Here is a 72,089-nt window from a genome sequence, read left to right on the forward strand (position 1 = left end):
ATGTCATACCTGCAGCTACTCTGATAATCTCAGATTAGAATCACTTATAGGACATTTCTGTCAGGTCTAACTAGTGTTTCGTTTTGTCTTCATATTATTTATTCCCAATAAAAAACTTCAGTGATCTTGCACCTGGAAAGCACACAGAATGAGCTATATAAATACATGATCTCTCTGCAGCAGGATTTTCTTCTCACAACTCAATAAAATCAGACAAATGATGTAGTGCTATTTATTATTTTGGTCCAGAAGAGTCTCTGAATTCTTTTGTCACTGTCACTTAAGACAAACTTGATTAACTTTCAAACTTTCAAAAGAAGATCTGCCAAATAACACATTTTGTTTCACTTTTCATTTACAGTTTTTTTTAAGTTTTATTGATTGATGAAATCTAAATTTTTATCTTGAAATTTTCACATTTAAATGCACAGGAAAGTCATGGAGCACACAGCTCATGTTAAGTACAACTGAACTAGTTTGCAAAACTTGCTGAAAAGAATGTTTGCAAACACTTTTCTGCAACAACACAAAGTTGCTCCAACACTTAACTGTTAACACATTAAAATACAATGACAACAAGAAAATTACTGAGGCGCGTTAAAAACAGGATTCTGTTAATATCACAGTCGCATTCTGTTGGTTTTTATGTTTTGAGAAGAGTTCAAGTTTAATGACATTATTCAGTACTTTGATTTTTCTCTAATAAAAACAATAGACATGATGACTGAACTAACAAAAGCACGGCCTTGTTTTTGTGTCTCAGGAATAAAACTGCACAGAAAAACATACTATAATGGATAATGAAACATTTCCTGTTGTGACCTGCAGAGGGCAGTGTTTTCCAGTGTAACCCTTTTCTTCTGGACAACACAATTTCTCTGATTTCATCTGAATGCAAAGTGTTATCAGTAATATTTTAAATAATGTAGTGCAGGACTCATCAATCCTGGCCCTGGAGGACAACCTACCTGCACCAACATACCTGGATTGAACCAGTGGACAATTACCAGGCTTTGAAGACAGGTAGAAGTGATTCATTGAATCAGGCGTGTTGGAGCTAAAGCATGCAGGGCAGGGTTAGTTTCTTAATGTCAGAGTTCACCGATTGGTTTTCTGACACATTATGTGTGACTAATAGGTGACTGTCCGCCTTAACCACAAGTCGTGACTTCCCTTGGGGTTGGAGGGTGTGATCTTATTTTCATGAGACATAACAGCACAGGAAGCAGTGTTTACTTCATCACATTCATTAGCTCATTTTCTTCAAGTCCACATGAGGAGGGAGGTCTGACATGCAACTTCACTTGTGTCACATGAATGAGAGTCGTCACATCTGACCCCCAGCACATCTGTCAGCAACGTTATGGTAAATGTTAGTCAGATGTTTTCTTTAAACATGTTCAAGTTTAGACTTTTATTAAATCCTCTTTTATATGATACGTGTAGTACCAAATGCTTGTGATGCAGCTTTACTCAGCAGGTTTTGTGCATTTTGTCAACTTTGCTAATTCTTGCACATTTCAAAGAAACCTTTGTCTTGTGCGCTTGTTTTGTGTTTACGGTTTTGCATGCAGGATGTTGTGCAAACAAATATATGGTGGGTTGAGCAATCTCTGACCTTTGTGAAACTTTGTGACAATTTTAATATTTTTTCTGACAAACAAACTTAAATGCAACAAGTTTTATTTGAATTAACCCTCCCACTGTCCTAATAGGTGTGACCCCGCGAGGAAAGTTGACCATTGAGGAGGGTTGATGGTTTATCCCTTGGGTCCATGTGGCAGGGGTGAGGAGTGAGCACCACCTGACCCCTGCCACATGGACCTCAAGGGATAAACCATCAATCCTGCTCAGTGGTCAACTTTCCTCACGGGGTCACACCTATTAGGACAGTGGGAGGGTTAAGAGTTGCTGTGGATGCATTTCTTTTGAAACTCAATTTGCTATTGTTTCTTTTGTTTATTATTGTTTTATGGACTTAAAAAAATGATGTCCTAAAGGTGAGTTTGTTTTATCTTTTCAGTAACATTGGTATTGCAGTTTGTCTGTTTCATTTATTCCTGAATGGATAAACTCACTTTAAAACGTTCAATATTTTACTTTTCATGACTTTTACATGCAATAAAAAAATTGCAATCATAATCAAGCTTTATCATTTAAAACTTTTGTTTAGAAGCTTTTGTGTTTTTTCTGATTTTTCTGTAAAGTTTAATGTTGAGCCTAATTTAAACCCATGAGTGTGTAATAAACATTGACATTGGTGCTGTACTGAATCCCTATTTGTGTTTTGCTTCTAGTCTCATCAAAAACTATTTGGTTTATTACTACTTGTAGTATTTTTTTTACATGCATTAATTTTATTTGTGAGCATTTTATCAGATTTCTAAACTTTTATGCAGAAACATTTGTTTCTGGAGAAAATTACTGTTGTTTTGCATTTACCGTGTCTTCATTAAAGACCAAGTTGTCTTGTTTTTTTCCCCCAACACATTTACATTAAATAAACACATTGTGACGATCTCTGTGGGATAAAATCTCTAGCACTCCTCTTTCAGGAACTAGAAGTGAGCCAGAGGAGAGATGAGCAGACAACAGCTTATGTCCTGATACTCGGACATCTTGCCTCTGATCGGCTAACAGCAACGTGACTCTACCACTGACTCAGTTCGCTTTGCAATGTTGATGTTTTATCTTCACAAATAAGCCTGAAAGAGTTCTGCCATGTTGTGAAGTTGCTAATGCTAATAGTTAGCTTTTACTAGCCAAGATGTGCTCTGCTCTCTCCTGGATGCTAAATAAACACAGCCCTCTTGAGTCCATGAGTGCAAATATGATGTGGAATTGACTAATCCAAGCATTTCTGTCTATCTTCTATCAGTGGCTAATACAGGAAACAGGGGTAGAAGACTCTTTTCACTAGCCTGGCAAGCTTTTCTACATATATGAGTACTCTGGCCTCAACCCAAAGGGAAAGTTCAGTCCAGGGCGGATCTACGGTTCTCTTTCAAACTGCCTCCTGTTGGATAACGAAAAAGATGGCGTACTCACCACTACAGATGTCAGTCAACAGGGCAGTCCCATGTACTATGTCGAAAGGGACAAACACATCCTCTTTCTAAATTAACTTAAAGGTGTGGCTGACTGAAAAAAAAAACAATTTTTTAAAATGTTATTTCTGATTATAATCCATCACTCTGAGTTTTTCATGCAGGATGAACATGAAAACAGTCTCCTACACCTATCTCCCGCAATAGCTTCTGATAGAAAATAGAAGGCAGCCTCGCCTCTGTCACTGCGCCCCAGGGCAGCTGTGGCTACATTGTAGCTCATCACCACCAGTGTGTGAATGGGTGAATGACTGGTTGTGTTGTAAAGCACCTTGGGGAGTTCCAAGACTCTAAAAGGCGCTATAGCAAATACAGGCCATTTACTATTTACCAAGGGGGGAGTGGGACAAAAATTCCTAGCGGAAATGTCTTCTTATCATATATAGCACTCTTAGCAAGGGAAAACACGGTACCTCAGCCTGCTCAGTTCTGTGGTGTGTGGGGGTGTGGTGGGGGGAGCAGATCGACCGATAACAACGTAATTTCCTTCATTTTGGTTTATAGCGGATTACATAAACAAACCGTAACCTTTGAAGTCTCGAGGGATCATGTGATCTTGAGGAGGTGGGCAAAAGTCTCGAATGATTTTGTGATCTCATGAGTCAAGCGAGGAGCACGGAGAAGCTGCTTCACTGCTGAAACTTTGTGCACCGGAGTGCAGTGATGGTTGCAAGTAAACCGTTCTGCACTGTTGATGCTTTCAATAGTGATGTGACATTCACGAACTAATGAAATATTTTGAACGGGTTTTCAAAGTGAATGATGAGAGCGGAGTCCCTGTTGAGAGCCGTTCATCTTAACAAACCTCCCCGGAAGTCGGTCAAACTCACCCGCTCAAACCCCACCCACTGCTGTGACGGGCATAGGAGGAATCATTGATATGTATATAAACATGTGTTTATATACATGTCTATGGGAGGAACGCTAACCAACCCTGTGCACCCTCACGGACACCGCAGGAAGACACTGCTGTACGGCTCTTTGAGGTAACGACCGACTAATGAACGGCTTCCATGAAAGAGCCATAAATCCCATCACTAGCTTTCAGTGTGCAGCTGGAATTACAGTGAAGCGGCTCATTCTGGAAGGTACTGAAACTGTCAAGAATAAATCACTTCATGTGAGAGTTAGTGCAAAGAACTTCATGCCCATTTATTGTATCAATCATAGAATTATAATAACTTAATATGTTCCTTTTAAAATGTGCTGTAATGTTTAATTTGGCGCCTAACATAAAGTAAGCCATGAGTTTGTAATAAACATGGACACAGGTGCATCAACCCATTAAACCAGTGAAAAAAGGGCGGTTCTTCGTGCGCGTTCACGAGACATACACAACTTTGTTCCCTGGAAACGGCTCTTCTTGGTGACGGACTGCCGAATAGTAGCAACTCAACGCGGATTAAACCGCCTCAAAACTTCACAGGATAACCACCCGCCGTCGCGAATCACATGGAGGGGGGGGGTGTTAGTTAGTTAGTGAGCTGCTGCCGGCCGCAGGTTAAAGTTAGTGGTGAAAACTAACTTCAGTCAGCGACTGAGCTTTGCTAGCAGGCTAACTAATTAGCTGAGTTGACAGAAACCGAAGGTTAGGCAGGCAGTCTGCCTCCCCTCCCTCCCTGTTGCAGTAGCAACTTAAAAAAGGAGGTCGGTCCGTGGCTATGTGGAGACCAGGCAGCTCTAAAGGTAAGAACACACAGCAACCTAACACGCCAAGCTAATTATTAGTTTAGACATGGTCAATGAGCTCCGCTGTTACAGGAACAGGAGAATGGGGTGGGCTTCCTCTCAAAGGGGGTGCGTGTAAAAAATAGCTAGTGCAAATGAAGAAAAATACAGTAGTGTTTGCGGTAATTATACATCACGTTTGCACACCGCATAGGATGCTTGCTTTGTGCTCCTGGTGATCATTATTTCTCCAGTCACTAATATCAGACTGATGCTAATCGCTCTGCTGTCTCCACAGAGCACAATGCACGGAGGAAGCCCCTCATTCCGTAGGAACCTGGCGGATAGGTGCACCGGGAGATGAAACGGCACAGTCTGGAGGCTACGAGCCAGTAGGGCGGGCAGGGTATTGGAGCCAAGTCGAAACCTTGAAGCTTTGCTACCCAGCGGTGTGTGTGTGAGAGAGAGAGCGTGTGTGTGTGGTCGAAGTGCCTATGGCGGAGTTTGGGGAGGACGGAAGGCTGCCTCCAGTAAATCTCGGGGACACGGCCGTGCCCAGCGACGACGCTGCGGGCAGGACGCATTGCGAAGAGGCGGTTCTGAATGGAGACTGTGGGATTTCAGACAACATGGTCGGTTCGGGATCCCTGGTCACACCTGGTGGCCGAAGCGGAGTGGAAAACGCCTCAGTGGGAATGGATGCCAAATCAGAAATACCACGCAGGAGCAGCATCATTAAGGTAAACATCGCGGAAGTGACTATATCTGGATTATCTGGATCCAAACCTGCGCATTCACTCATAGGTCCGGATTTCTAGACTTGTCAGCTTTCCTGCAAGGTTATTACACAGCCTGTCTTGAAGTAGGTGTTCCCACAACACATCAGTATTTAGGTTACACCTTGTTCTGAATATTTTAAATGCAATTAGAGCTTCCTTGTTTTTTAAATAACATCAGCCTTTTGAAACGGCGTGTTTGTTTGAAGAGCCAGAGTGCGATTTCAAATATGTAGAAGCAGAGGTGCACGAGAGGTCTAAGTAGAAATACAATGGGCTTTGTAGTATAATAGAAACATTAACAAATACAGTAGTGTGACAAAATGAGAGCAATGCTAAACCCATGACCCTAACAATGAAAGCATCCAGTGAAGCTGAGATGGAGAGATTCTTAAACTATGTTCTCTGAAGTGAACACACAGCAGGCTGACTAACATCAGCAGGGTCATGAGCATCTTTGGCTCTGATCTTTTTGAAGTGCAACACAGGCTGAGTGAGTGAAGGACCTGCAGGAGAAACCAACAAACACTTAATCAGTCCTTGGAGGAAACACCAGCTGCTAATTCAAATTTAGAACCTGTCAGATCTGCAAGAAACAGTTTTCCAGTGTTTGTTATTTAACGTAAGGCAATGCGGCAAAAATTTGATATATTTTTTTACAGTGAAATCACGATCATGGCATTATTATAATTAATGAATGAACTCGGAAGCCATTTCTTACTTCTTGTTTGTGAAAGTGATCATTCACTCTGAGTTTAACTTGCAGGCTGAAAATGAAAATAGTCTCTTGCTCTTGCATAAGCTTCTGACAGAAGATAGATGGAGAAACTCCAGGATTTCAAAAGCCTGACATTTCTATGACAGACTGTCGCTAAACATTCATGGACTCGCCCATCCTGACTCACAACGGGGGAGGCTGTTCGTTTACAGCTGGGCTGTAGTGTGTGACATATATGTTGCACATGCGATGAAAAAAAAACTGAGATAAATTTAGCTCTGGTGCAACATCTTTTCAAGTTACCCCCCTCCCCCCAGAACTTTATTGAACAAATCATACCTGCAAACTTGTTTTTGAAGCCAAATATGGCGTTCCTGTGATTGATCCAAAGAGTTTTAGTTTTGAGGGGATGGGGTCTCCTGTCAGATTTCAGTCAATCTTGATGAGAATCAATCAGACAAAGGAGGGGAGCGTCTTGTTCACAAACTGTCTTCGTGCTAGCATGTCTGTCGCGTGTCATCATTTGACCAATCGAAGTCGCGGAGACAGCTCGCTGCAGAGGTGAAGCAGAGCGGCGCTCACGCTGAGTGAGTACTGTCGCTTCAACATATTGCAGTGGTTTTGAACCAAACGTCTGCCGGATCGAACAGAATCACCACTTAATAACACGGTTTTCTGTCGAGGACAGATTTACCTCCTTTCAGCCTTTATAGAATTTCCTCGTTGTTTATTTATATTTTTGGTAGTTGAGTTTAGAGTAAACACCGCCAGTATTAAACTTGGTTAAAACCTAATAACATAAATACTTATTTTCTGATAAGAAATGGCCACCAGTATGTTACAGCCTCATTTAATATAAATCCCAGTATATGGGTCTGGGACACTGGAGGAGAAACACACGATGAGATAATGCCATAATGTTGTAACATTTCTGTTGCATTAAAGAGTCAGATCAACATTTAACCTTTAGCTTGTTAAAGTATTTAAGCAAACAGCTGAGCTAAAGCTGCATTTACCTGCAGCTGCAGCTCTTTCTAAACATTCAATCACAACCAACTCAGCAGCACTCCTGAGACCACACCAATAACTTCTTAAGGATGATTGTAGTATTTGGAAAATTTTCAGATGTTTTCATGTTTGGTGTTCTGTGAATTACTCTCATAATTTTTTATGAATATATGAAGTCCTCCACTCTAAACTCTGATCAAAGGAGGACCGGGCCTTCTCAGTAATGGCCCCTACACTCTGGAATGAGCTCCCTCTGGCAGTGAAGCAAGCTCTTTATCTACAGGAGTTTGTCTCGCCTGAAAACTCGCTTTTATCTACTAGCTTTCCCTCAGCATTGTTGACTCTGGCTTTTGTATTTTTACCTTTTGTACTGTATGGCTTTTAATGACTTTTACTTGTACTTTTCTATTTAATTTTTCTATGTGTCTTTTTAACTCAATTTTACTCTCTTATCTACTGTGAAGACCTCTCATGATTAATTATATAAATGGAAACCGTGTTCCCTCACCCGGACTGCACATGACGTGCTAAATTGAAGTGTGCTACCAACACTATCTATAGTGGGGACGGTGTGCTTCTGACCTCTACTCAGGACATTGTGGATCAGTGGGCAGAATACTTCAAAGACCTCCTCAATCCCACCGACATGTCTTCCAGTGAGGAAGCAGAGTCTGGGGACTTTGGGTTGGCCTCTCAAATCTCTGGTGCTGAGGCCACTGAGGTGGTTAAAAAGCTCCTCTGTGGCAAGGCTCCAGGGGTGGATAAGATCTGCCCGGAGTTCCTTAAGTCTTTGGATGTTGTGGGGCTGTGTTTGCTAACGTAGCTCTGCAATATTACGTGGACATCGGGGGCAGTCCCACTTGACTGGCAGACCGGGGTGGTGGTCCCCTTATTTAAAAAGGGGGACTGCAGGGTGTGTTCCAACTACAGGGGGATCACACTCCTGAGCCTTCCTGGTAAGGTCTATTCAGGGGTTCTGGAGAGGAGGGTCCGTCGGATTGTTGAACCTCAGATTCAGGAGGAGCAATGTGGTTTTTGTCCTGGCCGTGGAACACTGGACCAGCTCTGTACCCTTAGGGGGATCCTGGAGGGTGCGTGTGAATTTGCCCAACCAGTCTACATGTGTTTTGTGGATTTGGAGAAGGCGTTTGACCGCGTCCCTCGGGGGGCCCTGTGGGGAGTACTCCAGGAGTATGGGGTACCAGGCCCTCTGATACGGGCTGTTAGGTCCCTGTATGACTGGTGTCCGAGCTTGGTCCGCATTGCCGGCAGTAAGTCGGGCTCATTCCCAGTGAGAATTGGACTCCGCCAAGGCTGCCCTTTGTCACAGATTCTGTTCATAACCTTTATGGACAGGATTTCTAGGCGCAGCCAAGGTGTGGAGGGCATCTGTTTTAGTGACCTGAGGATCCTGTTGGCTTCATCAGAACAGGATCTTCGGCTTTCGCTGAAGCGGTTCACAGCCGAGTGTGAAGCAGCTGGGATGAGAATCAGCTCCTCTAAATCTGAGACCATGGTCTTGATTCGGAAAAGGGTAGAATGCCTTCTCCGGGTCAGGGATGAGGTTCTGCCCCTAGTGGAGGAGTTTAAGTATCTCGGGATCTTGTTCATGAGTGAGGGAAAGATGGAGCATGAGATCGATAGGCGGATTGGTGCTGCATCTGCAGTGATGCTGGTGTTGTATCGCTCTGTCGTGGTGAAGAGAGAGCTGAGTCAGAAGGCGAAGCTCTCTATTTACCGGTCGATCTACGTTCCTATCCTCACCTATGGTCATGAGCTTTGGGTAGTGACCAAAAGAACAAGATCGCGGATACAAGCGGCCAAAATGAGTTTTCTCAGAAGAGTTTCTGGGCTCTTCCTTAGAGATAGGGTGAGAAGCTCGGTCATTCGGGAGGGGCTCGGAGTAGACCCGCTGCTCCTCCACATCGAGAGGAGCCAGTTGAGGTGGCTCGGGCATCTGGTCAGGATGCCTCCTGGACGCCTCCCTGGTGAGGTTTTTCGGGCACGTCCAACCAGGAGGAGATGTAAAGGTAGACCCAGGACACGGTGGAAGGACTGTGTCTCTCACCTGGCCAGGGAACGCCTTGGGATTCCCCGGAGGAGCTGGACCAAGTGACTGGGGAGAGGGAAGCCTGGGCCTCTCGCCTTGGGCTACTGCCCCGCGACCCGACTCCAAATAAGCAGATGACAATGGATGGATGTTGTGTGCTGCTCAGCACCTTGGGCCTTCGATAAGCTGGTGGTAGGTGCTATATAAATACATCTGATTGATTGATTGATTGATGATCCCTAAAAATGTGCTCATTTTTCTCAGGCATATTTATACATTTTTTTTCTGAGCAGAGGATCTGTTTAAACCGCGTGGTATAAAATCTGTTTCATTTAGCAAAAAAATCACATTGATAATAAATTTTAAAAATGTTATCCCAGAAAATTACTTTAACAGCTAGAAGTGTGTAAATGTCAGAGCAGGTCACTACTACAAACCCCACTGATGCAAATCTGCAGTATGTAAAGTCTGTTGAGAGTTTTACAGTTTTGAATCTGTTGGATTGTTATCGACAGCAGTTACATTTAAGTTTCAGTTTTCCTTCTGGCTGAATGTTGCTGCAGCATGTAGGTGAAGGTTGGACTTCTTTAGTTATGTTGAAGACATTTAGTCTTCCATCCTAGAGGCTTCATCAGTTCCCATACTTTGGTTGTGGTCAGAAACAAACACACCGACAGTGCTGCAAGTCCCTTTTTTTCTTTTTTGAAAACATGTTTTTGTCTAAATGAAGGTGATGCTGTTGTTCATGGAATTAAAACGAATGTTAAAGTTTAGCTTATTTCATCAAGTAAGGCCTGTGGTTAGCTGGCTAATTTAAAACGTATAAAGTTCTTGGATCCTGCCACTTGTTTTCATTATAGGCACTGCTAGTTTTTGCCAGTGTGTTTATAAGAACTACTTTTGGTTTTTTGAGATAGTTACATATTTTTTTAGCTGGTGCTTGAAGATTTTGTTTTGTGCTATAAAACCTAAAACCATTGTAGCACCAGTGCTATAATTAAAAATGTTAATGTACAGCCATGTAGTGTCCAGGAAACGGCAGAGAACATCTTGACTAGTAGAAGCTAACCGTTGGCATATTCAACTCCGCCACACGGCAGAACTCCTTCTGACTTGTGTTGTTTATGCGGCTAAAACATCAGCGTAGCAGAAAAACCGAGTCAGTGGCAGAGTTGCGTTGCTGTTAGCCAATCAGAGGTGAGATGTCTGAATATTAGGAAAAAAGACTCCCAAATTCTGCCGTCTTCTACCACTTTCCCATAGAACGACTTACAAGGCATTAATTCCTACTAGAGATCACTGAAAATGTAATAAATATGAGTAAGGTAAGCTTTTAACTGTTCTGTATGTTGCTGTACAATGCAGCTACATCTTTCCTGTGTAACCGATAATTAGCTGCTTTATGCTAACTCAAGCTAGTAACCCACCAACATTGTGCTACAGCTGGCAGTTTATCAGCTCACTCATGTTAACAGACTAACACTAAACATCATCAAGCAAACGTCTTTGGACTGCATAGTGGTGCAGTTAGTAGCACTGTTGCATCACAGCAAGAGGGTTGCAGGTTCTAAACCCAGCTGTATCCTGCATGGAGTTAGCACGTTCTCCTCATACATGCACGGGTTTCCTCCCACAGATCAAAAACATACAGGTTGAGTTAATTGGCAACTAAAATGTCATTAGTTGGGTATGAGTGCGTGACTGGTTGTCTCAGTGTGTCCCTGTGAAGTACTGTCCAGGGTGTCCCCTCGTCTCTCACCTTTCTGATTGCTGGAGTTAGGACTTCACCTCCCAGTGACTCAACTGAGGTTAATGCAGTTGATGAAAATGTGAACAGATTAGGTATTCATATCCATTTCATCTGCCAGTATAGCCACATTTCTAAGGATTTGTGTTTCACTCATTTGGGCTGTGTAGTGTAGGGTTAACTACATTCTAGAATCAACACTGTTTGCTATCAGTTGTTAGATTTTGAGAATGACCGAGCATATTAGCATATGAGCTTATATTATGTATAAATATCCAAGATACTTATATAATCAATAGAAGCCCATACACCAATTCACTTGGTCTATTTTTAATCCAAAGATTAATGTTTAAGATAATTAAATTTAATTGCAAAAGTTTATTTTGAATCAGAAGCTAGGAATCTTTGCTTTTCAATTACCAGAAATATTATGCCTTTCTGTGTTTCATTTCAAAGAATGAGGCAAGTTTAAAAAATGAAGAATTTTATTGCTAACAATTTTTAAACTTTAAGATTTGAACGACAATTATAAATAACAATTCATGGATGACAATTTAATGACAATTTTTAACAGCTTTGATATTAAACTTGTTTTAAAAAGCAAACCTGTGGCTGGATGAAAGCTAAATTGAAAATACGAGTTTGGATGGGTGAATGGAATTCTCAGAAGGTTTCTTTCAGAGAGAGGAAAGCGTTCTGGTTGGAAATGATGTTTTGCAGCTACCTGAGTTGTTTACTTAGAGAAAACAGCATCAAACACATTCCTGTGTGCTACCTCACCCAAACAGGAGACCCTCTTTGTGGATCCGGAGGTCAGGGAAGCTGGTGTCCACCTCTTGGTACTCGGTCCGGTAGAGAAGACGCGAGTGAACCGATCCTCTGGTCCAGAGATGTCGCCGGGTACACAGTGTCGAGCGTTTGGCTTAACTCTGAAGGAGTTTCTCGTCTTAACTTAACTCAGAAATCAATAACTTCTGGAAGGAGTTTTTCGTCAGCTGGTTGCAGTTTATGTTTATTCTTAGCTATTCTGATCTGCGTGACAGAACCGCTTGGCAGAGGATCAGGGTGGCCGACCCGTCTCCTCGATGGTGTTGGTTCAAGAACTGACGTGAAAGCTGTTGCAGGTTAGTTTACAAAGCTCTCAGAACACACCCACTCTCAGCAAGAAAGCTTTGGTCATGCGTCAAAAGCATGTGTTGGCAGTTATTGTTTACTCTGGATAAACTCTGTGTTAGATGGATAAGATGGAGCTGACCTTCTGATTTGCTGAACACACATTACTGTCATCAACCATAATCATAATTAATCATTATTGTACCCAAAGCATAATGATTCATTTTATGTAATTAAAATACATTTATACTGAACCAAGTGATTATTTATGATGAATATAATAAACAGTAATAAAGTCAAAGAGTTTATTAATATTATTATTTAATTATTATTGTGAACTTGAGGTGTCCTTCTTCTGGGACGGAACAGCAGCAGATAACGATGGTTCTTTAGCAGACATCATGGCTCCTTGGCTAATCTGTGGACTTGAAAGTTACTGTTTGACCCAGCTTGACCCAGCTGGGTGAATGTGACCTTTGCCACAAATTAGAGGACCTTCCGTGATGCTACAATAGATATTAGGATTGCTTAAATATAAAGAGGACGACACTTCCACACATTGCCTTAGTTTGGTGTGTTGAAAAGCCGTTATTGTCAGCAGCTATCTCATGTGAACCTCTGCAGTGCGGCTGCAGATGGAACAGCATTAAGCTTGAGCTAAGGAAACTTTCAGAGAGGAGCTAAATGTCTGTCCAACAAAGCCTCCTGTGTTCTCCAAGGAATTCTGTTTTCGGGTGGATTTCTACTGATTTTAATTGAGGGTGTTCAGAGTTTGACAACTTTATTAATGGACAGTTCATTTTTAGGCAGTCGACATATAACACATAATAAAACTAAGCGTTTTTATTTAAAAAAAGCAGTAAACTTAAAACACAGTCTGTTCTAAATTATCAGTTTAAAGCTCTGGTTCACTGATTATAATCAGTCTGAGTTTTTCATGCAGGCTGAACATGAAAATAGTCTCCTACACCTATCTCCTGCATTAGCATCTAATGCAAAATGTCGATGGATTTGAAAGTCCTCACAGATCTACGTCACACTGTCACTTAACATTTATGAACTCACCCATCTTGGCTCACAACGAGGAAGGCTGTCGTTGTTTTAGCGTCCGGGAAACAGCAGCAGATGTCTCAAAACAGCTTTTCTTAAGTTTCTCCCCCACCCCAGTCCTCTTCCCTCTTTCTCACCAAACCCCTAATTATGTTTTATTAATCTGATTTCTTGTCCCGTTCTGGAGCGTTCTCTGCTGCCAGTGTTTGTTGTTCTCAGATGATTGAAGCTGTGTTTATTTGTCCTGATTGAGAACCTGAAGATGATGACATTTGCACACTAAAGACAGTATTTTGGACAGATCAGCTTTAGATAACCGTTCCAGTGCTTGTCTCAGCTCTGTTTCACTGACACAATCAAAGATGAAATTATCTTAATGATCCTGAAACCATCCATTTATCAGCTGAGAGTTTAAGAGAGAGAGACAACAGCATCCCATCATGATTTAGACATTTTACTAATGAATGTCTCATATTAAAGGATCTTTACGCTGGTCATCTTCCTTCAGTTCTACAAATTAGTTGTCAACGTCATGGACTTCAAGGATTTGTGTCTGAAATTCCTGAAAACACAGGAAAGAGTAGAAAGTAGTAGTTATTGTATTTCTAGCTTAATGAAGCAGTTTTACTGCCTGGGAAAGAATCCGATAATGTGTGTGATACCGCTGAGATGACGTTTGCTTTGAACACATGCATTTTAAACGAAAACATTTTGAGGGCTCACATTCTTTGCCATCAGCTTTCATTCGTGACACAATGTTGGAGTTTGAATATTGATGTGGGGAATATTGACTTTCCTGATGTGCAGCTTGACCCCGGCTTTCCACAGGAGCCGTCAGCAGCACGTTACTGCAGCAGCACGTCATAGCTGCTGATAGGAACCGCTGTGGTCAACAGAACCTTTTCCAATGGAGCCGTCAGCAGCGCGAGTCGGCCGCGTCTCAGGAGCAGCATGTCGCGGCCTTTACGCGCCGGTTCTATTTTCTACGCGCGACGCCTCTGAAACGGGTCAAGTTCGACATTTTTGGGGAAGGAAAGACAGGAAATCGGACACGGAAATGGAGAGAAGCTCCCGAGATTTTCAGAATAAAGAACGTACTGCCTTCCGGTTGCTTTACTTTTTAAAAAGGTTACTAAATGTGCGGCCCCGTGAGAAGTTATCACCTAGCTAGCGGTCTCCTTTGTTTTTCAGGTCCGTATTGGCGATTATAAAACGGACAGAACATAAAACACACACCTTTTGGAGCCATGTTGTAGTTTTCTCCTGCTTGTTGTTGTGTTAACTGACGAAGTCACTCGTGTGACTTCGTGCTCGGTCGGTGACAGCTGCTCCCCTGCTGCTTCGCGTCTCGTGGGAAGGGTCAAGCAGCAGTTTACGCGAGCAAGACGTGCTGCTGACGGCTCCTGTGGAAAGCTGGGGTTAGTTTCCAGACTATTGTAGTGTGGTTTGTCCTACTTCTGTGCCAGATGAAGATGTTCTGGGTTCAGATAAAGGCATTAAGTCGAAGGCCTCCTAAAACAAAATAAGTGAAAAACGCACATCATGTTGTAAATTAGCTTAGTCCATTCTAGTGACCCGGTCCAGAGAATTCCCACCACAGTCCAGCTCCAAAGGAATCCATGTGAAGGAGAAATCATTATGAAAATGCTCAGTGACCTACATTCTATAGGCGCCATGTCAAGCTGCTCAGAGCATGACATCCTGACAAGACCCTCAAAAATCTGTGAAACTTGCATGGTTAGTTTAGAAAAGCATTGGATTAGTAATGCAGCAGGCAGATGGGCTCCACGTTCACTGAGTCACAGATTAATAGCATGATGTCAAAAGGAATTTCACTCTAAAACATAAAAGACGACTTGTCCTGCCACCCAAGAGACAGAGCTTTTAAATAATGATAAATGTCACCCACACAAATGAAACTGGTGCACCAAAACCAAACTCAAAAGAGGTTTATTTTCCACATTAACTGGAGGTATGTTGCATAAACGTGGCTGCGGCAAGAGAAAATAAAACTTTATGGATATGTTCTCTACTTGTGAGATTTTTAAAGCAACTCAAAAATGCAACAAACCCCACTTTGTCTTCAAAGAAGGTGGTTGTTTCTTTTCTGATGAAATGTTATATTGAGACGTTGTGAGATGTTGGACTGGCGTTAACTTCTCACCAGAAGAGCACTTTGTTCTTGTTAAGCTGCTTCTCTGAATTTACGAGAAGATGAGGATGTGGTTGGAACACTACCAACCACATTCTCATTGTAGCAGTTGTAATAGTAAACAGCTTCCTGGAGGGAGTTTAAAACAACTCCTGGTGATGTGGGTGTGTACATATTTCTACAGAGTTGCATGTGAATTAGATATTGTAATGAAATATTAAATGGTTATATATGTGTGTGTGTGTGTGTGTGTGTGTGTGTGTGTATATATATATAAACAACATTTCTCAAATGAATTTCTCGTGTTAAATGATATATCACATTTATTTTATTAATAAAAAATGTTAAAACTAGGGCTGTCAGTTGATTAAAAAATAACTAATTAATCGCACAATTTTCTGTAATTAATTGTGATTAATCACAATTTATCTGATCATTAGCCTGGCTGCTCTTACACTTTTTTCCAACGTTATATTTCTCAATGAAAAAAATAATTTGTCACACACTCCATGGAAACTTTCAGAGAATCCACAAATAGTGTCTTTCAAATGGTTTTGTTACTTTTTGCAAGTTTAGAAAAGAAGCAGATGAGACAGCATGTCTGATAAGTTAGGTTTTCATCTGATAATATTAGAACATGTCCGTAATGTCTGAGGAGCTTTTACAAACACTATAACTGATACTCCTTGACAGGGTTTGGATTACACAGATGCTTCTGGGGAGTCCAGTTATAGGGGTGGAGGGTAGGGTTGGGTACCTTTGACATTTGAATCGATCCGGTACTAATTCCCGGTACCTACGAGTCGATACCGGTACTTAACGGTACCAATTTTCGATACTTTTGAGTGTTTATTATTTTAATTCTCTTTTATAATTAAATATATATTTTTCTCAATATATAACCATATGTGATAAATATCATAATAAATAACATACAACTGTTTGTATTTTAACATCGTCCTTGTAGTTTTATAAGCTGATAATTAAACTGAAGCAAACATCTTTACTGTGAACTAAATTTACTGTGTATCTTCATTCCTTTTACCGTCCTTTTTAATTTGATTTTTCCTACTGGGAAGTTAGAATTTCCGAGGAGAAAGCGAAAGCACCATTAGCTGATAACAGTGGTGGCAATGGAAGCTAACATACCAAGCTAACGTTATCTTAAACAGTTTATTTAGCTGCTGGAGCAGATTAAAACGATGATTCCTCACACTTAGATCGTTGTCACTGGTTTCGTCTTCACCCGTCACATTTAGTAAAGTGAAGCCAAACTTTAGAGCGCGTTCATGTTCTTCTAGTCGGGAATTCGGAGTTCCGGGGAGAAAGCGAACGCACCATTAGCGAAACGGAAGCTAACATATCTAGCTAATTATATTTACCTACCGGAGCAGATTAAGGTGAGGATGTCTCACTTAGATTGTTGTCGCTGGTTTCATCATCACCCAGTTTCCCATCACATTTAGTGAAGTGGGCCCAAGCGTTAGCGTGCGTTCTTTCTACCATGCTGCTCTGTTTACAGCTGGCTCAAAGCGAGCAACGACATAATGCTCTTGCGCATGCGCAGCTGTCTTGGCAAGTTCTCGTTGTGATGGACGGGTACCGAAACGAGGCACCGTTTGAAATGACGTGAATCGTTGCTCGGTCGGTACCTTAAAAAGTACCGAATTCGGTACCCATCCCTAGTGGAGGGTGCATCCTATGTTTGAAGTAGCACTCCAGTTTTCCAAATTGGGTCATTTCTCTAAGGTATTAGGTTTAGAATACATGTATTCTTTAGCACTGAATAGTCTGAGGCTTTTAGAAACTATAATTACTGGTTTGATAAAACTGTAGTCATTGGTGAATTATAACCATGCTGTAAGTGGGTGGCCAGTGGCATAAGCATTAATGACCCAATGGTTACAGTTTTCTTCCCACCTCATGTCTCACTTCAGTCCCCCCCCCCCCCCCCCCCCCACAGGGAAACACTGTAATTATTCATAATGTAATGTAATTATTCATAAGTTCAAAATTTAATTACATCTAAAGTTATGAGTTATACGAAAATATAGTCCCCTGGATTTGTCATCTGTAAACTTGATGACTTGATTTAAACTTTTAAAGCTAAACTAAACATGTCTGTTCCTTCTGAGTTGGTCTTTTTTAACATGGATGTAAATGGGAACCTTCTCCTTTCTGGATGCAGCCCCTACTGAATGGGGGAAACTGTGATTTTTGTCACCTATGCGTTAACTTCACTTTTTGCTGGCTGAGTTTCCTCCTTGGATTAAAACAGCACACCAGCTCCTGTTTATTTATTTTAACAAATACTTTATCAGTCATTTAAGCAATTATTAATTTTGAAATTTAGATACCAGTTCTTTATTTTTATATCAAATGTATTTGGTGATGCGTGGTAATGAGCCATCAGCTAAATGCATGAAACATGTTGGTGTTATAACCAGCAGGCATGAAACATAGGTGACTGAACTAAACAAGAAGAACAGCCATTGCTTAGACTGATTTAGTTGCAGCAAAAACCATAAAACAGTGAACTCACCTCCAGATCCTTTTGTTCAGCTCCAGCTCTATCAATGGTGGTTTGTAGCAGTGGGGCAAATCCAAAGTCCTCCGTTGAAAGCTACAATCACAATTTGGAAAACAAATTAGCTTAAAACTTTTTTATCATGTCAAAATTCCAACTTAGTATAGCTATACATATATTGTGGAGATAAAACGATAAACGAAGAGGTTTTCTCAAATATTCCTAAAACCTCCTGCAATTACACGTTTTGGACTACAGCAACCATTTTAGCATCTGGTTATTGGTTTCACTGAACTGCTGCATTTCTGCATCTACCTGGGTCCTCCATTCATTAAGCACTCGCATATTTAGCAACAGAACTCTACTAATGTGAGAGGGTCACTGCTCAATATTATCAGAGAAGGAGAAACAGCCAGCTTCTACCACTTCAGCTTGAGGACAAACTACCAGAGTCTGAAAAAGAAAAACACCACACCACAAATGGCGTTTGGACCTAGAAAACGGCGACTGGTGTTTAGCTCTTTCTCGTGTCCTCTGGCAAAAATTGTGTTCCTGCTACTGGAACTTCAGAGCAAGTTTACCGGAACTTCCCGACATGCACATGTCTAAAATTCACCGAACAGGCCGTTCTCTGGAACCTTCACAGTGCCTGAATTGGGGTAGATACTTGTAATGGCCCGGAAGAGTTGCTGAGCTGAACTTTTGCTTAACTCATGCTGATTTATTGTACCTTGGTAGAAAATGACATCAGCAGACATTGTCCAAAGCAAACGGCATTGTCCAAAGCAAACGGCATTAGTAAAATTAGAATAGTTGCTTTTGAAGCAGAATAGTAAATTCTGCTATAAAACTGCTGTTACTAAACTCCCAACACCAAAAAATGCAGTGGTCCCCCCCCCCCCACCCCCCCCCCCACCCCCCCCCCACACACACAACAATGTCATTCAAGGGGCTTTGTTGTCTCACAGAGCGCCTTAAATAAATGGCGCTTCGTCTGGTCATTGAACGCCACATTTTACATCACAAAGCTGCTCTTGTCCTCTGAACAAATTAAATGATGCTGTTCTTTGACAGAGTAAAACTTTTAATGTTATTATTGTTATGGATGCTTTTTGGCGCTGATCAGTGACATCACTCACTGCCTAAGCAGCCAGGATATGCTGACATGCAAAGTCCTGAAGGGCTGAATTAGTATGGAGATGCAACAGCTGAGAGGACTTTGCCTTCTTATCTCCCGTTCAATTTCACCCTCCCAGAATTTACCCTGAAGTTCCGACAATGGAAAACACATAATGTAAGTTTCTGGTTCTGGTGGGTGCAAATCCAGGGAAGATGCCCGAGGGGAGGGGTGATTGTTCTGTGACTGTGTTGGCATTCAAAACCTAGCATTTTTGCAAATTCACAATAAAAGTTTTAATGTTTATTCAGACATATTTGTTGTTTTTCACCAACAAAAGGGTTTCTTTAGTCCCTTGTGGAACAAAATCTCCTTTCTGAATATTTGTTTCCAAGGACTCCAAAACTACAACAAGTCAATTAGAGAGCTGCTCCAACTCCTATATCACCTTCCAAATGGTGCATTCACTGTTTTGGGACATAGTAGCATCACAACTCATCTTAACTACACATTTTCTCCCTGTAAATCCAGTCCCTAATGAGTAACTGGAAATTAACTCAACACTGGGCAGTGTGTTTTAAGACCAAAAACTTGGAAATACTTTAATACTTCGTCTTCGTCTTCCTCCGCTTATCCGGGTCCGGGTCGCGGGGGCAGCATCCCAATTAGGGAGCTCCAGGCCGTCCTCTCCCCGGCCTTGTCCACCAGCTCCTCCGGCAGGACCCCAAGGCGTTCCCGGACCAGATTGGAGATGTAACCTCTCCAACGTGTCCTGGGTCGACCCGGGGGCCTTCTGCCGGCAGGACATGCCCGAAACACCTCCCCGGGGAGGCGTCCAGGAGGCATCCTGACCAGATGCCCAAACCACCTCAACTGGCTCCTTTCGATCCGGAGGAGCAGCGGTTCTACTCCGAGTCCCTCCCGAATGTCCGAGCTCCTCACCCTATCTCTAAGGCTGAGCCCGGCCACCCTACGGAGGAAACTCATTTCGGCCGCTTGTATCCGCGATCTCGTTCTTTCGGTCATTACCCAAAGCTCATGACCATAGGTGAGGATTGGGACGTAGATCGACCGGTAAATCGAGAGCCTGGCTTTCTGGCTCAGCTCCCTCTTCCCCACGACAGATCGGCTCAGCATCCGCATCACTGCAGACGCCGAACCAATCCGCCTGTCGATCTCCCGATCCCTCCTACCCTCACTCGTGAACAAGACCCCGAGATACTTAAACTCCTCCACTTGAGGTAGGACCTCTCCCCCGACCCGGAGGTGGCAAGCCACATACTTTAATACACCAAGTAAAAAAGAACAAGGTGCAAGCAAACTCCAGACATTAAAGTAAATGTATAAAATGAATATTAAAATAAAATAAACATGTTTCATACAGCAGTTATGATTCATTTCTGTCTTTTCTGCTGCCACATAAAAACAAATGGTTACAAAAACCCACCTAATTATCTTTATCTCATATTTTCCAAAGACCACACACAAAATGCTATTCTTCTGTTGTAAGTAGTGAAGAATATGTGTTCTTCTGTGCATCCTATGTTTGAAGTAGCACTCCAGTTTTCCAAATTGGGTCATTTCTCTAAGGTATTAGGTTTAGAATACATGTATTCTTTAGCACTGAATAGTCTGAGGCTTTTAGTAACTTTAATTACTGGTTTGATAAAACTGTAGTCATTGGTGAATTATAACCATGCTGTAAGTGGGTGGCCAGTGGCATAAGCATTAATGACCCAATGGTTACAGTTTTCTTCCCACCTCATGTCTCACTTCAGTTCCTGTCAAATGAATAGCTTTTCTCGCCTGCTTTATCTGTTTTTTTTTCCACAGTCCTGCTAGAAGATGAAAACAAAGTGTGACATTACCCTGTTAAAAGGGAAAACAATGTGCTAATTCTGGTGGACCAGCAGTGCTGAGTCCAAACAAGTTTTTCATGGTCTTAACCATACTGTATCAAATTAAAATGTCAGGTTGAGGCCTGTCAAAGTACATAATATACAAAATGAAACTGGGTTTTTTCCAAGCCTCTGCACCACTGTCATACTTTTAGGTCCTAAAGGGATATTTAGTTTTTTTGTCCATTGTTTCTGTGTGGAAATTATTAGAATGGATCTACCGGTATCACTCATCAGCTTTTTGAACAACCTCTATTCAGAGTTAAACAGGACTGATGAGCTAAATGCTAGTCCAAGTGCCAAGATCAAAGTGTAAGTAAAATTAGAATAAGATGAGACTGTTTAGCTAGCTACTATTTGGAAAAAACACAATTTTAAGGTCCCAGGCCTCCAGAACATGAGAATGCAGGATGCATCAGAAAATGTAAAAAAAATAAAAAAAATAAAAAACACATTATCTTAACGTTTCGACCCGTTCTTGGATCTTTTCAGCTATTATTCTTAATGTAACACACCTAGGTAACAGCCGTAGAGCCTCCAGGCTTCTGACAGACTCCTCCTTGTCTGGTGCCGTCAATGAGTTGTCCGGACTCTTTCCCCACTGAAAATTTAATAGCGACTGGGACCTAGATCAGAGATCCATTGGGTGGGACTAGTCTTATTACATTGGAAACCTTCTCTGCTACTTCTGCTCTGGCTAAGTAACCGAATTGCACTTGAGCATGCTAGCTAATATAGCTAGCACAACTCTGGCTTCAGTTCTTTTTTAAGCTGCTCCAAACCTAGGACATGTGGTACTTGCTCATAGAGTAGTATATGCAGAGTGGGATGGATGGTCGGGGGCAGTTGGAAGGGTGGATCAGGATCTAATCATTAACATTGGTTTGAGGTTTTTCCAGAATTGCCATCAAAATGCAACCAAAAATATATTTGCAGCTTGTAGCTACAAAATAATAATTGTTTTTGGACAAAACTTCTATTTTATTGGTTTTTAACAGTATGTGAAGAGCAGTTCAAGAAATATGTCTAAAAAGCTCACACTCCAGCTTAGTGAACTTCATTTAAACAGCACTCTTAAAAACCACAAAGTGATTCACAATGAAAACAAAACACCAGAGATAAAATAAGAGGATAAAACAAACACAATAACAGTCACACAGCTTAAACATAGTTAAAAACAAGTTTTAAAATGCATCTTCTACTGACACCTGAAGAACAATATGAAAGTTTGTACACTTGGACTAGCCTTTAGTCCTTAAACGTGTGGTTTACTGAAAAGCCATGTTTTAATTTCATTTTTTTTTAATATAATTGGTCATTCTGTGTTTTTCATGCAGGCTTAACATGAAAATGGTCTCCTACACATATCTCCTGGATTAGCTTCTGATAGAAAATAGATGGTGAAATGCTAGGATTTGAAAAGCCTGACAGATCTAAGTCACACTGTCACTTAATGTTCATGGACTCACCCATCTTGACTCACAACGGGCAAGGCTGTTGTTTTACCATCCGGGAATCAGCTGCGGACGTCTCTGATAGTAGAAGCTAACCATTAGCATTAGCAACTTCACCAAACAGCAGAAGCTCCTTCAGTCTTGTGTTTGTGGAGATAAAACATACATGTTGCAAGTCAGTGGTAAAGTCATGTTGTTGTTTTCCAATCTGGGGCCATATGTCCAAATATCAGGACATAAGACTCCAAAACTTGTCCTCTGAAGCTCAGCTGGGATGTGGGCTACTTTTACTTCCAGGAAGTTGGCTATTCATTCCTACTAGAGACCACTGTAAATGTGTTGATTAAAACAAGTGATCCACTCCTTTTAAGGATATGAAGTATTAAGTTATTAACCTTTTTAAAAATGAAGCTCTTCAAAATGGTACAGAGTCCCAGCAGCTCTCAGTTCCTAGCAGATTTGTTCCTTTTTCTGTCTGGTCAAACAGACATACAACAACAATGAACAGAAGAGCTTCTTAGGAGCTGTGTGGATGTAGAGCATCATTCAGACCTGTAGCACCTCCACTCCAGGCTGCAGAGGTGCTCGTCTGTCCTTGATCCAGATGTGTGTGTGCGCGTGTGTGTGTGTGTTTGTGTGTGTTTACTGCAAACAAAATGGATTCAGTTTAGAAAAGGCTTCCGACAGGAACCTTTAAATGCTCCAGTACCAAGAACTTTGAGCTTTCATCTTATTTTTTCATCGTAACATTAAACATTTTCTTCCTACAATATATTTTTTCATTAATTTCCAGTAATTTCACACAATTCAATAAATCTGTTGATGTGTTGTTGCAGCGTGGGAAGGCCTAATTTTCATAAAGTGACTCGAGTCAAATACCTTTGATGTTCGCTTTTAATTAGTCAAAAATTTACTGTGGAGGATGATTCTGCCAATTTTATTTATTCATTTACATTTTTTAATTAAAAAATTAAGGTCATGAGAAACATCAGTGGAAGACTAATCTCTGATGTCTCGGTCTTTGCTAACTTCGGAATATTAGTGAGCAGGATCAAAAACGCGAAGCAAAAAGGAACCCAATGGTTGTGATTCACCCTCTATTTGGATAGCAGGTTAAATGCTAATTCAATAAAGTATACCATCAATCAGATGTTTCAGTTAGCGTTATTTAAATCATCATTTACATCCTCTCAGATGCCTATGATTCAGGTCTGGAGGCTGCTGGGGCATCACCAACTGAATCGCTGCCAAACAGGAAGAAGACATACACTCAACAAAAATATAAACGCAACACCTTTGTTTCTGCCCCGATTTTTCATGAGATGGACTTAAAGATCTAAAATTCATTCCAGATACACAATATTACCATTTCTCTCAAACATTGTTCACAAATCAGTCTAAATGTGTGATAGTGAGCATCTGTGCTTTGCTGAGATAATCCATCCCACCTCAGAGGTGTGCCACATCAAGATACTGATCCGATACCATGAGTGTACCTTATACTGCCCACAATAAAAGGCCACCCTGGAATGTGCAGTTTTGTCTCACAGCACAATGCCACAGATGCCATAAGCATTGAGGGAGCGTGCAATTGGCATGCTGACAGCAGGAATGTCAACCAGATCTGTTGCTCGTGCATTGAATATTCATTTCTCCACCATAAGCCGTCTCCAAAGGCGTTTCAGAGAATATGGCAGTACATCCAACCGGCCTCACAACGTGTAACCTCACCAGCCCAAAACTCCACATCCAGCAGGTTCACCTCCAAGATTGTCTGAGACCAGCCACTGAGACAGCTGCTGAAACAATTGGTTTGCATAACCAAACAATTTCTGCACAAACTGTCAGAAACCGTCTCAGGGAAACTCAACTGCATGCTCGTCGTCCTCATCAGGGTCTTGACCTGACTCCAGCTCGTCGCCGTAACAGACTTGAGCGGGCAAATGCTCACATTCGATGGCGAATCTCGATTTACATTGTTCAGGGCAGATGGCAGACAGCGTGTGTGGCGTTGTGTGGGTGAGCACTTTCCTGATGTCAATGTTGTGGATCGAGTGGCCCATGGTGGTGGTGGGGTTATGGTATGGGCAGGCATCTGTTATGGACGAAGAACACAGGTGCATTTTATTGATGGCATTTTGAATGCACAGAGATACCGTGATGAGATCCTGAGGCCCATCGTTGTGCCGTATATCCATGAACATCACCTCATGTTTCAGCAAGATAATGCACGGCTCCATGTTGCAAGGATCCATACACAATTCTTGGAAGCTTAAAATGTCCCAGTTCTTGCATGGCCAGCATACTCACCGGACTTGTCACCCGTTGAGCATGTTTGGGATGTGCCTGACTGGCGTATACGACAGCGTGTACCAGTTCCCACTAATATCTAACAACTTTGCGCAGCCATTGAAGAGGAGTGAACCAACATTCCACAGGCCAAAATTGACAATCTGATAAACTCTATGCGAAGAAGATGTGTTGCACTGCAAGAGGCAAATGGTGGTCACACGAGATACTGACCGGTTCTGAGTCCCCAGACCCCCAATAAAGCAAAAAACTGCACATTCCAGGGTGGTCTTTTATTGTGGGCAGTATAAGGAACACCTGTGCACTACTCATGATGTCAGATCAACATCTTGATGTGTCACACCTGTGAAGTGGGATGGATTATCTCAGCAAAGCACAGGTGCTCACTATCACACATTTAGACTGATTTGTGAACAATTTTTGAGAGAAATGGTAATATTGTGTATCTGAAATGAATTTTAGATCTTTAAGTCCATTTCATGAAAAATCGGAGCAGAAACAAAGGTGTTTGTTGAGTGGATTTATAACTCCTGATCTCCAAACAGTTTGCCACTGATGTCTGGTGTGCTCAGTACAGCAAAAAACACTTCACCCTGCAGCTAACAGAGAGGGAAGAGGAGACAGTAAGGACACAGTAAATCACAACGTTTATGTGGAATGGAATCTGCTTTATAAAAAAAAAAAAACGTGTTTGCACCACCCCTACAGCTCTTTTCCCCTCTCCTGAACCTTGGTCTTTTTTCACCATTATTTTTTCCACCATTATTTACACTTTCTTCACAATTTAACTACTTAAAATGTTTTGAGAATGTGTACATTTTTGTTTACAAAGTCAAAAGGTCAGAGGTGGTTTTATACTCGTTAGAAACTAATTTGGTGAAAACTGATGCTTTGCCTTTTGCTTGGGACCCAGAAGGCAGGGTTTGCTGGAAGCAATGGTTTATTTTAGCAGCTGTTACTATATTACAGAAGAACAGTTTATTCAGGAAATGAATGCAACTGCTTGTTCTAATTTTATGACATGGTTTTGTTACTCATGTGTATCCACCCAGCACTGTTGTACAACAGTTTGTGATTTCCACAAAGCTAGACCGCACAATTACAGCAGACTGGTATTTAAGCTGGTCAGTTAACGATAATACTGTATCACCGAAACACTCATGCAACTTGTGTATGAACAGGAAATACACTTTAGGGAAATACCATTTTCAAACAAAAGGATATAAAAACATTTAGTCTCCCAAAGAAAGCATTATAAAAGTGTTTTTAATTTATATCCTTTTACATTTAGAGACTATTAAGTGGCATAAATGCTTTGTTTCCACATGATTTACCTTCTATCATATGGTACAGAACAGCAGCTGGACCTGTACCAGGTCTGAGAGCTCCTTGGGGATTTGAAAGCAGTGCAGCTGGAGCTTTCTACATTTCTTATACATACACAGGTTGGTCTACCCTAGAACCACATGAGGTGCCTGCAGTCCTGTTAGAAGACTACTCATCACTAAGGAGCATCTAATTATTTTTCTGTTGCCATTGTTTTTAATTACACCTGCATAAATATAGATTTGAAAATTAAAATAATTAAAAAAAGAATGAAAATGAAAACATATTTATTGTGCATGGATTTTAGGATTCAATTTATTTTTTAGCACTGATCTGTTCTAGTTCAAAGCTCACTTTTGTGTTGATAAAACATCATCAGGATCAGAACCAGCCCCAGTGTCCTGCAGCGTAGACATTTGTCTACGCAGCACAACCTGACCAAGATTAGACACACAGGCACATAGAACAAAATCAGATACAGGCAGGCCACGAGAGCAGCTGTACAAATGCTTACAGGATTAGTACCTTCCTCAGAAACTTGCCTTATGTAGTCTTATACATGTCTTCTGCCATCTGGTGGAGGATTACTAGTGGAAAAGGGCCAATTTTGTTTGTTCTTACCATTTTTATTTCTTCATTTTTCTCGCTTATTGTTTTAGAATTACACAATAAAACAGATGATTTTATAGTTGCAAAATCATCATTAGACAATAAACAATTCAGTCTTAAAAACTAGACAATTTTTCAGTATTATATATCTTTTTGTCAGATACTGAATGTATGCTGTATTTAGTTTATAAATCGGGTTGTGAAAGTGTCTGGATTTGAATATTGCAAAGACTTTGGTCCCAAACATTAAATTAATGTGTTATAAGAGCAGAAGTTTTGAGAGGGTGCTCGCTGCAGAACCACAAAGGCGGAGCTGCATCATAAGGTGGAGCTGCACCAGAGTCAGCCCCGCCCATTCACGCAAACTCAGCCTAGCCCACTGACTTCCGTTTTTGTTTTCAACTTTATCGCAAACTGACCTGACCCACATGAATTACGGCTGTTACTAGTTTACAGTCGTTAATGCTATGTTCTATGCTCCAATTAAACAAGATAAATATAACTTGCTACATGACAAAGACTGAATATATCTCGAAATGAAAAGGCTTTTTTCAGCGAATATCTGCCCACAGCCGGTCTAACAGAAATGGTGTATAACAGCATTTCAAACTTTTGAATGGGCCTTGGTAGTCTAGTGGTGAGATCGTCTGAGTTAAGATTTGCTTTCCCCTCAGCTGATGCTGGTTCGATTCTCGGTGGGGTCGTCAGCAATCTATTTAGCCAGCTGAAACATTTAATTTGTTTATATTTTAGTTGTAATGTTTATTTTCAGCAAAATATTTATGTCTGTAAAAGTTCTTTGAATTTGGTCGTTCCTAAACAGCATTTTAGTTGAAACTCTGCTCACAAATGGACTCACACTGGCTAAATAAACAAATAAATAAATAAATAAAACACATTAGTCATTATATGTTAAACTGTATACCAGTAAATTGTTGTAAACATAGTACTGGCAAGTGTAGCTAGAAATGAAGAAAAGAGGTTGTACACTACCTAAAACGTACAGTAATGGGAGGCGAACCTGCGCAAAACTGCATGTTAACCTGACTCCATAACCACTACACCACCACATCTGTTATAACTCATGCGGCGTTACATCTAATTGTGCTTCCCAGTGTCTCTGAGATGGGTTGTATGGTTTTTCGGCGGTGTCTCAGTAGAAGTCATTTCAGAAATAATTTGTCAGAAAATTCACAGAATATCCAGATTTGAGAACCAAGACCAGACCCGCTTCGGGGGAGGAGACCAAATTGAAGCTGAGATGGGAGGAAAATGCATGAATGAGGCTAAAAATTGCTTTGGCATGTTTCTTATGAGGAAATGACAATATAACATGATTAAAAGTTCCAAAAGTTAGATTTTCAATTATATGGAACCTTTACAAAAACTGTTCAATTAACTTCTCATCTCCATCCTCAATGTTGCATTTTTTAGCTATAACACCCTCTTTGGTTCCAGAATGCTATCAAGTCTGACAACTGGAAGGAATTGGACTGACTCTGATGGAATGGGCGGGGCTGATTCTGGAATGGGCGGGGCTGACTCTGGTGCAGCTCCACCTTCTGGTGCAGCTCCGCCTTTGTGGTTCTGCAGCGAGCACCACTTGGAAGTTTTATCATTTAGATTAGGAGTATTCAATTCCAGGTTTGGAGGGTCGGTATCCAGCACGTTTTAGTGATTTCTGTACTCTCAAAACACTTGATTCAGTGGTTGAATCACCTGTGCAGTAGCTCGTCAGGTTCTGCAAAAGCCTGTTAATTACCTGCTGATTGAAATCAGGTGTGTTGAAACAGAGTTAAAACTTAAATATGCTGGATATTGGCCCTCCAGGCCCGGAATGAAATATCCCTGATTTAGATATTCCCTGCAGGTCTTTGTTGGAGAGATCCTTCATGGGCTTAATTGATGGTTATTCTTGGCTGTGGAAATTAGTAGTTTTTCAGGTCTGTGATTTCTCCACTTTGGCCTATTGGTCCATTTATTGTACCACAACTTCTTAACTGTGTTATGGATGCTGCAGCAGAATTACAAACGGCAAACTCTGAAGTAGATGATGTCGAACAGCAGTAAAATGTGAGATGAAGGGAATCCCTGCCTCAGAATAACATATTATTTAAAATTAACTGCTTTCATCAGATTTTGGCTTTAAGAGTGACATGCTTCTACCAGCCGTTGGAGAAATGCACCAAACTCAGTCTAGTTTTAGCCTTTTGCTTTGCCTCCAAAGACATTATTTTCTCACTTTTACCTCCAAGCCAGTGTATATATATACATATATTTATAGATGTATATATATATATATATATATATATATATATATATATATATATATATATATATAGATATAGATATAGATATAGATATAGATATAGATATATATATATATAGATATATAGATATATATATAGATAGATATATAGATATATTATGGTGCTATTGACTTCCTGATTTCCCCCCCAGGCTCTTCCATATCAGAGCAGGGCTGTATAGTGCGACGGAAAAAAACTGTCTGTGCGTGTCTGTCCATTTTTAAAAATAGCACCAGTGCAACAACTTTGAATTACTATTTTCCCCAGAACTTTATTGAACAAAAGTAAGTTACTTGTAAGAAAAAAGCTTTTTACTGGTGCAGTGTGGTAATCTGGATGCAGTGGAGGAAAATAAAGGAACCAGCAAAGGCACAAACTAAGGCAGAACCAGTCCAAAGTTTGGGATCAAAAGTGCAGCTTCACGCAGATTGGCTAATGCTAAAGCTAATGGGTAGCAGTCTCACGATCAAGTGGGGCACAGAAAAATATATGATGATCGTAAAACTAAGACTAAACTCTACAAGCAGATGAAAAGTCCCCACCATCCTGTTTATTCTGCATCCTGCAGCACTATGGATCAGAACCGCTGCAGATACGAGTCACATTACTGCTACAGGAGCAGGAAGTACAGCAAGCCATTGTAGTATATAATTCACAAACGCTTCTATCTTTGAACATTATTTAAACTGGATTATTGCCAACCCGTACATAATAGTCATGCCACCATTATATTGTTAGCAGCAGAAATTAAATGTTATTACCGTTTCCAACACAAATGCATGTTAATGAAATGCATTATATTTTACTGGATATATTTATGTGTTATTTTGACTAAGATGAGTGTTATTAATACAAACCTAAAATGTTACTGAAATGTTGGTCAAATATTTTAAAATATTTTAACTATAAATATCAGATGGGAAAAAGGGAACTAAACACCAATCTAATGCATATTATTGAGTCTTTTATAATAAGTCTGTTATTTCAGCCTGATAATTTTGTTGTTCATTTTTTTTAGCAGCAAACCAGTTTTGTTTCACTTGAAACATTGTCAAATGGAATATTCTATTAATCAACAGAAGCTTAGATTAGAACACTTAACGAAAAACTATTTGGCCTTTAAAAAAGTGAGGCAGTTGAATGCACAGAGCATGCATGTGCTGGCGCATGGTCAGCATGGTACCACCTCTACCTCAATTTGAGCCAGGAAAACCCTATATATATATACATACATACATACATACTTGGTTTTTTTGTATTTATTAATTTTTTTTCCATGACAATATTTTTTTCCGGACGGAAATGTCAATTTGTGCTCCTATAAAAGACTAAATTATTATGAATATTGATCAACATTTTCATCAAGAATAAAAGGTGGCAACGAAAATCTGCAGTAACGATAATCTAGTCAGAAAACAGGAAAGACGAGAACACCAAAAAAAGAACCAATCAGTAAATGGAACAGACCGGTACTAGATAAGAAAAGAACCAGAGTCTGGAGCCGGCTACTGTTTGAACCAGCTACCGGTGACCACAGTCATCACGCTGAGTATCACAAATTGATGTCTATGCTGGTAACAGTTAAACCATTTATGTCTAAAAGGAGAAAATGTCAACGGCTGGGAGGAAAAGCTTTATGTGTTAACCACCTGAGATGTATTTGCTTGGTGAGTACACATCCAGTGTTTCCCCTAGTTATGAAAATGTTACGGTGGTAGCAGCGAGCCAGGGCTGGAGAGGAGTGGGTTGCTGGAGCTGAACTGAATGTGTGGAGTGGTTCATCTGGTTATTTAATCGTTTTTATGGTGCTACTACAGCCAAAATAGTCATTGTTCGATGTTCTGGCAGTGTTTTTGTGAAAAAAAAAAACATTCAGGCGGCCCACCTTGGTAAGTGAGTGTAGGGAAACTAATGAATACACCTGAAAACAATTTTACCTTTACTTTACCTCCTCACATTATTAGATTAACACCTTATAACGTGTTGATGGTATAATGTCATTTCCTGTCATGTTTACAAAATTTAATACCGAGAGGCACGATTTCAAACAGTCAGTGTGTGTTTGGGTTTTTTCCATTATTATTGTTATTAAAACAATTATAGATATAGTGTGAAGTGTGAATTTTTCATCTTTCTTTACATTTTTAAGTAGGTGTAGTTAACATTTCCTTTACAGAAGTTGAAAATATTGCATCAGAAGGAAAATACATATATTTTAGTTGATTAAAATAAGACTAAATCAAAACAGAATCAGCTCCTCTAAATCCAAGATCATGGTTTTAGTGGGAAAATAGTATTATACATTCTATGGTTCAGGGATGAAGTCCTGCCTATTCCCCAAATAGGAAGAGTTTAATTATTTTGGGGTCTTGTTCACGAGTGAGGGAAAAATGTAGATCAACAGGCGTATTGGTGCTGCATCTGCAGTGATGCAGATGTTGTTCCAGTCTGTCGTGGTGAAGAGAGAGCTGAACCAGAAGGCAAAGCTCTCGATTTACCGGTCGATCTACGTTCCTGCCCTCACATATGGTCACAAGCTTTGGGTAGTGACTGAAAGAATGAGATCGCAGATACAAGTGGCCAAAATGAGTTTTCTCTGCAGGGTGGCTGGGCTCCCACTTAAAGAGGGTGAGAAGCTCGGTCATCCTGGAGGGGCTCGGAGTAGACCCGCTGCTCCTCCACATCGAGAAGTGCCAGTTGAGGTGGCTCAGGCATCTAGTTAGGATGTCTCCTGGATGCCTCCCTGGTGAGGTTTTCCGGGCACGTCCAACTGGGAGAAGATCTGGGCCTTGAGGGCTGGTATCCATCACATTTTAGTGGTTTCTCTGGTCCAACACACTTGATTTAGAGGTTGAATCACCTGTGCAATGGCTCATCAGGCTCTGCAGAAGCCAGTTAATCGCCTACTGATTAAAATCGGATGTGTTGAAGCAGGGGAAAGTACTAAAACATTCTGGGTACTGGTACTTGGGAGAGGGAGTTGTCAACCCTTGGTCTAGTGCAGGGGTGTCAAATGTGCGGGCCGGATCAGGCCCGCACACAGTTTAAATCCGGCCCGCGAGATGATTATGTAAACCTTATTTTCAGACTTTATAATGTAAAGTCTGAAAATAAGCTTTCATTTTTCAATTAAACTGCTGGTGAAAGCTAAGAGATGTCAGGTATCAGGAGTCAAAGACATGCATGAAACTGATATAGCCATGTGATCTGTGAATCAGAAATTTGAATTACTGCAGAATAGTCTGGGTGTTTTGTTTTGTATTTCACATTTTCAAATACTCTTCAGGTGTTTTATTGTTAATGGTGATGTTGAGCTTAAACTATTTTGGATACACTGTCCTCAGGCTCCAGCTTTGTTTTATGTTGATCGTATTAAAACCAAGAAAACAATCTGAAGCAGTTTTTAATTTATACATACTTTAATTTTACTGGTCTGGCCCACTTGGGATTAGATTTTTCTCAATGTGGCCCCTGAGCAAAACTAAGTTTGACACCCTGGTCTAGTGGAAGCATTGCCTGATGATCCTAGAAAAAGGATTGATTGTATGGCAAGCTGTTATCAATCAATCAATCAATGCTTTATTAGTCCCAAAGGGAATTTAGAGTTTCAGTACACACAATTCAGAGCTCAGACATACATGGGCAAGACACATGACAAGAATTGGTGACTGTGGTCATTCGCAACCCGAGTCGCGCTACCTTAATAGAGATAAGAGGGTTACATGAGGATTGGTTCAGGTAGAGGGAAAAAAGGCAATTCAGAGTTACCCTCCACTGGGAGGGCAGCTTTGCTCTCCATAAAAACTCCTCAAACAGATAAGCAACAGACTTCAGACAACACAATATAACATGAGACTCCAATAGGAAGGCAGTGGGGGGCTGGGATCCTGTTTCCCCCCGCGAGAGCAGCCATCTACGGCGCTCATCTACTGTACAGTCACAGGTGGGAGGGAGATCTTGGGAGAAGCAAAGAGCTCATTGACTCCTTCAGCTGATGACCTCGCCAGGCTGAAGTCCACCAATCCGGGGGGGTGGGGGTGGGGGGGGGGGGTTCACAGCATCTGTCTGCATTCCTTCGTGGGGTTTTTTGTTGCTTGCAGCTCAAGGCTACCAGGGTGTCAGATTCAGATAACAAGAATTTGTTTGGGTCAGGCTGAGATAATTTTCCTCTCTGCCTTCAGTCTTTAAACTGATCATTTCCAGTCCTTCAGTGAAGCCAGTTTTGGGTTTTAAGCTTGTCCATACCGTCCGGTGACTCTCTCCGAGATGACATCCATTTTGCGCACTAATACCGGTATCGTAGCTAGAACATTGACCAGCTTATGATTCACTCGAGTAACGTCCCAGTCTGAGAAGTCTCCACATGGACGGTGCTTTCCGTGGGTGCGGGTCACCCTCCAATCGCTCCCGTCTTCCCAAATTTACAGAAAACCAGATATCCTCCCACTCCAATCAGGAGAAATCCAGTGATCATCCGACCAAATATCCACACGTCTTCGTTGTCCTCAGTGGACAGCTGGGAGAGGCATATGATCTTCCCCTCCTTCCAGGGATCCAACATATATCCCACCGGGTGTGTCCCCTGTGGACATGTGGGAGCCCCCGCTCCGTTCTCATTGTAGAAAAAATCTTATTGATCGCATTGAATGACCAGTTTATCAAATCCATGATTAGTAAAAAAAAAAAAAAAGTTTTTCAGAAGAAATGCAGAGATATATAATCAATCACACTATGAAATACCTGTGTCAAGCAATTTGTGCATTTACTGGTGTATAGAATTCATTTTCCCACACTGACTCACCCAGCGGAGAGGTTTGGCGTTTCACATTTTTTAGTTATTATTTTCAAATTGGGAACATATTTTCAGTTCTGCATATCTGTTATTGACTGATTAGGGATGGGTACCTTTGACATTTGCATCGATTCTGTACTAATTCCCGGTTCCTAGGAATCGATACCGGTACTTAACGGTACCAATTTTCGATACTTTTGAGTGTTTATTGTTTTAATTCTCTTTTATAATTAAGTATATATTTCTCTCTCTCTCTCTCTCTCTCTCTCTCTCTCTCTCTCTCTCTCTCTTTCTCTTTCTCTTTCTCTCTCTCTCTCTCTCTCTCTCTCTCTCTCTCTCTCTCTCTCTATATATATATATATATATATATATATATATATTTGATAAATATCACGATAAATAACATTCAACTGTTTGTATTTTAACATCGTCCTTGTAGTTTTATAAGCTGATAATTAAACTGAAGCAAACATCTTTACTGTGAACTAAATTTACAGTTTATCTTTATTCCTTTTGCAGTCTTTTTTCATTTGATTTTTCCTACTGGAAAGTTAGAATTTCCTAGGAGAAAGCGAACGCACCATTAGCTGATAACAATCGTGGCAATGGAAGCTAACATATCAAGCTAACGTTATCTTAAACAGTTTATTTAGCTGCTGGAGCAGATTAAAACGATGATGCCTCATACTTAGATCGTTGTCACTGGTTTCATCTTCACCCGTCGCATTTAGTAAAGTGAAGCCAAACTTTAGAGCGTGTTCATGTTCTTCTAGTCGGAAATTCGGAGTTCCGAGGAGAAAGCGAATGCACCATTAGCGAAACGGAAGCTAACATATCAAGCTAACATTAAACATTTTATTTACCTACCGGAGCAGATTAAGATGAGGATGTCTCACTTAGATCGTTGTCGCTGGTTTCATCATCACCCAGTTACCCATCACATTTAGTGAAGTGAAGTGGACCCAAGCTTTAGCGTGCATTCTTTCTACCATGCTGCTCTGTTTACAACTGGCTCGCAGCGAGCGACGACATAACGCTCTTTTGCATGTGCAGCTGTCTTGGCAAGTTCTCGTTATGAAGGACGGGTACCGAAACGAGGCACCGTTTGAAATGACGTGAATCGGTGCTCGGTCAGTACTATGGAATTCGGTCGGTACCTTAAAAAGTACCGAATTAGGTACCCATCCCTATGACTGATACAAAATTTTAACCCAAGTTTTAAGTGATTTTTTTTAGTCGCTACCAGGCTGTTCCTACTGTTGTTAAAGCTGTGGGATACATGTGAGCTTCTTGAGTTGCAACTTTCTTCTGGCAGCTTGCTGAGTCCATCAGTGACAACGGATATTGAGTTCCTGCCTGCTTTTTTCTGCAGAAGATCCTTCAGGCAGAAATACAGACTCTCGCCCTTACATTTATTCTGCACTAAATATTCACATTTGCCTGGCAGCTTTAGATTTAAAGTACACTGAAGTCTGGATTTATAATGTAATGATGGATGCAGTGAGAGGCTGTTGTCTGTTGAATAGGTAGAGCAGTGAAGAGGAATGGGTCTCTTGTGATGTTCTCAGTTGTGCAAAGTTCAGAACTGCTCATTGAGTCAGAAAAAATGTGGTTTTAACTCCATTAGGGGATTGAGACTTCCTTTGGGATCTGTCAGCATTCTTTTCCTTTTTTTTACTCCTGTTGTCTCTTTTTTATCTCTGTGTGAGACTGTCTTTCACTTAGCAAATGCAAATACCTATCATGGTGCAATAGTAGTCAAAGCATCAAAGTAAAACCTTCAGTTCTGGTGAGTCTGATGGGATTGCCAAAATGATTATTATTGTTAAATAAAACTCTAAGCAAACATCTGATATCTGGTTTTGTTATGGTGGAAAATTACCAGGGGCTTTCATTTGTAATCTAAACAGAACAAAATTACAATAAAGGGCTAAGTGTTCCATGGAGAAATAAAGCAATGTATTTATTAAAAAGAAAGAAAATACAACTTCATACCAAAAAAAAATTTTGTCCCTGTTTTCAAAAGGATGATGAGTAACCCACTGTGCTGAAGTCTCGGGCGCTTACCTAAAATTACACAATGTTCTTTGTGGTTTCTGTGCATAATAACACTGAAGAGTTCATTGATCGATACCTTTGGCAGAAGTCATTCAGTAATTTTTGGCTCTTGAAACAATTCATTCTCTTTAGCTCAGACTTATAACAAGCAGGACACATACTGCCTAAAACCATTTCAGTAAATGGTTCGTCTGGACCTCCAGTAAAAGTCCAGGAATACTTAAATATCACAAGTCCTGTTTTCACTGACAGTTTAAAAGGTCAAACTGTAAAGAAAGACGATCAAAGTCCTAATTGGGTCTGTGCAGTCATTGGGTCTGTATCTCTACTCCAAAGCTTGTCTGCTGAACTCTGAAGCAAAGTCTTGAATGTGGTTTAATTTATTGCTCAACTTGAAGGAACTAAGATGAATAGATAATAGATATTTGTGACTAAGAGAACATGTACCATGTAAAACAACCATCTGATAAAACTATAATTAGATTGACTGTGCTAATGTTTTAGTGGGATTACCATTTATAGACTGAAGAAGATGTTGAGAAAAAATTCTTTCTGCCACTTGACCAGGATGAAAATGTTGGATTATGATCATATGAAAAGCTGCCTACCGGGTACATTTCAGGAACCAGATGCATCGTTAACAACTCAGTGAAAACGACCCATTCTTATTTTTTCTACATCATAAGGATTATCTGTTGACATGCTTTCAGATTACGTTTATGTATGAAACCATCCAGAAGCAGCTGGAATTGTAAAGAAATGAGAATATTATGTCAGAACAGTAGAGGTTTCGACAGGTGTTCAAAGAGACCATCAGTATGTTTTCCTTTAGTCTCTGGAAATATCCATCAAAACGTTGAAAATCAATAAAATGATGTCCAGTTGCTTCTGACCATATAACCATAAAAAACAGTAACATTTACTGTAATGTTTTTTTAACTAGCGACAGTCAGGAAGATGTGGTGTAAAACTACCCTGAAACGTATGCATGTACTGCCCCCTATTGGCTGGAAACTACACCCTGTAACTTTAAAGTAACACCAAATAAGTTTCCCTGCTACTCCCTCCTACTGTTTAAAAGCAAAGCTTCAACTGTCATGAACAGCCCTGTTACAGGCTACTGTTGGTAGCGGTATCAACGAGCTAATGCTAACATAAACCAAACTGCCACTAAATAAACCACAAAGTAAAAAGATCCACACAGTTGGACAAATATTTTATATACAAGCCCATTAGTGATCCTATAGCTCCCTCAAACTAATGCAGGCTGCACCGATGTTCACTTTGATATTAGCTCTTTGCTTCACTTCCATAGACATTACTCTCTTACTTTTACTTCCATCTGCTATGATTTTCCATTGGAGAAATGAGCTGCTAACAAACAAATGCACACACAACACACCACTCAGTGAAACGGCAGCAGGCTTCTTAATCTAGAGGATTTCTCTCTTCCTCCTTCACCAGAGGAAGTTTTAATGGAGATGAGCAGCCCTGAACCGTGTCATTTTGTATTTGCTTGTGAGTGGAAGAGACATCTGGAAGCGTGGCTGAGACTCAACTGCAGTGCAATGTAGACACGTCAGAAATACTGGCTAACATAAAGAAATCACATCTTAGCCAAAACGATGGCTGATTCTAATTCTATTGTAGTGGAGACCTTTAACTAGAAATGGGTGCCACACTGACATTTTTAGGCTTAATATTTATATTTAAAATCGGATACACAAAAATGCCTAAATAATAACTACACACATCTTCAGCTCTATTTAATCAGCAAAAAAGTTTATTTGAAGATTATTTACTCTTTAAAGTGTTTAACTCTTCCACGTTGTTTTAACAAATGATTGCAGATAAACAATAAAAGAGTCATTTGGTAAGAGTACTATATCAGATTTCATTATATGTTGTTGCATTTTTAGTATTTGCTTTCTTTAAACATTGTCAGTGCTCCTTCTCTCCAGTTAATTTCACTGTTACTTTACAGACTTGTATCCTTGATATAACCCAGGTCAGCAGATGCTGTGTGCCTTTACAGGAACTGCTGAGTAATGTTTATGTCTAGAAATCACGGGGGAAACAGTAAGCAGAGCATTCTGATTTATAATTGTTAACGCTGTCAGCAGAAACAAAGTTTGGTGTTAAATAAAGGGCAAAATAGGAGATTTTTAGATAGACTCGTGCAGTGTGGTTGTTTGAGTTGCTGCACTGGAAAGCAACTGAGTAAAGGCTCAGGAGACAAAATCAGGTTTTATTGGAATGTAGATTCTAGAGATTTACATAATGGATGCTTTTTAAATAAACTGCTAGTAATTGGCTTTTATAGGATGGTTATGGTAGGAATGTGTCCAATAAAAAGGTTCCAGCAATTCAATGAGTAATATGGTGTTGCTGTGCTTAAAATAGTAAGCAAAAAGTCAGAATGTGTCTGCTATAGATGGCTGGATTTGAGTAGGCGATCCCCTCCTGAGGGATATTCCCTGTTCTATCTCCATAATAAGCAGCGACAGTTACCTTAAGTCACCCAGCACAGTTGCTACTGTGATTCCTCTCAGAAAACATTCAACTGCAACAAAAAAGCACCAGGGAGAAGTGTTATATCAGAGCAGGCGGCATGTTGGGTTGGATTGTTCTGGAAGAGATCTGCCTCAATTTGCTTGTTTTGTTTTGACAGCTTCAAGGCCAGATATTTGTTTTGTCCCCAGTCCTGCTGTGAAAGTCAAATAGTAATGTGAGTAAAAAAGGCTGGTTTGAAATTTAGTTTTCTTCACAAAGAAATATGAAGGGAAATGTGTGATGATTGGACCGGATTGGCTTGTTGATGGAAGGAGCGAGCGTCCTAAATCTGACTCCAGTGAATGATAAGTAGGACATTAAAAAACCAGCACTGGTTTGGAATACAGGTTACATGTTAAAATGTCAACATTTTCTAATTTAAATCCAGTAAGTTAAAAAAATATATATATAGTGTCAAACAGTAAAGTACTAGAAGCCAATCTCTTTATGGGACATTGGCTTCGTACAAGGTGCTTTATTTATTCTTGGTGTTTTTGTTTCCTTACAGGATGGACGACAGCGTAAGGAAAGAAAGAAAACTGTATCATTCAGCAGCATGCCTGCTGAGAAGAAGATCAGCAGTGCCAGTGACTGCATCAATGCAATGGTCGATGGCACAGAGCTGAAGAAAGTACGATCTAATTCACGTGTTTATCATCGCTACTTCCTCCTCGATGCTGACATGCAATCTTTAAGATGGGAGCCGACAAAGAAGGAGTCTGAAAAGGCAAAAATTGATGTTAAGTCCATCAAGGAGGTTCGGACGGGTAAAAATACGGACACTTTTAGAACTAACGGCACCTATGACCAGATATCAGAGGACTGTGCTTTTTCAATCATTTTTGGAGACAATTATGAGTCCCTGGACTTGGTGGCAAACACAGCAGATGTAGCGAACATATGGGTAACAGGGTTGAGGTACCTGATCTCATATGGGAATCATACCTTAAATATGATTGAGAGCAGTCAGAACAACTTGCGCTCATCTTGGCTAAGTGACCTGTTTGACAAGGAAGATGTCAACAACAGCAAACAAATAGCAATATATGCTGCTGTGCAGCTTATCAAGAAACTTAACCCTGGACTTAAAAATGTGAAAATAGAACTAAAACTCAAGGAGGTTCACAAAGCTAAGGACAAAGTCAGCTCTGATGTCACAAAAGAGGAGTTTGTTGAAGTATTTCATGATCTTTGCACCAGACCAGAGATTTATTTTCTGTTTGTTCAGTTCTCCAGTAACAAGGAATTTCTTGATTCCAAGGACTTGATGATATTTCTAGAGGCGGAGCAGGGAATGGCACAGGTCAGTGAAGACACCAGCTTAGACGTCATCCAGAAGTTTGAGCCATCTAAAGAGGGGCGACTCAAGGGTTGGCTTTCCCTAGATGGGTTTTCTAATTATCTCATGTCTCCAGAGTGCCACATTTTTGACCCTGAGCAAAAATCGGTCTGCCAAGACATGAAACAGCCTTTGTCTCACTACTACATCAACGCATCCCACAATACATACCTGATAGAAGATCAGTTCAGAGGGCCCTCTGATGTGACGGGCTATATCCGTGCCCTTAAGATGGGCTGTCGCTGTGTGGAGCTGGATGTATGGGATGGGCCTGATAACGAACCTGTCATTTACACTGGCCACACTATGACCTCACAGATAGTTTTTCGCAGTGTCATTGATGTCATCAACAAGTATGCCTTTGTTGCCTCAGAGTTTCCACTGATACTGTGTTTAGAAAATCATTGTTCCTTACAGCAGCAAAAAGTCATGTTTCAGCATCTGAAGAAGATCCTTGGTGACAAGATGTATGTAGATTCTCCAAAACCTGAGGACTGTTACCTGCCATCTCCCTCTGAAATGAAGGGAAAGATCCTACTGAAGGGTAAGAAACTGGACACAAACTGCAGCAATTCAGAGGGAGAGGTGACCGATGAAGATGAGGGCGCAGAGATGTCTCAGAAGATGAGTATCGAATCTACAGAACAGCAGACAATTGCACACAAAAAATTCCAGCTTCTTAAGGATCTCTCTGATCTTGTGACATTGTGCAAGTCCATAGAGTTCAAAGACTTCCCTACATCTTTCCAGAACCAGAAACCCTGGGAACTTTGCTCTTTCAATGAGGTCTTTGCTACTCGCTGTGCCTGTGACTTCCCGGGTGATTTTGTTAACTACAACAAAAAGTTCTTGGCACGAGTTTACCCGAGTCCAATGCGGATCGACTCTAGCAACATGAACCCACAAGATTTCTGGAAGTGCGGCTGCCAGATTGTAGCAATGAACTACCAGACTCCCGGCCTGATGATGGATTTAAACATTGGTTGGTTCCGTCAAAATGGTAACTGTGGATATGTGCTTCGTCCTGCCATCATGAGGGAGCAGGTCTCATATTTCAGTGCCAACACAAAAGATTCAGTGCCAGGTGTTTCTCCACAGCTCTTGCACATCAAAATAATCAGTGGGCAAAATTTCCCCAAACCCAAAGGCTCAGGTGCCAAAGGAGACGTGGTGGATCCCTATATGTATGTGGAAATACACGGCATTCCTGCAGACTGTGCTGAACAAAGGACTAAAACGGTTCACCAAAATGGAGACAATCCCTTGTTTGATGAGAGCTTTGAGTTTCAAATTAACCTCCCTGAACTGGCAATGGTGCGCTTTGTGGTGCTAGACGACGACTTTATTGGTGATGAATTCATTGGCCAGTATACGATACCTTTTGAGTGTCTGCAACCAGGTTTTCGTCACGTACCTCTGCAGTCTCTGACTGGAGAGGTTTTGCCAAATACCCTGTTGTTTGTTCATGTGGCCATAACCAATCGAAGAGGAGGTGGCAAACCACACAAAAGGGGGCTATCTGTACGAAAAGGCAAAAAGTGTAGAGAGTATGCCAGCATGAGAGTGCTTCAGATCAAAGCTGTTGATGATGTCTTTAAAACAGCCCTGCTTCCACTGAGGGAAGGAACAGACCTCAGAGAAAACATGCAGGTGAGCCACCAAACTACTAAATAAGTCTTTGACTTTACTCCTAACCCTAGCAATATACTTTTCATGTATTGATATAAGAAGGCAGATAAGCAACATTTTCTAGTAAAACTTTGAACAGTCATTGGTTACGTTTCTCTAGAGAGCAGTGGTTCCCAAAATTACAGGGGGTCCACACAATTTTGTTTGTGCTGTGGCTGTGAGGTTAGCAATATTTTATTTGTTATTAAGTCCCAATAACATACCCCAAAGCAGTGAACCTCAACTGGTGGCCAGTGGGCCACATCCGCCCCGCCAGACCTTTCCACCTGGCCCCCCAACCCTTTGTGCCCTAATGCAATATTTTTCAAGGACTGGACATCATTTTATTAATTTTCAACATTTCATTGGATATTTCCAGAGATTAAAGATAAAACTACACACTTTCATGTGTGTATGCATGAATGGGTTCGGGGTCCTGGCTTGTCTTGGACATGGGCAAAACATTTGGGAAACACTGCTCTAGAGTTAGAACTACTCAGAAGATGACCACATCGGCACACTTTTCTTTAGGTTGACACTTATGTTGTGTTTTCTCTTAGCATTTGGGGACAGGAACTGCAACTTACTCATTAGACCAATAAACTAATAAGATAGTAATTTATTGCATAGTGATACGAGTGTAAATATTTGTTGACCTCATTTTTTTTTATCAGCCAAAACATCACTTGAACAAGTAGTCCAGCTGTGAAAACATAAAGTCTTTATGTACTTTCGTGCTTACGTTTTGCCCAACTAATAAATCCCCAACTTTTTTTTCACATTCTGATAAAATTCTGATGAATAGCACTACATTTATTCATCCAATTTAATGAGCCACAGACATTTCCATTACTGACTAAGCAGATTGGAACACTTGGTGGTAATGCATAAAATATCACATTAGGACATTTTGTTTTTACCGTGAAATCGAAATTTTATCACAATTATTAGGTAATTGTCAATTTTACACACAAATTCAGTCCAACAGAAAGACAAATGAAACTGAGGGCAGTAAATGGTACCAGAACACACGTTGGTTACAAAATAATGCTCACGTGCTTTTCTCTGAATACGAAGACTGAATGAAATGTACTTTGGGTTGTAAGTAAAAACTCTTCATAGAAACGGACCACCAGTCTTGACTCGTTTAGTTTTTGGGTGAACAAAACAGTTTGACAAGTTTTATAATTAGACTCATTTTAATTCTCCAGATTTGATCTTTGCACATATTTATATTTACACATTCATGTCAGCCTGTTAAGGAACTTATAAAACTGGATGAGGTCACACCAGGCTGGTTGGCTTTATATAGTGTTTCTATATTCTGTATCAGAAATAACAAGCTCGTAGCCTTGAGACTAAAACAATCTTGATTGCACTGTCACAGTTTGTCCCTGTGGTTGTTTATGTTGGGTTTAAATTTGGCCTTTCACAGGAAGTTTAGGATTTGTGGATGTGTGTTTCATTTCCACTTGATGTTTATGTCAGTGCAAAAGGATGCTGTGCTTATGAGCAGCTAACAAATGCCAAAATGAAAGTTCTCACAGCAGATGACAGCTTCCAGCCTTTTCTTATGGGAGAGGTGATCTCTGGAGGTCTAGTTAGGTTTTTATCACAACCCAGTGACACAATTGTGGGTACCATGGAAAAGGTGTTTCCTCTAGTTGTTTTAGTGTAGTTGATTAATATATTTGCTTGGCATTTCATTGGAAACTAGATACATATCTGGCAAGCACACATTCAGTTTCTCTCCTTTCCTGCAGAATGCCATAGTGTCCTTTAAAGAGCTGTGTGGCCTTTCAGCGGTGGCTAACCTGAAGCAGTGCATCTTGGCTCTTTCCCCTCGGCTGACTGGACCTGACAACAACCCCCTTCTGCTGTTCAGCCTCACTGATCAGTATCCTAATTTAGAGCCCCAAGGTTTGCTACCAGAGGTCCTCAAGAAAGTCACCAGCACTTACGACATGGTGAGTAGTGAGCAGGAAAGTGTGTAATGTTTAAATATTTGTGCTTTTCATTTTTTGTAATCATTCTGTAGAATTCAGTTCACAGAAAGAAAAAACAAACAAACTGTAATGTCAGGAATGTTGCTTGTTCATAAATGGATTTTTCCAATAACTAGTTTAGATTTAGCCCAGAAGGCTAGCTCTGACTTCAATTAGATCAATATCTTGACTTTACCTAATATAGTGGACACACACAGAGACTGTTGGGTAATGAAATCAATGATCACAAGTTATGCAATATGCCATGGAGGTTATTCCCAACAAAATCATTACATTTAACTCGACATGTTCTGCTGGGTCGGCACAATGTCAACTACAGCATCAGGATGCATCAAAGCCAAACATGTTTAAAGAACCTTTCAAGTTTTTAGGTTTAACTTTTGTTCTCATGCTTTACACCTCAGTTCCGCTGTGTACATGACTTAATGTTCTGAGGAACTTAGTAAGCCTAGAAATAGACTGTATTATGTCTCCACATGAGTATTATGGCTGACTTGCTTATTTTACGTCAGTGTTGAACTTTATTTGGACAGAAATTATTGCTGTTTGTGACTAAATGTAATATGTGTGACGTTTGGACCCACTGAGTGGGCTAAAGACACCAGATGCCCAAATACATTAATTTCTAATGTTTATAGACAGTTATAGCATTTATATGCACACTGCAGCTAATTTTTGTGCTGGATGTCATTATCAAGCCATTTCTAGCTGAGAGACTGGGTAGACCTATCAGGAACTACTCTGGAGTGATTCTCCTCTTATTTGTCTGAGTGTTCCTTCTCTGTGGCTGTCTCAAATTCGGCTCTCCACCACATCCCTCACTCATGGTGTCCCACAAGGTACTGTGCTGAGGCCTCTACTCTTCCTCCTCCATCTGCTTCCTCTTCAGCACATCCTAAGCTTTTTTTTAAAGAAATCTACCATCTTTATGCAGATGACATCCAATTGTACATCTCCTTTAAGCCCCATGAGATGTCTAAGCTTCAGCTGTTAGATGGCTGGGAACTTTCTACAGCTAAATGAAGATAAGACTGACATTTTGTGAGGATCTCAGTGCCCCTTGATAACAGCTAGAGTACCCAGGAAAGGCTAAAACAAGTAAATTTGACCAGACTAATAAATGATATAAAGAGGATGGTGATGTTGAGATGAACATGGTTTCAGTAACATGAAGACTATAGAAATGTCAACTAGCTGACAGTCATTACATGTGACCCAACTTGTGTTTTTTATTAAATAGAGAAATGGGCTAAAAAAGGAAACTTGCTGCACCATTATAGTTATCTGTGCTATTTTTATGGCACTCCCAATTCCCTTGGGACTCACATAATTCAGGAGAAGCTAAAATGACTGCGATGCAGACTGATTAAGATGACCCCTCTGCCTTTCAGATGTAAGACTGGAGGGCTGTATTTCACTCTTATGGAAAGAATACCTTGACAGGAAACGGGAACAGGATTAGTCTAGGTAGTGTGAATTTGGTCACCAAAGCACCACAGTAACCCAACATCTCTTTTACTCCTGATACCTAGACATAAATGTGGGTCTGAATGGTGCAGGTTCGGTAAACCACCACCATGAGTGCATTTCCACTTGATCTGAGTTCATATTTAACACAAAGTCCCATTTACACATAGAACCAAAATGCTAAACATCACCCAGAAAGAAAGAGAGTATTCTGTCTTTGTGACGTGCATGTAATTGCAATAAGAGCACCAACCATAGCACTTAAAAAGTCGTTTTTGGTGTGCTAATCAGGCACCGTCTGGGTATTTATCTGCCACCAAGACAGCAATTTCTTCATCCATCACAAAGGTAATCACAGCATGTGAGGCAAGAGTTTAAGTGCTGCTATTGCAGCTGCAGAATGACTAACAGCTACAAGCACTTAGTTATTATTGCTTACAGAAGAACCACGTGATTCATGTATTTGGATTGTGCAACTGTCTGCCCCAAACTCAGGAACCAATAACAAGGTCCACATACATTTTGGTTTGTTAGAAAAGTCAAACAAGAAAGATAATATCATGCAAAATCCACTTTTTGATGCTTGTAACCACGTTATATTGTTATTTCTTCAATGAAAATGAAAAATCTCATGGGGCATGTTTGCGCCATCATACGTGCTCCTTCCCATCAAGGTAATGATGAATCCGTGCCCCTCTTCCTCTGGACTGTAAACACTAACACCCGCTCTCTCTGAGTAGCTAGCTCAGCAATCACTAAGTGGACGTGTCGGTCATTGGAAAATGTCCCGGTGCTACCCATGTGAAATCTGCTTTACTGGGGATTTAATGTTATGTTATGTAATGGGTGGAATTCACATGCGTGGAGGTGAGATTTCATCAAATCCAAGCACCTTATTTACAGTTAGAGGTATAGGCTCACAAAAATTATACATTTAGTAAAAAATTACATCTTAAATTTCTCTGTTGTAATATTTTATCATATACTGTGCATATTGTTGCTCTGGAAGGTGTAAAATAGCATCCATCCATACTTTGTTTATAAAGCACATTTAAAACACAACATGGCCGCTGTACAGTCGAGGCAAGGAGATCATAAAAGCCAGGGTAATCTAAACGTGGCTGTTAAAAAACAGAGACAACAACAGACAATCAAACGCTCAGTCAAAAGAATAAAAACAGCCCAAGGGTTTAAAGTTTGTAAAAAGGAGAAGCTAAGAACAAAGGAAGGCACAATCCGTCGCTAGGTCCTGCCTTTAAGATTTATTTTTACACTGGCTCTTAGTGAAAATCTTCCCTAAATAAACTTAAATTATTACACATATAAAATAACTTGCCAACTTAAATAAACACAGGAAGAAATGTTTCAATGATCCTTAAATCACACCTTTAGTGTTTCTCACAGCTCGAGGGCTATCAAGTCCTAACTTGATGTGCTTTATGAAATCTAAATCTTTCTTAGCATTCTTAAATAGGAACTCAATTATATAATTAGTTGCATTGGTGTGCTTTTATCATTTTATTTACGTTCAACCACTTGACATAAATCTGCATGTAGCACTAACCCGGACCCCAACCATTCCGGTTTTCTCTGAGTCCCCAGCAGTGTTGGAGCAGCAGTAGAAGCTGTTTTCTCAGGGAACGTTGCCTCATTGTACAGTGAGGGGAAGGACAGAGGGAGCTGCGTTGTGACAGATCCTGCTACAGGAAGATGAACTGTGCAATCTGCGCTTGATGGGACAAGCAAAACTATCATTTGGTGTAATAACAGTTCTTATGAAACAAAGTGAATTGTGCTCAGGTGTTTAGATTAAACAAAACATTGAGAATTTTTTTATTAGTTAATCATGTTTCTTAATAAGTGGGTTTAGCCAAATTGTTTCTAAACATCAACAGAACATTTGGATCAAAATACCGCTTCACCGCTCTGTCAAGAGCTGTTGAAGCTTTTAAGGGTTTCCTGCAATTGCTGCTGAGAAGGAGGGACCCAGATGGTCTGGCAGAGCTACGTGTTAGTTCTGTGATACATTTTTTTTATTTTTATTTTTTACCTTCGTTATTAGCATCCTCTGAGTCCATCATTACACTTTTGAAACAACAATCTAGTTTAAACCTGTTTTCGTTGCTGCAGAGTTTGAGCATGTTTATGAAAAAGTATTTGGTGTCTAAAAAAGTATCACCAGGAGAGTTCAGACGCTCTGCAGGTCAGCAGAGTTTGTGCTCTCCATCAGGGCGAAGCATAGCAGCAGAGGAGCTAAACTTAGCATTGTTCACAGCTGCAATGTCACGGATAGCATGCTAATTATCTGCTGCAAAGTGAGATGTTTACATCAGATGATCCTGATAATCAGCAGCTTCATTTAAAGCCAAGTGGAGGGACGACCCCACACAGTTTCCTCTTTAAATGAGACATACTGGTAATGGAAAAGGAGCACAGCCTTTAATAAAGAAAACTTAATTACTTCTAGCTGCTTTTCTCTAATTTTGGTTTAGAACGATGCAGCTCAGTGGCCTCGCCCACAGACATCCCTGGAATAACAGCTTGTTTTGTCGACGCTCCCTGGATACCAAACAGCAACCAGATGGACGCTGCTTCCCGTTTCATTGCAAAACGAAAAGGCGAAGACGGGATTGACAAAATGATGTTGTTTTGTTTTTTCAGGTGATCCAGACAAGCAAAACCCTGCTGGAGAGCTGCGATAGCGTCTATGACAGAATTCTGCAAACTCAAAAAGCAGGTAAGCATTTTTAATCCATTCATCAGCCACTAAACACAACTTGCTCAATATGAACCATATCTGCACAACTGTAAAACTCGGAACAATGATTTTATTTCCATCCAAGCTGTATGTCGATGAGTGTGTGCACCCAGCGTGGTTATGCAGAAACTGGGTCAGATCAAACCAGACACTTTAAGCCCAACAAACTCTTTCAGAATCAACTGCTATAAAGTTCAGAATAATCCTCCACATCAGCTCAGGAAGCCTCGCCCCTCACTGCCACCGTTCTACACAAGAAATGATAAACACAAATACATCTACGAAGGCAGTGTCAGCTCTGCCTGGTTGTGTCACTTCCCTTAAGAGACTCTCATAGCTTCCACGAAGCTTTCACGTAGCATCTGGATGCTAAATGGGCTGCAGATTTAAACAGTCAGCCCACAAGGTGTTTCTAAATGTCACGTGTTCCGTGCAGAATGCAAAAACAGCATTAGTAACAAATAAATAATCACAAAATCAAACAAAAGTTAATGTTGTTTCATGTATGGTTCTATATTTAAACAAAATAGAAAACAATGAACTTGTGTGATCTTAATCAGCTCCGGTTCTCTTTAGAGCTTCCATATTCCCGGTTCTGTAACACGTCCGTTACCTCGAATCCCCGTGTTTTTTCCTCCTCCTCGACTCCTCCGCTCCAATTTCAGCTGGATGGAACCAAAGTTAAAGAGGGAGGAACCACGCCGAGGTGTACAGAAGGAGATCCAAAAAGAAGTCTGATTTTAGGAACATTTTGTCCTGGATCCTCAGGCAGCAGAAGAATTTGCTAACGTCATCATTTTTGACCTGCTCCTGATTTTTGCACATTTCTTTCTACCTGACAAGCAACGAGTTATTAAAGGAAAGCAGCTTCTTGTGCTTGTATCCAATACAGACTCGGAATATCAGGTAGGGATGGGAGGTATTACGATGGTGATATGGTGATTAATCTCCTCTCCAGAACTCTTTCTCTGATTCCTAGTTTGGGTGTTAAATTCCACGGAACTTCCTGTTCCTGAGCTTTGGGATCATGGCTGAACTGACTTGTGACTTGAGTTGTCCCAACACATCCTGGTCATTGATCCAAACCTAATGGCGGATATCGCTCTAAAAAGAAATCTGCTAATTTAAGACGAACAATTGTTGCAATTTTTTATGGTTTAATGTAGACATTTACTAACAAGTAACAAGAAATTCAACTGGCGAGTTTCCTTTAAATAACCAGAGACTCTAATGTAAAAGCCATGAATTCACTTTAAAATAAAACCTGTCTCTTCTAACGGAGGCGGGCTAAGATGTTAATCATTTCCAAACTTTCCACAGAAACCCACTTCAACAGATCTGAAACCTTCATTCCAAATGAAAGAGAAGGAAACGGCAGCTCGGCTCATTATTAATCAATGTTTGATGCTTTCTTTGCCAAAACCACGTTTGATCACATCTGCAGCAGTGCGTTTGGGTTTGATGAAGCACAGTAATCTCTTAAGGAATTAGTAATTAACCTAATGAGATGTGTAGGTCTCGCCCCGATACGATCCAACAACCTGATTCTGCAGCCAGGAGTCTGCACTGATACGGTGGCATTCTCATCAGAGTCCATCTGCAATGCCTTGCTGAGAGTGTTTCCCCATTTCTACCCTTCCAGACTACATTCAGTGTTGCTAGGCAACCGCCACTATGTGTGTGTGTATGTGTGTGTTTGAGAGAAACAGAGGAAGCCATGCACCTTCCTCATGATGGTTCATGGTTCCTGTGCACAGCAGCTGTAGTCAGAGCTGAAAGCTGAAATTGAAAGTGACAGAATGGTAGTGAGGTTAGAGCAGGAAACGGGCTAAAACAAAAGTTCAGGATTTACTAAAATCTCTCGGATGGCAGCGGTCGTTGGGTTTCCTTCAGCTGGAATGCACTAAAGCAACCAACCCTACAGCTAGGTTATTTAACACAACAGGGTTCTCTCTCTATCTTTCATACACGTGGATACATGCTTGTTTCCATGGCAATGGCACTGACGGGCTCTACAACCTGCTCAGGCTGATATCTGTGCCTGGAGCGGAAATGTGTGTGTTCTCAGAGGGAATTTCCACGCAGAGCCGTGCTACGGCTTTGTGATTGGTTCAGTCTGAGCTCTGGTTCAGGTTCCTGCTGCAGCGCCGTAGCATGAACTCCACATGAAACACGTCCTCGCGCTACCTCGGGACATGCAGAGGGGACAGAAGATGCTCGTCCTTCCTGACTGCTTCCTTCAGGAGTTTTGTTTCTCATTCACGTTACACACAGGGATGTTTCGAGTAAAATAATGACCAACCTGAACGGCATCTTTCAAAGCAGTTTGCACTCATCTTAATGCCATTCTATGCAACGTTTTCATATTTTAAATCATTTTCTTGAGCCAGTATGTGCTAAAATGTCCCTTTACAGAGTTAATGACTTGTCACTCAAACCCCCACCGCCCCCTATGTGGCCAGAATACCGCATTTGCAACTTCAGCCTGGGGCGGGCCGCTTTGTTGGGACTTAGAAAAGACTGAGCTGACATACATGGTTCCAGCACGTTTCCTGCATGATCGTGAACACAGCTGATTAGTTTAATGTAGTGATTGGCTGGGAGACGTTTCACTGTTGGATGAACGCACAGAGAGGACATTGGTTTTGGTTTGACCACAGAAAATTAATAACGGACACTAAGGGGTGCTAAAAGCAAGCAAACTGCCAAGTGTGCCTTTAAATTGACTCAGTCTTCAGACTTTCACAGCTGTTTGTGCTCATCGTTAATAAACATTTGCTGTTATTTTATCAGATATTTAAGGAGATTCTTGCGACACTTGATGCAGCAATTGTCTGAGCGTAGGCTGACCATCTGTAAATAAATAAATATAATCTGCACTCAGAAACACACATTAAAATTAGATCATGGGCTTTCCTTCTTTAGATCCATCCATACTGTTGTTGTCTCAGTGGTTCAGCTTGCAGTGGTCTGCTGGGGTGCAGGCAGCTCTGAGACTGAACTAGCTATTATTGAAGCTAGCTCGGTCCTGGGCTGGCCACCTTTTGAGAAGGTTACATTTATAGCCTCCTGTCCGTGTGTCTCTATGTGCACGTGCTGCCTTAACATTGGGATTTCCCCACAGGGGGATTAATATTGTTAGTTCGTTCGTTTGTTCATTCATTCATTCATTCATTCACTAACTAAACTTCAAATCTTCACATCAAACTAAACAAATATAGAAAACTGCAGGAATTCCTCCTAGGAACCGGACCTGTTATCTCTGATCCAGAAAGAAGCCCGCTCCCACAGTCTGGGAATTTCAACACACACACACACACACACACACACACACACACACACACTGCTGCTGCTGTAGAATGTGAAATGTTGACAGTACCACAAGGATCTCTTCTTTGATGTGTTTCCTCACCATGACAACAAGTCTGACTCCCCGTCTCAGACTCCCATCAGCGAGCAGCTCCTCTCCCTCTGTGAGCCCTAGCCAGAGTCCCACCTGACCTCCTGTTCTCACCTCTCTCGCCCACAGCCATGGAGTTTCATGAGAACCTGCACAACTTGTCTGTGAAGGAGGGCTTGAAGGGCCGGAAGCTGCAAAAGGCGGTGGAGAGCTTCACCTGGAACATCACCATCCTGAAGGTGAGACGCTGTTGGAGAATAAAACTACTGTGTTTTTGACGTTTTTCCTGCAGACATTTTTATTTGCTGTTTTCATAGTTATGAATTGATTTCTAGACGTTCAGGGTTTAAAAAATACCCTCATCTAATGATGGTGGCTTATTAAATCGTGTTGCTGCTTTTATTTTGTCAAACCGGTTTTGCAGATTAACGTGTTTTTTTCTTCTAGTGAAATTGGAGACCTCATCAGATGATAGTCAGTTTTTCTTCTGATGTATTCATTCCCTAATTAAAATGTTCTTCATATTTGTTTCTGTTGGTCTGATAACCAAAACATCAGCATTAGGACATGCCAACCTTTTAGACTAAAAATAAGAAAAAGACAAGTATTACTTGCATCTTTGCAAAAAAGTGATTAAAATGAGACAGGATGGCACAATAAATCAAAAGTTTATCATCATCTCACAATATCAGTGTTCTAGAATGGCAGCAGTAGCTCATATTTTCTACATTTCCATTTCGTCTATATTAAAATGATCCCAATTTCAGGCTGTTCTAGTATTGTTACTTCCTAAGATGAGATAGCTGTTTGAACACAAGGCTTTCAAAGATAAAATAACGTAAGAGAACCTTCAGGTTCATGCAAGAGGGCTTCGGTTAAACATCCGACTCAAGTCTGATTGTAGCACTGAAACATGTTGCGTCTATTTCTGTCTAATTGCACTAAAAGAACTCTCAGGTTATTATAAAAAATGTTCATCCAATCCTAACCAGTAGGTGGCGCTGCAGCGAACATAATACATCTGCAGGAACGGCAGCAAGAGAAGAGTTTTTTTTTTTTTTTTTTTTAACTAAACTCTAAAATACAAAATGTTACTAAAGTTGAGACTTTTTCGGTCACAGCAAAGTGATTTCTGGTATAGCTACTAGATCTGCTCCGGGCCCGGCACCTGGTAGTGATGTCACAATACACGATTGGCTAGATGTTGGCACGATGACGCAAAAGATTCTGGTTTATCCAGACAAATTGTGAGAGTTACGTTAGCACACAACATGCTCAGTTAAGCCTAATTTATGTTCCTCTGTCAGCTCCATGAGGGAGAGACGCACACGTGTTGTCAGAGACGTTTTGCTTTCAGACTTCTCCGTCAGCTGGGGATTGTTGCGAAGCAATTCCCCGCCTGGACAACAGAGGGTGGAGTGCTATTCTGAGGTATCCTGCCACCATTACAGTCACGGATCCGGCCCACAATAGTGTATTTACTATTGTGTTTACATTGTTTTAATGTATTTCAGAGACTTTTTATCATGGACAAATTAGTCGCTCATTCCCCTCCACCTGTTCGTGCGATCGGCACCTCTAAACCCACGTTTCTCGTCTTTTCCGCCCACGAATAAAACACTAGCTGCATATCTTTTTTACTCCTTCAGTCACGGATGAACAAACATTCACATTTTCAGACTTTTTCCGAAATGCATTCTTCATTTTGTTTCATGATTGCCACAAAATATTTCTTTACTTTTTGAGGCGGCAAAGACGATGATGCTGATGAATGAAAACAGGAAGCAGTGTCCTGACCAATCACTTTCTTGCGGCCTCCGTCTCTTTTGGCGGATGGTTAAAATTTGGGGCATGTCTCCGTCTTCCTCCGCTAGCCAGTCAAGGGCTCTTGCGTCGACGCATAACGGCATTGCGTGTGTCCGTTCCGACGCAGACGGAGGAGTATAAATTAGGCTTTAGCCTGTTCTGCTTGGGGTTGTAGTTCTTTGTAGGCAGTGTTGGGGAGAATACTTGTATAAATGTATTTAGTTACAGAATACTGAATACCTGCTGTAAAATGTATTTCGTAACGTATTCTGACACTTTGCTTAATCCTGGTACTGTAAATACTTGGAATACTTCCCCTTAAAACAGCATTTAAGTCTAATAAAAGTGTTGGTAGCTACTCTACTACAAGACAACAGAGGGCATATTATAGCTAAACATTATTTAGTGACTGGGAAAAAGAAATAAAACAATTTCACATCTGCTGCCAGTCCAATCCCAGTGCTCTATCTGTTTGGTGGGCCAGTCACAGCACTCTGTTGGTGGTCGGCATATTATTGAAAAACAAATAAGGCTCAAAACGGCTTGGACATTAACTTTGGACTGTTTAGACTCTGACTTTTCTTTGAGTCAAGAGCAGATAGAGGTTCCGAAGTTTAGAAAAAGATGTATTTGCATCTGCCTTTATGGAGTATGGCGGACTGCCTCGTTGACTGACATCCATAGTGGTGAGTGCGTCACGCTGTTTGTTGTCCAATAGCATGTGGCGACAGTTTTGAAGACAACCGTAGATGCCGACCCATGACTGAGAGCCGTCAATGAACGGTGGCCCGACTATGTTCACATAAATAGGATTGCTTGCTAGGCTAAGAAAACACAAGTATTCCAATAGTATTATGAAAGTAACTATTTTAAATACCATGTTTAAAAATAGTAACTGTAACAGAATACAGTTACTCATAATTAGTATTCTAAATAAGTAACGGCGGTACATGTAACCTCTCCATTGGCCGTGCTGTATAAGAAACCTTCATAAACTTGGAACATTAAATACACAAATAACTTGCCGTAGGACTGGTGCTGGTGCGTCCCTCCTGAAGTTCTGCTGAAATTGCTCTAATGTGTTTTGCTCCTCAGGGCCAGGCAGACCTACTGAAACATGCCAGGAGTGAAGTCCAGGAGAACCTGAAGCAGATCCACTACGCAGCTCTCACCTGTAACCTGAGTAAAGGAGGAGCAGGGGGCGGCTCCGCCGAGGCTAGGAGCAGACGCAGCCTGGAGGCCATCCCGGAAAAGGCCCTGGCGGAGGAGGAGCTCACCGACGAGGACGGCTAGAGCTCCCAGTGCTTAACTATGTTCTCAAACTCCAGAGTTCTTCTGTCCATCGATTCGTTGTTCTTCATCTTTGGCTGGGAGCCTTTGCTCCACATTCTATCACAGACATTCCTGAACCCAAAGCACATTTTAGCCAGTACGACACCCGACTTCTCCAGGCTGAAGCTCAGAGATCTAAGGACCTGCATCACCTCCAAGGCTTCACCGTTCCCAAACACGAAATGAGGATGAAACTGTTCCCGTTGCTCCTGTCTCCTCGGGATGTGTGGAGTGAACTGTGGCCGTGAGACTTCCACTCAGAGGAGCAGCCTTCTCCAGGCTGAAAGGACTCGGATTGATGCAGAGGATGTTTTCAAAAAGCACAATTTTCTGAGCTATGAATGTAACGGGACTCATGATTAGGAACAAAAATCCTGGAGCTGTTTACTAAACCGGACGCATTCATGTTCTCCTCTGCCAAAATGACCCAATCTTCTGTGTAAATATAGACTTCCTGTTACCTTTTATCTGCAGCGTGCGTCAGTTTAATAATGTATACTTGGAAATATGAGATTTATTTTATAAAAGATATATGAACATGTCTGTGGTGAAGAAATTTTATTTGTGTGGAGACCGGCTCGGACTTCCAATATGAGGGAATGTTTTTATCCATAAAGTCTCAGTATTCCCAACCAGCAGCTGCAGGGAGAAGATCGGGGAAGGGGTGATGACACGTTTTGATGAGAAATGTTCCTCGTTTATTTCCTTTTTTTTTTTCTGAGGCGATTTTCACCAAAGTCAGTTCTGTCGGAGCTTTTCTACTGTAAACAGGGTTTCTGGGTCCTAACCAACGTGTTTGTTTACTCCGGATTTTACTGAACTTAACAAGAAACTGGTTTGATTCATTTGAAGGAAATGTTTTGTTTAGATTTTGTTTATTAAAAACATCGTGCCATTTTGTGTTTAAACATAGTCATGTGATCGTCTGACGTGTTTGGATACTAGGAGCTGTTGGAGTGGTTTGGAGGAAATGCTGCCTTTCTGATCAAAGCAACACATTTTTATCAAATTTAACTGGCAAAGTTAAAGAAAAATGTCACGTTTCAGCTTTTAATTTGGCAAATAATAAAGTATCTCAAACATTTGTCTGGCTGTCCCTGAACTTTTATTAGCCTCACAGCACAAAATAACATGAGTCAATATTAAAGAAATCTTTTTAGGTCTTTTTTAAAAAAAGTTTAGTGTGTGTATGTATATGTATATATATCTATATCTACATATATCTATATATATAGAGAGAGCTCCGGGAGTTGACGTCACTTCTCCCGGCATGCAACAGTTCAAATCGAAATGGCGCCATTTGGCAGGCAGAAGCCGGCAGCTGGACTATTTGTTATTGTCAGAAAACTCAATCAAACGGGAAATATGGTAGATTCCTGTTGTGCCCCAGGATGCAGAACAGACGCCATAAGGAATGAGCCATCTACAGGATTCCCCAAGATCCGGAGCGCCGCACACGTTGGATCGTTGTAATAAAACGCACTAGTGACCGGGCGAAAATGAAACTGTGGGATCCCGAGAGTAAAGGTTTTCACTTATGCAGCGACCGCTTCATATCAGGTACTTAAACCAACGTTTCCTCAGCTGTGTATGGTATTTATTTTAATTGCTTTTATTATGATTCTTAGTGGGCTTCCTAAACTTATTTTGGCGTGGCTTTTTCTGTCTTATTACTCACAGCAGCAAGTAAACATCACGTAAACGTTGCCTCGTGAGTTCTGCGTGCTGCCGTTTCCGTGTTTTATGATCACAGCAATTAACCGGCTAAGCTGTATTTAATTTTTAAGCAATGGTTGATCAATTGTCAGATCACACATAAAAAGCACTTTGGATTGCTATTATCTGTCTCACCAAGACTACTTACGTGTAAATCTGTTATTTGTCCGTCCATCCATCCATTTTCATCCGCGTATCTGGAGTCGGGTTGCGGGGGCAGTAGCGTGACTTCCCTCTCCCCAGCCGCCGGAGCCAGCTCCTCCGGGTAAATCCCAAGGGGTTCCCCGGTCAGGTCCGGTGTTGTGCCGGTAAGAAGCCCGCTCCGACAGCTTCTGGCGTTGGAGCGGGCAGTAGAGTCGAGAGTCCCAGACCTCTCCCCAGCTCCTTGGGATTCCCCCGGCCAGGTCCAGTGTTGTGCTGGTAAGAAGTCCGCTCCGACAGCTTCTGGCGTTTTTAAAAAGTATCCCAGGGGCACGGTAAGGGTCGGAGATGTTTAGTCCATTTAATTTCTGACTATATAAAACGATTTCTTCTGTTTTAAAGTGTGAAGTAAACTCCAACGAAGTAAAATCCAAGCGGATCCCGTTCATGTTCATGGTTACATCCGTGTTTGTTTACCTTTTTTGCATGCCAAAATGGCGTCCACTAACTGAGAGTCACGTGGGGTCCGGAGCTATATATATATATATATATATATATATATATATATATATATATATATATATATATATATCTACATATATATATATATATATATATGTAGATAGATATAGATTTATAGATATATATACAGATATAGATATATATATTAGCTCCGTTTCTTTATTTTTCTATTTTATTTTGCAAGAAATTTTCTTAAAAATGCTCCAAAGCTGTAAAGCTGCACAAGAAAACGCACTCACTCCCATGTCAGGAGGTTTAAGATTTTTGGCATCTGTCTGATCGATCCCAGTGGCTGCCTGGTGGGATCTGAGTCCATGGGCTCTGTTGGGTCCCCGGCGGGGCTGGTCGCCACTGGGTCCCGGGTCGCTGGGTTCCGGGCTCGGCCAGCTTGGGGGTGGGAGGCTGCGGGCGGACCTGTGGGCTTGCCGCTGATATCTCCCGGGACTCTGCCGGCTGCTGGTTGTGACCCCCCGGGGCAATCCTCTGCGCCTCTTGAGAAGGGGCAGGGGCTTTTCTGGTCCCGGTCTCCTTGGGGTCCCTGCGCTCTGGGGCAGCTCCTGGATCTCTGGGTCTTGGAGCTCCCTCTGTCTCCTGCACATCTTTGGGGGGCAGATCTGTGGCCCCTCACATTCTTTATTGGACGCTCCAGGTGCTCATATGGTGCTCTCATATATGGATTTGGGCCCATTCAACACACGTCTTAAGGCCGTGGCTGGCACTAAATGCACTGTGATTTATTACCGTGTGATTGTTCAGTAAAACAATGTTGATTTTATATTTCCATCAGGTAGACACAGTGATAACGTGATAGCTTGCTCTTGTTGTATTGTTCTGTGTCCCTTTTTTTGGTTTGTTTGTTTGTTTTTCTCCTTCTACAGGTCTAGATGCAGACTCTTGTTAATCATTGTTTATTTTTGTGGACCCCTTCCAGTCTCTTCCTTTCTCTTTCACCTCTGTCTCCATGTCTGGTCGGAATTATAAAGCATCCAATCAACAATAACAATAAAGTTTTAAGTTTCAGGGGTGACATTGAAGCAGAAGCTTTGATGCTCCACCTGAGAGTAAATCTGTAAGGCTTGTCACCAGCATTCAGACATTAATTCTGTTTGCTTCACAGCCAGACAGCACACGGGGGAAAAGAGCAAAAGAGAAAAAAATGCACTTATTTAACATTTTTTAAGTCCAAATCTAATTTAGATTATTTTAAATTAAAATTATTTTGCAGCAAGTAAGAAAAATGCAGATTTTTGTTTTCATCCATCCATTTCTGGCTGCTTGTCCAAAGTCGGGTCGCGGGGGCAGCAGCCTAAGCAGGGAGGCCCAGACTTTCCTCTCCCCAGCCACTTGGACCACCTCCTCCGGGGGAATCCTAAGGCGTTCCCTGACCAGCCATGAGGTATAATCTCTCCAGCATGTCCTGGGTCTTCCTTTAGGCCTTCTTCCAGTTGGACGTGCCCGGAAAACCTCACCAGGGAGGTGTCCAGGAGGCATTCTGATCAGATGCCTGAGCCACCTCAACTGGCCCCTCTCGATGTGGAGGAGCAACTCTGGGCCCCTCCAGGATGACCGAGTTTCTCACCCATCTCTAAGGAAGAGCCCAGCCACCCTGCTGAGAAAACTCGTTTTCGGCCTCTTCAATCTGCGATCTCATACTTTCTGTCACTACCCAAAGCTTGTGACCATAGATGAAGGTGACAACATAGATCAACCGATAAATCAAGAGCTTTGCCTTCTGGCTCAGTTCTCTCTCACCACGACAGACCGGTACAATGCCTGCATCACTGCAGACGCAGCACCAGTCCACCTATCGATCTCACGCTCCATTTTTCCTTCACTCGTGAACAAGACCCAGAGATAATTAAACTCCTCCACTTAGGGCAGGACCTCATTCCTGACCTGAAGAAGCCATTATACCCTCTTCTGATTTAAGACCATGGTCTCAGATTTAGAAGAGCAGATTCTAATCCCAGCTCCATGGGCAACAGATTATAAAATATTTTTTATAATTTGGATTTATTTTGAATCAATTATTTATAAGTATTCATTAGAAATGTGCGTGATTATTTAATACTATATAAAGTGAAAATTTAAATCTCAAATGAGGTCCTGCCCTAAGTGGAGGAGTTTAAGTATCTTGGGATCTTGTTCACGAGTGAGGGAAAGAAGGGGTGATTATTCTGTAATTGGGCAGAAACCTACTTCAGATCTTCACCCACGCTGGGTTTATCTCCTCCTTTTCCTCTTCTGCACCACAACGATTACATCACTCGCTCTTTCACTGGCATCCCGCTACCCGTCAGGAACCAGTCGATGCTCCACCCGGCATCGACCTTTCACCTCTCCTCCTGGCCTACTGTATTTACCCCCTTGCTCTGCTCTGCCCCCACTCTGGGCTGCTCAGATAAAATCATGTCAAACTCACTAAATCACTTTATTCATTTATCCTTTTTAACTTTGACTCAAACTGGATTAAAATTCCAGTTGGATTAAACAAACATTCACTCTAATTTTCCCTTATATCATGTAGCTCCTTGTGCATGCGAGGGATCACATTGAATTAATCATGTAATCACTCCTCGTGTTCACATGAATCTGATCCAAGAGGAGAGGAACTCCTGGTTGGAACCGAACGGCTCCAGAGTCAGACCAGGACATGCATCAGTATCCATTAACCCTGTCTGGCGTTGAGCGGAACAGGAAGAGTCCGAGGTAATAAAGTAACAGCTCATTTTGGATTAACCTCCACCAGCACGCTCAGAACCATGAGCTGAAGCAGAAGACTCGCCTCTGTTTTATGGACAGAAACAGAACTTTTATTTGTTCAGCGAGTCATAAACGAATCACGGTTAGACTTTAATCCTGACCTGGAGCGAGTTACCGATTCCTCTTTGGGTTTATGATCATAATTTGTAGCTGATCCACTTTGTGCTGCAGAGCTTCCTCCAGAGCTTGCTCCAGAGCTATTAGATCTTTATTTTTGGAGCCGTTGTGAAGTGTTTCTACGTCAGCAGCTTCCTGAGCACTTCTGATCCTCAAGGCCCACCATATCAAATAGAATGGAATGGAATGCCTTTTATTGTCACTATACACAAGTACAATGACATTAAAAGCAGCTCCTTCAGTGCAGTCAAACACATAATATAACAATAAATGAACAAATGGTGCAAAGTTGTCCTATATACATGGAAAGTACAGTCTTTGCCATTAACACATAGATATTGGATATTGCACAGATTTATGGGTTGAAGGGAGACATGAGGTTAGGTTGGGTGTTGCTGCATGTATGCTTCAGCACTGACTCAGCATGTCATAAAGTTCTGCAAAGACTTATTAAAGACCAGTTCTTCCAAACCAGGTTCTTTGAAGCAGAAGAAAAACAAGCATCTGAAACAAGCAAGATATCAGCTCTTGTGTGGCTAGCTGCTAGCAAGGAGTTTACCTCTGAGTCCAAAAACAAACATTTCAGAGCTGTTCCTTTAAAATTTAGAAAATAGATACAATTTAAAAACTGTTCTTTTATTTTTTTCTTTATTTTTTATTCTTTAATCATTTTTTTAGAATTTATATATTATTTCAAAATTTTATGATACTTTTTAATCATGTTTAAAAATATTTTTTATTTTTTATTTTAATTTTCATTCTTGTGAAGCGCCTTGTGATTTTTATCTTGAGAGGCGCTATTTAAAAGATTTCTTCTTCTTCTTCTTCTTCTTCTTCTTCTTCTTCTTCTTCTTCTTCTTCTTCTTCTTCTTCTTCTTCTTCTTCTTCTTCTTCTTCTTCTTCTTCTTCTTCTTCTTCTTCTTCTTCTTCTTCTTCTTCTTCTTCTTCTTCTTCTTCTTCTTCTTCTTAACAACTTAGATCCACAGCTGCACCGGTGGGTTAAGGTTTTATAGAACACAGCTCCTGGGGGCATGTTTTTAGGAATTAAACATGAGCCCTGTCTGCTGAAAATAAATAAATAAATGTTGCTGCTATTTACTCCAATCATACTCTTTATAGCATTCAGACATTACTGTTGGCCAGACGCAGATTCTTCAAACCATAAAAACCTCCCAAGATCAAATTAACGAAGGTTATAAAAAACTGTTTGGTAACACTTCTTTTTACAGTCCCATAAAATCTAAGTACTTACATGGTAATTATATTGTACGTTAAAGTATATTATTGTGTAATTAAAGTGTATAATTGTAATAAAGTATAATTATTGTGTAAAGGAGCAGTTACTGGGAATTATTAATAAAAATAACAACTAGAATTGAACCTGAGTTACATGGTAACAACTGTTTAAGAACTCAGAAACAATAATACACTTTAACACTATGTAATTACCATGTAATTACTCAGTATTTGAGGGACTGTAAAAAGAAACATTGCCAAATGTTTTTATTTATTTAAAAGATATGAACAAATACCTCGTTAGGGTAAGAGTCCCTTAAAATGTTACAAAATTCAAACGTCCAGCCCCCTTCATTCAGGCTCCACCCACACACCACACACATGCTAGATATAACAAATACTGTCAAGCCACAACAACAACATAATGCTATCCTACATTTTTCACCCCTTGTAGGACCTTTTCTGCCATTTTTCTTAAGGTAATGCACCTTTGCTGTGCCTTTAGGCTTCTGACAGACTCCTCATAGTCTGGTGCCGGTCAGTGGTTCTCCAGGTTCTGACCCCAATGCAAGTTTAGGAGAGAAAAGCCACAGGCACCTAGATCAGAGATCCAGTCGGGAGGATTGAGCTTATGACACTACTTGGGCTACATAATCATGCAACAATTTAGTATGCTAGCTTATATAGCTAGCCCGGCTCTGGCTTTATTTGCTGTTTAAGTGCTCCAAGAAGGTGAGATTCGTGCACATTACAATATGTGTGCACATAGTGTGTGTGCAAGGGGGGAAAGATGGTCAGAGAGCAGTTTGGTGTATGGATCAGGATCCAATCATTAAGAACGGGACATCTGAATGACTGGCTGGGGTTTTTCTAGGGTTGTATGTTTCAAAGGTGATATTATTTTTCTTTTATGTGACAACACAGCTTATTTAAGTACATTTTAAGCAACGTGGCAAAAATGCTCCAAAAATCTTACTCAACCTTTAATTAAAGTTCCTCTTTCTCATGTCAATACAATCAGCAGCAGTGATCTTTGTTTCTGTATCTGAGCCAAACTCCTCTTATCTTTGGCGTTAAAAGCCGACCTTTTGCCTCTCGGAGCGATAAGACTCAGGACCATTTCCTCCACACGGCTCTGCAATCTGCTAAATGTGTGTAAAGAACATAAAATGACTGCAAAGCTCTCTCTAATGCACTCTTAAGAGAACTCTTTTAAACGTGTCTTGAATGTTTATAACACAAAATGACTTTTTATCAATCATAGGAAAGTTCAAATGAAGGGTACATTTGTGCAGCCCGATTTGAACAAGAGCCATCAGAAATGCAAATTTAAGGCCATGAACATCAGACACAAGGTGGTTTGAAAAACAACAAAAGAAAAAGAGAGGCAGTTCTCATCCCACAGAGGAAATCATCCTCAGACTCTGAGTTTAAGGTTTTAAACGACAGGATTTGAGTTTCAAAACAATCGTCTGGAATGAGTCAAAGCAAAGAGACAGTTTCCCAGAAATGAGCAGCAGCAGAGAGAGATGGAGACAAATGGTTGCTGGGATGGATGGGTCTGCTGCACCAAACCTTAAATCATTCTCTCTGTGTTTACATGGGAGCGGTGGCACTCCAGAGATGTGCAGGACGTGTTTGTACAAGGTGTAAAACAAAAGACCACGGAGAGAGAGGGACTGCGTTCACAAGAACCAGATCCGGGTCTTTGGATCCTGCAGCCAGTTGGAGGTCTCTGTAGCACAAACATGGACAGAGTTCAGATCCTCTGATAGAGATGACACCATTAATGAAACGAAGATCAGAAAATTCACGCTGCCATCATTATCATCTTGTTGCCTCAGCTTAATGATCCGTCCTCTGTCCCATCATCAGAGGACGCAGTTCTCCTCTCAGGGACACTGGGCTTCTTCGTTCCGCTTTGAGACAAACTTGAGACAAACCCATAGCGAGTCGGCTTCATGGTACTGAGCCGAGTCTGAGGGGTCAAATAAGGGAAATTCACACGGAAACATTTCCTTTCAGATTCAGGAGCTTCAAGATCATGTAATCTACCTGGAAGGAGAAAACATCTCCTCTCGGACTGACCTTTTTATTTTAAAGCTGCTGCAGTGAAGACAGAACAAACTGTGTAGGATTTGTGTTGCATAAGGAGACGAGTCTGGAGACAAACCTGTTACCTGTCTGTCAAACAACCGATTAAAAGCAACGCTAAGTAAGCTAGCTGCTTCTCACCCATACTGGTTGAAAGTCAAATTACAACCCTGTTGTAGCTAGCGCTAACAATGAGCTAATGCTAACCCAATCAACTAATATTAAATAAGTTACAAAGTAAAAAGATGCACACTGTTGGAAAAAATATTACCATTAACCTGCGATTTCGTAGCCTCCATTAAGCTAATGGATGCTACGAAATCGCAGGTTAATGGTAATATTTTTTCGCCTCCAAGACATTCCTCTCTTACTTTTACTTCCAGGCTCCACCATGATCAGGTGAAAAATTGAGGCCAACCCGGAAGTACCAAAAATTGCAGTTCCACCCTCATCCGCTGGGGGCTGGTGTCAGAAGCGAGCAAATCCTCATCGACTCCCATGATAAAAAATACCATTTTCACAGCAGAAATAAACATGTTTACAGCCTGGTACCCAAACATGTTTTTTGTTTAAATGATCTAGTTTACACTCATGACAACTCTAAGGGGGGTGAATTTTTTTCTCACTCTTCTGTTTAAGTGTATTAAAAGCCTAAAATTCTGTATAATTAATGAGCATCAGACCCACGTGACCACAGAGCTAGCTCCGGGGAAAGGCCTCAGTCTGAGCCTCGGCCTCGCCTGAAAACTGTTCGGTCATTTTCAGTCTCTCAACTTAGACCATTAGTTGTAGCGTTTGTGTATTCTTTTTTGGATATTATTTGTGCAATTGTTGGACAAAATGACTTGCAGTGGCATTAATTGCACTAATAGAGCATCCAAGGAGTCTCCACTTCATTTTTTTCGGGAAGTAAAATTATATTTATGTATTTTAGGTCACTGTCGCTCTTACACTAGCTGAGCTTAGATTGTAACATGTACTGTTTAACCATGAAATTTAAATGTAATAGGGTAAAACCCAGTGCATTTAACATAATGCTGCACTTTAGAAAATGGGTTGAAATATAACATGTTGGTGGAGCTGGGTTCCGACTATCGGCTTGTGGAGCTCTCGGGAGACCTCTGTTTTCCACCCGGTTCTCCCCCCCCCCACAGCTCGGCGCATCTCTGTCTGATCGCGGCTTCTGTCTGCTGCGCGGGCTGCCGGCTTGTGGAGCTCTGGGATGTAAACCTTTCCACCCGATTCTCCCCAGCGGCAGCTCTGCGTATCTCAGATCGCAGCGGCGCTTGTCTGCTGTGCGGCTGCCGGCTTGTGGAGCTTTCGGAGACCTCTGTGTTCCACCCGGTTTTACCCAGCGTTCAGCCCGGCGTGTCTCTGACTCAGAAGCTCTGGTGTTGTGCACAGTTAACTCCAGTTGTAGCTAGGTTGCTACCTCGGTTAGCTTAGCTCCCACCTCCGCGTTAGCTTTGGGTTAGCTTCAGGTTTGCTTGTAGCTAGTTCGACCGGGTGTCGTCAGTTGATCCCAGCCTTACAGCCACACCCTCAGCTCCACCTCTCTTCCCTTTTGTGGAATTGTCTGGGCTTGACGGAACATGTGACACGGTCAAAATGGCGGTGGTGGCCACTTCCCATTTTTCTTCAAAAAAGTGTTATTGGGTCTATGGAAACCCATTGTCCAATATTTATATGTCGATGGCCATGATGCAAACTAAAAAATAACAACAAATTCTTCTTTTTCTTGTGCTTTTTATTGATGGTTGGTGAACTGAACAAGCTAACTGTTAGCTTTTACGTTAGCTACCGGCACAGTAAGCAGTTATTGCAACAAATCAAAATCACAAGGATCACTCTTCAGCCAACACATTCTCACACAGAAGCGTTGAAAACTGACGCTGAGTGACCAAGCGTGTATTTTGGAAACCGACAACACTGTACGAGAGCATCGGATTCCAATGAAACAGATTTCATCGACATTTACCATCTAATCTCTTGCTATTTAACCTTCCCCTCACCTCTATCCTAACCTTAACCCTGTTGTTCATTCTAAAGTTCCCGTTAACCGTGTTGGAGAGGGGCGTTACAACTAGGAACACAGAGTCGGAAACCGAGGCTCTGGCACAGCCCGTTGGTTCCACACACATTGAGTCCCAATGCGTAGGACACAAATGCTTGGTCACCCAGCATCAGTTTTCAACGTTTTGGGTGTGAGAATATGTTGCTTCAGTAAATCACAAAACTGTTAGGTGCAGTTTCTAGTCAGCAGAGGGCGACAGAGCGCTGTCCAATGTGAAGTTGCTCAAGTTTCTGCCTCAAGAATCATTGAAACCAGTTTCAAAGCAAAAACTTAAAGTTATAAAATCTCTTTAGTGTTGCTTTAAAGGGTTTAAAGGCTGGAATTCGCCCTTTACTTCGTCAGGGAGATCCTGCAGAAAACCCACCCATGCATAAGGCCACAGCTCCAATTCAAACCTGCAACCTTCATACTGCAAGTCCTCATAATCATTGGATGAATATAAAGGTCTCAAAAACTTTTTCATAAAATGATAACTTACTTTTAAACCACAAAACACTCAAATCTCCTTGATTCCACATTTTTAACCTGCTCCAACCTCAAATCCAATATGGCCGTCTCATACACTAAAAGAGATTGTAATAAACTTTATTTGCACATCTATCAGTTTTTATCTCAGTAGATCAGTTGTTACTGAATGTTGCAGCCTGACAGCTGAGCACTGGCTAACTGGTTTGCCCAGTTTTCCACTGGAACACTGCTACGTCTGATGAAGCCGATCTGAACTTATGAACCAAAGAAAATGCAGTGTTTAGCTTTTACCACCTGCATTAGAATCTCTCAGCCTTGGGGCATGCAGACCAGACACACACAAACAACATACAGTGGGGCAAAAAAGTATTTAGTCAGCCACCGATTGTGCAAGTTCTCCCACTTAAAACGATGACAGAGGTCAGTAATTTTCATCATAGGTACACTTCAACTGTGAGAGACAGAATGTGAAATACAATCCACATGGCATTCTCCCAATCCTCTGCTGTATCATCCATGTGCTCTCTGGCAAACTTCAGACGGGCCTGGACATGCACTGGCTTCAGCAGCGGAACACGTCTGGCACTGCAGGATCTGATTCCCTGCCATTGTAGTGTGTTACTGATGGTGACCTTTGATACTGTGGTCCCAGCTCGCTGCAGGTCATTCACCAGGTCCCCCCGTGTGGTTCTGGGATTATTGCTCACCGTTCTCATGATCATTTTGACCCCACGGGATGAGATCTTGCGTGAAGCCCCACATCGAGGGAGATTATCAGTGGTCTTGTATGTCTTCCATTTTCTGATAATTGCTCCCACAGTTGATTTTTTCACACCAAGCTGCTTGCCTATTGTAGATTCACTCTTCCCAGTCTGGTGCAGGTCTACAATTCTTTTCCTGGTGTCGTTCGAAAGCTCTTTGGTCTTGGCCATAGTGGAGTTTGGAGTCTGACTGTTTGAGGCTGTGGACGGGTGTCTTTTATACAGATAATGTGTTCAAACAGGTGCCATTAATACAGGTAACGAGTGGAGGACAGAAAAGCTTCTTAAAGAAGACGTTACAGGTCTGTGAGAGCCGGAGATTTTCCTTGTTTGAAGTGACCAAATACTTATTTTCCACCCTGATTTACAAATAAATTCTTTAAAAATCCTGCCATGTGAATTCATGGATTTTTTTTTACATTCTGTCTCTCACAGTTGAAGTGTACCTATGATGTAAATTACTGACCTCTGTCATCATTTTAAGTGGGAGAACTTGCACAATCGGTGGCTGACTAAATACTTTTTTGCCCCACTGTAAACTGCAGCACAGCTTCATCAAGTGATATTTTAGTAAATATTTCATGTAATGCTCGACATCTCTCTGGCAGTCCCAGAACTTCGTCTCCTGCTCCTCAGACTCACATACTCTGTTTCTGTTGTGATCAGGACCAAATTAAGAGCCTCATCTCATAGTTAGAGGCGAGTCTGCGACGTGTGTACAGACCATGATGTTAGAGGTTGTTTCTACAGCGAGCTGCATCCTGTGATGTGGCGGCTGTCGTGGATGAAGCAGCAGACAGTAATAGAGCTCTCCTCAGCCGGAACGATGAGATTCTGTTTGGTACATTTATCTTTAGAGTTGTTTAATGGAGGGAACATTTTTATCACTATCAGCCATCAGAGCACTCTACTTCAGGAGTCGCCTTGTATAACCACGAAGGCTTTTTATGTCCTCTCACACAAAGAGATCTGTTTAGATGCTGAAAAGGCCTCATTCTGGCCAAATAATGGTTCATAATAAAATACCAGGGTTTCATACTGACAAAAATGGGTTCACGGTTTAGGGATGGTCAAAGTTTTTGTAAAGAATAAACAGATGTATCAAAAATTAATGATAATTACTCAATGAATCAGTTTGAACAAAAATAGTAAGTTACCTGCTTATTTGTGGCATTTATTATTTCTGATTATAATTGATCACTCTGAATTTTTCATGCAAGCTAAACATGGAAATAGTCATCTTTTGGTATGTTCTTACTGTGATGCTGTATGAAAATAGTCTCCTACACCCGTCTCCTGCATTCGTTTCTGATAGAAAATGGACGGTGAAACTCTAGAGATGGAAAAGCCTGACAGATCTACGCGACGGGGAAGGTTGCTGTTGTTTTAGCGTCCAGGAAACAGCAGAGATGGTCTTGATTAGTATAAGCTAACTATTAGCATTAGCAGCTCCACCACACAGCAGAACTCCTTCAGGCTTGTGGTATTCGTGGAGATGTCCAGCCTATCAGAGGCGAGATGTCCAAATATAAGACCCTAAATCCTGCTGTCTGAAGCTACTTTCTCCTCCAACTGAATTCTCTGAGCTGAAACAGAACATTGCAAATGTGCTACATGTGAAGGACCTCTTTAAAACAATTATTTCTAATGCAACCAACTTTTTGAAAGTTTTGCATGTTCTCATACGTGTGTGGGTTTCCTCCTATAGACCAAAAACATGCATGTCGGATATACAGTATTATTGCTTTGGATAAAACATGACGGTTACATTCCCACAAACATCCTATCAGTTATGTGTAGAGCCCCCTGTTGGTGTGGAGGTCCTGAGCAGATCCTTCAGAATGAAACGGTCCTCAGGGTTTTCTTTGCAGGTTATTGTGGTTCAGGCTTTACTGATGCGGGGGACACTTTGGACGAGGTTTCAGTCCATAACAGGGAACGATAACAGTTACAATATGAAATTAGCTAATAATATAATTATATAATATAATCTAAACAATAATGATAATATTATTATAATGATAATGCATGTGACAACTATGATCAATGCATGTTTCATTCAGATAAAAGGAATAAAATGTGCTGAACCAAGCTGTCGACCATGTGAAATTACTTCCATCTAACTAAAGGACACATCGCACATATTATTATTGATGTTAGACATCAGAATAACGTGTTCCTGCTGATATAACGTTCGGACCTTCAGTCAGCTGGAATACAAACATCAGTTCCTTGTTCTTTGAACACATCAAAGGACTTTTGGTCCAAACTAAACCCAACCAAGGGTTCTCCTTTGGTTCGGAGCTGCCGGTAAAACAACGAGGCCGTTAAAGCCATCAGGAAGGAAGTGAGGTTGAATGAGCAGCCGTTGCAGACAATGCCACACAGCAGCCTGCAGTATTTCTCAGAGTGTGGCACAATAACGACTTGTTCTTGCTGTTGAACATGGTGGCTCTGACTGGACCGAGGCCAGAACCGTTCATAATTCTCCTTCTCCAGATCTCCAAACAAACTCTGACTGTACTCAGCCTCATAAAGGCTCCTTCTTCTCGCCACAATGAGCCGACTAAAGGATGTGGAGTGACAGTAGCTGATGTCACGCTGCGGTCACTGGAGATCTCGCCTCGCTTGCTCAAAGACACACCGTAAAATAATGCAAAGGACTCTTTCTCCGAGCTGCCTCTGAGTCTGACACCATAACTCACGCCGTCTGGATGTGATGCTTAGGAGGGACGCTGCAGCTCTAATGGTGGAGGAATGACATCCATTCTTAATGGGAGCAAATTGGGAGTGCTATCCATTAAGAAGAGGGATAGCTCCGCTTCCTTTGACTTGATTAGAGAGGCTGGTGAGCCACTAAACTCCAGTACAGATATTAATGTAATTGCTGAAGCAGCTGGTTCCTGTCTGAGTTATGATCCATTGTTTCAGGGGGAAAACCAGATCAGAGAGAGGGGAAACGCTTCAGCACAATGAGCGTTTGTCAGGGGACGGGGAAGAGGAAGTCCACAAAACTCTGTTTACACCGCAGATGTGCCTGAGAGGGGGAGCTAATCCAGTTTCACAGATAAAAACTGTTTTGTTCCAGAAATAATCTTGCACAGGACTCCATTTCAAATGAATAAATAAAAAAGAAACTTATTATCATGCTTTATTTTGATATCATGTAGTAATTCAGGCCTGGAATGTTCTGATCAGCACCACAGCTGAGTGACTCAGAAGAGCACTCGACTGTGCAGCTTTTTAATTGACCTAGGTTTCATGAATTTGATCAACTGGTTCATTCAAACTGGCAATCAGCTGCAGTCGACTCCAGCTAACAGATCTTTATTCACGTCGGAACGACTCATCTGGAAAACCAGCCCTGAGTGGCAGAGAAACCGGTTCTGGAACGATGGGAACCTCATACTGGTCCTGTGTTTTCCAAAATGAGACAAGTCATTAAGTGTTGCTACAAATATCGTTTCAGGCCATTTTTCAACACTCCCCAGGTCTTATCTCAGGTTTTTGCAGACGTCTTTGTGCTGTGACCTTCAGCAGGGAGGATCACAGCCCAGAGGAGAGCCAGCTCCTCCACATCCGAGGCTGACTTTCACAAACCAGAAGATGTTTTCTGAATGTGAGTCCTCTAATTTGGGAAGTAGGACACTAATTATCATGTTTATATATGCGGTACATTACAATTTACAGAATAGAGGTAAAATTATGGATTGTGGGAATTAATGTCAAGGGAAAATGACACATTTGACAAATAATCATCTTTTTACTTTCAATCAAAACTTCAACTTTTCTCAAAATAAAGGACTGATTATTAAAAACAGAAAAGGCAGAAAACCCAGCTGATCTGCTGCCGCCATCTAGTGGTGACACAAAGTTACTGTTTTAATGTTTTATGCAGCAGATGAGACATTTCTGTCCTTTGTCCGCCTAAATAAAATAAACCTAACCAATAAAAGTCATTCAAAACCTGAAAGAAGATTAGAAACTCATTACAAATCTTATAAATAATAAATATATTTTAAACTATAGGTTTAAAGCTTTAGTGAGAGACACCAAGGAGCTAATAAATTGTTGGCATTTTCAAACCAGGACAAAAGGAAGTGACCAAATAAAGTGGAAATATCAACATTTTCCTTGTTTCAATCAGTGTTTCATTCAGTCTAATTCTTTTGGAGTTTTTTGACGTTTACAATTAGCTCCGGTTTGGTAGCTCCGGTTTGGGCCAGTTGAAAACAATAAGTGCAACCAGAGGCTGTAAACGAGCTGTTTTTGTCCTCCCTGATAGCACTCATCAGGTGATCTAGGTGGGCTGTCCTCTCACCTAAAGCAAAGCTTAAAAAGCAACTGCAGGCACTTTCAAACAGACTTGAATCTGCACCGAAGGGCCTTGAGTGTCTGTTAGTGCCTGTTTTTGTCTTCTTAAACTTTTGCTTTGCACTATCTTCCATTGGGAAAAGAGAAGGAAACTCATCTGTGGGTTATCCTGTTGTCTAGTAGCTCCGGTTTGGGCCAGTTGAAAACAATAAGTGCAATCAGAGGCTGTAAACGAGCTGTTTCTGCCCTCCCTGAAAGCACTCATCAGGTGATCTAGGTCTCAACCATTGCAATCAGCTGCTGCATGAACACCTGTTTCCAATTAGTAGCACAGCATAGGTTTGGTGGCATAACTGAAGCGTCAGCGGAAGCGTCAGCCCTTGTGTCTCAGCCCCTCCGATGTGAAGACATACGTGTCTACCTGTGCGTGTCCACAGAGCAAACAAGCTCGACCCATACGCTGCTTCATCAACACCTAGCAAAATGTGTCATTATCCTATACCTGTGATCACTAGCATCAGACGAAGGTCACACACAGCAAACCGCTTTTGCAACCTTCAAAACCTCCACTCCCTAAAACCAACTCCCCCTGAAGACACCCACCTGTCCATGGGACTGTGGAACTGCCAATCAGCTGTAAACAAAGCTGACTTCATTACTGCATATGCAAACCACTTGTCACTCGATGCACTGGCTCTCACTGAGACCTGGATCAAACCTTGTGACAATGCTACCCCATCTGCTCTGTCAGTTAACCACACTTTCACCCACACTTCTCGTGCATCTGGCCGAGGTGGTGGAACGGGCATGTTAATTTCCAATAAATGGATATATAGTCAGTTGCTACCCATCACTAAATACAACTCCTTTGAATACCATGCCATCCAGGTGACTGTACTGAAAAAATTATTTTTAGTTGTCATATATCATCAACCAGGTCAACTCAGAGAATTTCTTGATGAACTCGACACCCTGCTTTCCTCCATTCCTGAACACGACTGTCCCACAATGGTCCTTGGAGACATGAATATTCACCTAGACAATCCCAGCTCATCAGGCTTCCTGTCACTAATGTCATCATTTGATTTAAAACTAGTACAAAGCCCTCCAACTCACAAAGCTGGAAAAGCACTTGACCTCATTTTCTCCAGAAACTGTGTCATAGACACAATCTCTGTCACACCGCTGCATCTTTCGGATCATTACTTCATCCATTTCAGCACGACTCTACAAGGGAGGTCCACTGCTTCCTCCCCAATGGTCTCATTCCGCCGCAACCTCCGCAATCTAGCACCCAACCACTTCTCCTCTCTTGTTGCCTCCACTCTTCCATCTCCCAGCACATTCTCTGCTTATGAAGTGAATGAAGCCACCGAGTCACTCTGCTCCACACTCGGCTCTTGTCTTAATAACTTGTGTCCTTTAGCCACTAGACCAGCTAGATCCTCTCAGTCGCACCCTTGGCTAAATGATACCCTCCGGGCTCTACGCACCAATCTTAGAGCTGCGGAACGGAAATGGCGCAAAACAAGAGATCCTGGTGATCTATTGAAATTTCATGATTTACTGTCCTCATTCTCTGCCAGCATCACTGATGCAAAGAAAGCTTTCTACACTGACCAAATTCTCAGCTCTACTGACTCTCAGAAACTATTTTCAACATTCAAAACTCTGCTCACCCCTCCATCTCCACCTCCTACTAACAATCTATCAGCTGACACCTTTGCCTCATTCTTCACTGACAAAGTGTCAGCGATAAGAAAAC

The 72,089-nt window shown here is 41.3% G+C and overlaps 1 protein-coding gene across 1 annotated transcript; it reads left to right on the plus strand.

The window, feature by feature from the left end:
- Positions 1-4,429: 4,429 nt before the first annotated feature.
- LOC107379167 (inactive phospholipase C-like protein 2) lies at positions 4,430-55,202 on the plus strand. The gene is made up of 7 exons (XM_015949780.3): positions 4,430-4,793; positions 5,074-5,515; positions 38,851-41,331; positions 43,113-43,316; positions 47,484-47,559; positions 51,110-51,219; positions 53,882-55,202. The coding sequence occupies exons 2-7, from the start codon at positions 5,270-5,272 to the stop codon at positions 54,077-54,079; spliced, it is 3,315 nt and encodes a 1,104-aa protein (XP_015805266.3). The 5' UTR covers positions 4,430-4,793; positions 5,074-5,269; the 3' UTR covers positions 54,080-55,202.
- Positions 55,203-72,089: the final 16,887 nt, after the last annotated feature.

The sequence above is a fragment of the Nothobranchius furzeri genome, chromosome 5, assembly GCF_043380555.1.
Source record: "Nothobranchius furzeri strain GRZ-AD chromosome 5, NfurGRZ-RIMD1, whole genome shotgun sequence".
Lineage (NCBI taxonomy): Eukaryota > Metazoa > Chordata > Actinopteri > Cyprinodontiformes > Nothobranchiidae > Nothobranchius > Nothobranchius furzeri.

Excerpts from the sequence above, each read along its gene's own strand:
- LOC107379167 (XM_015949780.3), top strand. The coding sequence starts at position 5,270 with ATGGCGGAGTTTGGGGAGGACGGAAGGCTGCCTCCAGTAAATCTCGGG. Across the intron at positions 5,516-38,850 it reads GCAGGAGCAGCATCATTAAG|GATGGACGACAGCGTAAGGA; the intron begins GTAAACATCGCG and ends GTTTCCTTACAG. Across the intron at positions 41,332-43,112 it reads ACCTCAGAGAAAACATGCAG|AATGCCATAGTGTCCTTTAA; the intron begins GTGAGCCACCAA and ends CCTTTCCTGCAG.